This window comes from Helianthus annuus, chromosome 16 (genome assembly GCF_002127325.2).
Source record: "Helianthus annuus cultivar XRQ/B chromosome 16, HanXRQr2.0-SUNRISE, whole genome shotgun sequence".
NCBI lineage: Eukaryota > Viridiplantae > Streptophyta > Magnoliopsida > Asterales > Asteraceae > Helianthus > Helianthus annuus.
The window spans coordinates 107403951-107471655 of record NC_035448.2 but is presented as its reverse complement, the minus strand read 5'-3'; the positions used below and the strand labels follow the sequence as shown (position 1 = coordinate 107471655).

General features: G+C 38.1%; 2 long non-coding RNA genes across 3 annotated transcripts; both read right to left on the bottom strand.

The window, feature by feature from the left end:
• Positions 1–21833: 21833 nt before the first annotated feature.
• LOC110916318 lies at positions 21834–24575 on the bottom strand. 2 transcript variants are annotated; one of them, XR_002579650.2, is made up of 4 exons: positions 24436–24575; positions 23688–23777; positions 23086–23176; positions 21834–22000 (listed from the first exon to the last, which is right to left on the bottom strand). It is a non-coding gene; the product is annotated as an uncharacterized LOC110916318 (long non-coding RNA). The 2 variants fall into 2 exon arrangements; XR_002579652.2 differs by lacking the exon at positions 23086–23176 and having other exon boundaries at positions 24436–24574.
• Positions 24576–27052: 2477 nt separating this feature from the next.
• LOC110918055 lies at positions 27053–28884 on the bottom strand. Its single transcript, XR_002581046.2, has 3 exons — positions 28814–28884; positions 28211–28301; positions 27053–27127 (listed from the first exon to the last, which is right to left on the bottom strand). It is a non-coding gene; the product is annotated as an uncharacterized LOC110918055 (long non-coding RNA).
• Positions 28885–67705: the final 38821 nt, after the last annotated feature.

Genomic DNA, 67705 nt, shown 5'->3' with positions numbered 1-67705 from the left:
TTATGTTGAACTAATTAGAAACCATACGTTCTTGGTGCCGTTGGCAATCGGGATATCATGGGTATAGTTAGGTTTGGGTAAGGGTTGATTGATCATCGGGTGATAACCTCACGTTCTCGGAATCTGAGTACTTAGTCCCCTTTCATCACTGCAATTGATTATACATGAACTATGTCTATGTAGTTCTTTCTAGTGAAATATTAACACAGACATCGAACCAAACCGGAAACTCAAGATAGTCATTTGTCTCTCAACTGTTTACAATCCAAATTTTCATTTTGCAAATTAGTTAATTAATCTTAGTTTTTAAAACCAATCAAATCAAACCAACTCTTGAATTTTATTTTTCTTGCAATTAGTTTAATTTAGTTAACTTAGAGAAGCACTTCAAATAGCACATTTTCCACAAACTCCCTGTGTTCGATACCCACTTGCCACTATTTACATAGTTGTTCTTGGGATTAAATTTGCGTGACCACGACATCACGTCACTCATGTCTAATCGAGAGCCAAAAGATTTGTGCATTGCTTGCCACAGTTCTGAAGTAAATCGTGCATCGCGATCCGAAATGATAGAGGTGGGCACCCCGTGCCTCGAGACTACTTCCTTCAGGTAGATGTCTGCTAATGTAGAGAACTTGTCTGTTTCTTTGATTGCCAAGAAATGAGCAGACTTTGTGAGTCGATCCACGATCACCCAAATAGTATCGTTCCCACGCTGGGATCTAGGCAGGCCAGTAACAAAGTCCATGGAAATTTCCTCCCATTTCCACTGTGGTATCTTGGGTTGCTGAAGTAGGCCTGAGGGTTTCTGGTATTCCGACTTGACTCTCGCGCAAGTCAAGCACTTGCTAACGTAAGTTGCAATGTGGGCCTTCATGCTAGGCCACCAATACGTTGTCCTGATATCGTGGTACATCTTATCTGAACCAGGATGTACCGAGTAGCGAGACTTATGAGATTCGTCCATTACCAGCTCGCGTAGGTTGCCATACAGTGGGACCCAAATATGCCCCGTTACATAATAGGCACCGTCTTCCTTCTGTTCTAATCGTTGCCTTGAACCACGTAAGGCTTCAGCCCTGACGTTTTCTGGTTTCAATGCTTCTACCTGAGCATCTCGTATCTGTGCAGGAAGACCAGACTGAATAGTAAGCTGTAGTGCTCGCACGCGTCTAGGTAGAGTGTCTTTTCGACTGAGAGCGTCAGCCACAACGTTGGCTTTGCCTGGATGGTACTTGACGCATCGACGCATCGACGTTGACGCATGTTCAATTCCTTCTGCTTGAAGATATGCTCGAGACTCCTGTGATCGGTGTAGATAGTGCACTTGGTACCGTACAAGTAGTGTCGCCATATCTTGAGCGCGAAAACAACAGCTCCCAACTCTAAATCGTGCGTCGTGTAGTTCCGTTCGTGAACCTTAAGTTGGCGCGAAGCGTAAGCAATAACTTTATCCTGTTGCATCAATACACAACCAAGCCCCTGTATCGATGCGTCACAATAGACCACAAAATCGTCCGTGCCCTCTGGCAATGAGAGGATATGTGCACTGCAAAGTCTATCCTTTAAGTGCTGAAAAGCGGTTTCCTGAGTATTACCCCAACGGTAGGTGACACCCTTCTGTGTCAGTAGTGTAAGCGGCTGTGCAGTCTTTGAGAAATCTTTAATGAATCGTCTGTAATAACCCGCCAAACCCAAGAATTGGCGTATCTCCGTTGGTGTACGCGGTGCAGGCCAGTTCCTGATCGAATCTACCTTGGATGGATCAACATGGATCCCATCCTTGTTTACCACATGGCCTAGAAAGTGGACTTCACAAAGCCAGAAGTCACATTTCAAAAACTTGGCGTACAGCTGCTCTGTTCGTAGGAGCTTCAAAATAAGTTGTAGGTGCTGCTCGTGTTCCTCCTGACTCTTGGAGTAGATCAGGATGTCATCGATGAATACAATCACAAACTTATCTAGGTAGGGCTTGCATACCCTGTTCACAAGGTCCATAAAGACTGTAGGCGCGTTCGTTAGCCCGAATGGCATAACTAGAAACTCGTAGCGGCCGTAGCGAGTTCTGAAAGCTATTTTGGAGACGTCCTCATCCCGGACTCTCAGCTGATGGTAACCTGACCTCAAGTCTATCTTGGAGTAGTAGCTCGACCCTTGCAACTGGTCGAATAAGTCATCAATACGTGGAAGAGGGTAGCGGTTCTTCACTGTCACCTTGTTCAGTTCACGGTAGTCAATGCACATGCGGAAGGTACCGTCCTTCTTTTTCACGAATAATACTGGAGCTCCCCATGGCGAATAGCTAGGTCGGATAAATCCCTTATCCAAGAGTTCTTGTAGCTGTGTAGAGAGTTCTTCCAACTCTGATGGAGCTAAGCGATACGGTGCACGTGCTATCGGTGCTGCTCCTGGTGCTAGCTCGATTTGAAACTCGACCTGGCGATGAGGCGGTAGACCAGGTAAATCTTCAGGGAACACCTGAGGAAAGTCTTGTACACTGGAATATCTTCCAATTTCTTTTCCTTTGTTGATGCATCGGTAACAAGTGCCAGAATGGCAGTGTGGCCCTTACGCAAACACTTCTGAGCCTTTAGAAAGGAGATGATGCCTGCCACAGCACCACTCTTGTCGCCTTGAACTTCAAGGGGTTCTTTACGAGAATAGGGAATACGAACCATCTTCTCCTTACATAGGATCTCTGCGTGCTGTTGGGATAACCAGTCCATTCCAATGACGATGTCGAAACTACCCAGAACTATAGGGATAAGATCGATAGAGAAAGTCTGACCAGCGAGGATAAGATTACAACCTGAACTATATGCGTGGCCTCTAGACTTTTACCGTTTGCTAACTCTACGACATGTTTGGCGTTTAAGGGAGTGGGTGCACGTTTTAACATTTGGCTAACTTTTAGAGACATATAACTTGTATCCGCACCCGAATCAAACAATACAGTAACATAAAAGTCGTCGAGAAGAAACTTACCCATGACTACGTTGGGATCATTCCTTGCTTCTCCCTGCCCCAGCACAAACGCACGTCCCCTAGCTTCATTGCCGTTGTTGTTTCCACCGTTGTTGTTCCCGTTGCCCTAATTGTTATTGTTGTTGCGATTCTGGTTCAACTGGGGGCAATCCCGCTTGAGGTGACCTTCAGCACCACACTGAAAACATCCCCTGTTGCCTCGCGGTTGCTGCTGTTGCTGGTTTTGAGGAGCTGGTGGTTGTTGTTGGTTCTGATTCGCAGGTCGTGGGCTCCTACAATCCTTGGCCTCATGACCCATCTTGAGACACCTCTGACAGCGACCCTTGTTGCACTGGCCACTGTGGTGTCTGTTACAGTTGTTGCACCTTGGGTGATTTCCTTGATATCTTCTCTGCCCGCGACTACCAGAAGACTGCTGACTGGGACTCTGGTAGTGGTCAGTCTTTTGCTGCTGAACCTGTGACTGGGCTGAAGCTGAACCTTTGCTGGAATCCCCCTCCCGTTTTCTCTTGTTGTCACTGGGAGTAGCAGGAGTAGCTGAAGTGGTAGCGGTAGTAGTAACACTGATGCGCTTAGGCAGCCTGTCCTGATCCACTGCCTGATCCGTGAGGCGATGAGCAAGACGTTGAATATCCTGGATATTATCAAGGTTAGCCGATGTCACATGGCTTTGGATTTCTGGCGCTAGACCCTTGAGATACAACTCAATGCGCTTGACTGGAGGGTCCACCATAGTTGGACACAAGATGGCCAGCTCGTTTGACCGCTTAGTATAGGCTTCAATTTCCGACCCCGTCATTTTCAGATGATAGAGCTCCACCTCCAACTTGTGGATGTCGTCACGTGTGCAGTATTCTCGCTTAATGAGCTCCTTAAAATCATTCCAAGGGGTGGCGTTAGCAGCTGCCAGCCCTAAAATCTGAACTTGCGCGTTCCACCAAGTTAGCGCAATTCCTTCTAGAGTACCAGTGGCGTGCTTCACCCTGCGAGCCTCAGGGCATTCACACATTTCAAATACCGACTCGAGCTTTTCGAACCAATGGAGGAGTCCCACTGCTCCTTCAGTGCCACTAAACGTGCTAGGACGACAGTCCATGAAGTTCTTGAAAGTGCAAACAGGTTGCTGAGCGTGTTGACCTATTGTGTACGAATAGGACAAGGTTAAACACAAGAGTTGGTTTAGGAGTGTAGGATCTAAAGATCCTAGTGTGAGTTATGACTGCAGGGTATACCTCCTGCCTGTGCGGCTGCAAGTGCCGCAGCAACTTGTTCATTAATGAGAGCCGTCAACTGGGCTTGAGTCATGTTAATTCGTCCAGACATGATCTTCATAGCAAAGATAACATAGGTAAGAGAGAGGTTCGCGAAAAGTGCGATGGCAGAAGAGAGTAAGCACACAAGTGTTCTCAAGTAATAGTGGTTATGTGTATCTAAGCATACCCTGAGCAAAGTTCTATGTAATCTAGCAAGTAGGCAATATAAACATAAACCATATTACCTAGAATGTTGAGTCTTGCACGTGGAGCGAAGCGTCGTTGTGGATCGTTGAGAGCACTGTTCTGGTTATAGTCTGGTTTTAATAAAAACATTTTTCCCTTATTAAAACCAAGTTCTCTATAACCAATGGCTCTGATGCCAATCTGTCACACCCCCAAAATCCACCCGCGGAGTACCACTGCTTGGAGGCGTGACATGACCAGGATCAAGCCACCAATCATATCGAACATAATAAGTAATAATAAACGTAAATGCATATCAACCCACAATATGAAAGGTGTTCAAGTAACATAGTTTAAGTAGCGGAAGCATAGTATAAAATCCAACGTAATTAATAAGTTTTCAACTGTCATAAGTGTTTATCAAAACGTCCACGATCCATGTCCACAACGACTGTGCCTCCCGTGCAAGCTCCATGTATACCTAAGGTCCTGCAAGGCATGTAACAGAGAGTCAACAACTAGTTGAGCGAGTTCATAGTAAGTAAGTTCGTAATAGTAATTCCGTTGCATCACCATGCATTATTAACTAAGTCAATTATAGGTTCATTTAGTGGGGGCTTCCCATGTATATAGGTACTATTAGTGGGGGCTTCCCATGATTATATTTACTAGACTATTTGTAACCATAAGTGTTCTTCCTAACTCGAGAACAGGAGTATGTACGAAGTTTACGTAGGCTTTACGTAAGTGCCCTTCTTTACCCGAGGACAGTGGTACGCGTGGGGTTTACATAGGTTTTATGTAAGTGTCCTTCCTAACCCGGAAGACAGTAGCATGTGTGAGTTTACGTAGGTTTTACGTAAGTGCCCTTCGTACTTTGAGGACAGTGGTAAGTACTTGTTCACGTAGGTTTTACGTAAGTGCCCTGCTTAACCCGAGGACGATGGTAGATAGCCTAGTAGCCGTGTAAGTACGAGTAACTGTTCAATCCCATTATTCAAACCCGTTCCCAACCCACCGGGAATCCCATGCCTTGGTAAGAGTGTGAACTCACCTTGGTTTGCTCGGCAGATTACACGAAAGGTTACTTGAACTAAGAGTGGTCAACCACGTCCTAACAGGGTTACCATACAAGTCAGGTCTAGGTTCAAGTAATGTACCTAGGATACACATAAGCTAACAGGTTACGAGCACGTATAGATCATGGCGAATACATAACAGTCAAGTAACAATTCCAACTTGTGCGATTTATCAAGGAACCCATATAAACCCGGCCCAACATGTTGTGCGATCCACAACATGTTGTGCGATCCAACATAAATCCGGCCCAATATCATAAACAGTCCAGCAGTATACTCGGCCCAAATATCAACAAGTAGGGATCTTGTGCGATCCGGGTAGCTTGTGCGACTGACCAATCCTTGTGCGACTGGGATTGGGCTGTGAGGCCCAATCAGTGTAACAGTTTTAAGTAGTTTGTGTGTGGCCCAACATCTTGTGCGATCGGCACCAGCTTGTGCGATCCATAATATGTTGTGCGATCATGCATAACCTGGTTGTACACTGTGCTTATCTATACATGCATTCCTGTTGTGCGATCGTGTTGTGCGAGTGGCCTTGTGCGATCAGGCCTAGTCTTGTGCGTTCAGATCAGATCTTCCATGATCTGATCTTGTGCGATTGGTTTTAAATTCCGAATATTATGGCAATCAGTTACATAACATTTATCTTGCAAATCAATTACAAGGTTTCCGTTTATTCGATCAATCAACACAATCAACAGTTTCAAACTTAATCAATATTCGATCAAACAAGGGTTTTTATCACACATTCATATGAATCCTAATCATAATCAAAGCATAAACAAAATCATAACACTTAAACATATTAACATGATTCATATTCTTGATCACTAGCATGCATACTAACATAACAATCACAACATTCATCCGATTGTTAATATATTCCAACCGATTATCATGTATTCGGTTCTTTAGAATCATACATATGTGAATCAATTTTTCATGATCATACTACATAAGTTTTTCATCACAATCAAACATCTACCAACCCTAACCCATCATGTAATACATATGAATCATAATATCATTCAATCATGAAATCAACAATAAACACACTAACCAATTAAGAGGTAACACAAGGGTGATCCGGTTTAGAAAGCTTCACGAGGTGGCTTCGGCTTGGGAACCGCCGTCGGCTTCAAGAGAGGGAAAGAGGGAGTAGGGTTTTGTGTGTGAAGTGTTTTTCAAAATAATGAGGAGTATACCCCCTTCTCCTAAGGTTATGCGTGCAAAGAGGGGTGGGTCGAACCCATCATGGGCTGCCCTTGATCCGAATACAAAGAGTAAGGCCCGAATGGGCTTGTGCGATCGGGTGTGTGTTGTGCGTTTGGGCTCGTTTACGTACATACATGCATACAATATTCTCATAACATAACAACACATAATTCATTAATCACCAACGTTCACATGATCACGTATAGTTCAAACAAGTTACATCGAAGCACACAACAAGAGGTTTGAAACACGAGTTGTCACGGTAATGAATCTATTTCTGCTTATGATATATTTACTGAGCCTAATGGATATGGTAACTACCACCAACAACGGTTCTCCAATTCCATATCAGCGTTGTTTATCACCCGGTGTGAGCATTGGAAGAATCTCGTTCCGTATTTTCTCCTTTTCTAGTTCTCGAAGAATCTCGTTTCGTATTTTCTCATTTTCTAGTTCTCGAAGAATCTCGTTCCGTATTTTCTCCTTTTCTAGTTCTCGAAGAATCTCATTCTGTATTCTCTCCTTTTCTAGTTTTCGAAGAATCTCGTTCCGTATTCTCTCCTTTTCTAGTTCTCGAACAAATCTAGTTCCGTATATAGATAGATGTCAATGATAGATGTCAATCAAAGTTACACAAGGTAATTAAACCTTACAAACACCATCTAAAAACTTATATAACATGCTTCATATATTAAACATAAAATAAGTAAAATGTATTCCTCCATTCATTGCTTCGCTTAACCCAAAAGATGATAACTTTCACGAAGGTGTTTATAATAAAACTTCAAGCATTCTGAACCCTAGCTACAAAGAACCTAACAAACCCTAGCTAGAAACGGTTCCCATAAACCAACTTATACGCGATGAATCCTCTGTTAATCAACTTATTCCCACCGATTTCCGCTTTTTTAGCACGTTTAATTCCGACGTAAAGTTCACCGTTATCTACTCGCAATAATAACACATGGTAAAATCTTTAAGGAACGTATAACTCCATGTAGTGAATAGTTGATATGATTAGACCACGAAAGTACTCCATCCAGTAGTTAACATACGAACATCGGTAGGGTTCTGGCGACAGCCCACACGGCATACATCGGTAGCGAGCTGGGAAAATTTTTACAAGGAACGTATAACTCGATCTCAGAACATCCTTGATTAATACAAGACGCAGGAATTCGTGGATTTAGGTTAGATATGATCTCTATTCGGTCATCTTTCCAAACAGCATCCGTACTCTCAGTACTCTCACACACCCACCGTCGTCGCCACCCAACAAACTCCGGATACTGAAAACGCTATCTAAAGAATTACTAAAATTTATTAACCGGTTGTTCGGTTTTACACAAAAAAAACTTATATACGGGTCATATAGCATTATACGACCCGTATACAAATCTTAAAAACCCAAAAATCTAATCAAACCTCACAAAGATAAACACATTTGGTTGTATAACATTATATTGCTCGTATACAATTGTATATGCTTCATATAATGTTATACAACCTGTATATATGTATATATGTAAACAAAAAAAGATTCCACTACATTTATTTCTATGCAAAATCATTCAATACGGTCCTTATAACATTATTCGACCCGTATAGACTAGGGATGTGAAAATAATATTATAGGGGTGTGTATAAAAGGAGCCAAAAAGATTTACATTTCAAAATGCTTCTATAACCAAATTTTAAGAATCTTTATCTCAATTATTTAAAAAAAAAAACACATTTATTCTTAAAAATTAATTAAAGGTAAATTAAAAATACCCTACCTCTCATTCTACATTTATCTTTATTTAATTAATTTAATAATGTTTTTGTATTTCTTTTTTTATTATGTGTGCTCTTTCTTCCATTCCCAAATATTATAAAAAATAATTATAAAGAATAATGATGAATCTTAATACTTAGATAAAAAGAAATAACTATAAAGAACAATGGTGAATCTTAATACTTAGAGAATCATGTAAATATAAGAATTCACTACTTTTTTTCTAAACTCTATTGATTGATTATGAATAGAAAAGTCGTGTGAATGTTCTAAGAGTCCTTTGGTTCGTAGAATTTGATCTAAGAAATTGAAATAGGAATTAAAAAGGCTTTCAATATAAAATATATTTGGTTGAATAAGGAAAGAATTTGAATTAAATTAATTCCTTAAATTAATGGAATTTAAGGTTAGGGTCGTTTAAACCGCTCACTGCTCGCTCGACGCTCATTCGAAAATTGCTCGTTCGATTCGACGCTCGGTTGTAAACGAGCCGCTCTGCTCAGTTCGGTTAGTAAACGAGGCAAGCATGAGCAATGGTTCGCTTGGCTCGGTTCGGCTTGAATTATTATTTTATTTATTAAACTACATTCATCAACACTACCACATTACATCTACACTGCTTTGCATTACATAGACAGATACACAATGAAGCAAAACCAACTTAAAAACAGAATCTTTTTCAGCTTCCTCATCTCAGATTTAAGTTCTTTTACCTTCTCCCCAAGACTATAATTTGTTTCCTCTAACATGTTCCTGTTTCGTAGCAGACCTAGGATGATGTTCACACATGAATGGCAATTGGACTAATCTACCCATCCTATGAATTGGCATGTCGATCCTTGGTCAGGACACCCATAAAAATGGCGACCTGGGTTCCTATCTGTCCAAGAGGTGAAGATAACAGCTTCTTTTCCACATTCGCATAACACCATCTTCGATTACGAGCAGTTGCTTTAAGGTTGGAACCCTAATTTTTGGTCTAGCCGTCGTAGACGAGAGTTGTAGGTTGCTTTGATAAACCCTAATTAGGGATTTGAGGGAGAAATGGGGGTTTCTAAATGATGGGTAGTTGGGTGGTTGAATGGACATAAATGCCCTCACATGTTGTGCACGTTATCAGACTTAACTTAATTCTCTAACTGGGTTTGGGGTAAAGGACGAAAGATGCAACAGGTTTTCAAAATAAAGGATTGTGGCTGTAATTATTAAAGTTAAAGGTCATCCATTGTTGTTAGCTACAAACATAAAGGACGAAAAGTTTAATTTACCCTAGACTATTTGGGAAATTAACTTTGTGGAGTATGTACACATTTAACACTTTTGTAGTTTCGGACATTAAGAAACCTTGAATTTTGAAGGGTGAAGCCCCTACACCAACGGGTGGGTAGTGCTGTTCGTCGGGTTTTTTCTTCGGGTTTTGGGTTTTCCGGGTTTTTCTCTGAGAAAAATTGACCTGATAACCGACCCATTTTAAAGTTTGGGTTAGTCGGTTTCAGGTTAGTTCGGGTCAGGTTATTCGATTTTCGAGTTGAATGGACATAAATACCCTCACATGTTGTGCACGTGATCAGACTTAACTTAATTTTCTAACTGGGTTTGGGGTAAAAGACGAAAGATGTAACAGGTTTTCAAAATAAAGGATTGTGACTGTAATTATTAAAGTTAAAGGTCATCCATTGCTGTTAGCTACAAACATAAAGAACGAAAAGTGTAATTTACCTTAGACTATTTGGGAAATTAACTTTGTGGAGTATGTACACATTTAACACTTTTGTATTTTGGACATTAAGAAACCTTGAATTTTGAAGGGTGAAGCCCTTACACCAACGGGTGGGTAGTGCTGTTTGTCGGGTTTTTTCTTTGGGTTTTGGGTTTCCGGGTTTTTCTCTAAGAAAAATTGGCCTGAGAACCGACCCATTTTAAAGTTTGGGTTAGTCGGTTTCAGGTTAGTTCGGGTCAGGTTATTCGATTTTCGGGTTTAGATGTAAAATGAGAATAAATGTTTTTATTTTTACAAAATACCATCAAAATTCATATTCCTACGTTAAAAATATCATTGAAGTTCAAACATTAATTGACAATATGCTATTATAATATTTAAAACTCTGAAAGCTTAATGTTCCATCTATTAGAGACTCCAAATCTAAATACTTCTATAAGAAAAACAACAATAAATATTCGGGTTTTTTTTTTCAGGTTTCGTGTTTTGGGGTTAGGTTGTTCGGGTTTCTGGCCGGGAAAAAAGTGACCAGATAACTAAACCTTTTAAAGTTTGAGTTAGTTGGGTTCAGGTTTCTGGGTTCGGGTGACTTTGAATTCGGACCGGGTTTCGTGTTTTGGATAAAAATGAACAGCCCTATAGGTAGGTGCCAGAGGTTAAGTCTTTTAAATTTTGATATTCCTTTATAAATTTATTATTATATTTTGGATTTTAGTTACATCTTTGATTATACCAACTACTTAACTAACGATGCAACTTATATTAATTTAAGGGGGCTACTAAATGTACCTCATCTTGTTACTTTTTATACTCTCTTTCCATAAAATCACATTTAAACTAGTCATATTTACCCCCTAAACAAGTCATATTTTTTTAAAAGTATTCTTTTTTTGTTACAAAACAAATTCAAAAGTGTAAAAATATATTATAGACGTTTTTTTCAATTGTTTGTTTTTTTATGTTTATTTAAAAAACCATATTTTTTTAAAAAAGTTTTCAGATATTGTTTACAATTTCTCAAATAGTATTTTGATTATGTTTTCTTTTATTGAACATCTTCACAAATTACTAATAACGTTTTTCATATAAAAACAATAATAAAAAAGTTTTAATTTTATTTTTAAAAAGTCTACATTATATTTTTTTCCCTCGTCGTGTGTATTTTAAATGTCATATATTTATTATTTTTAATATTTTAAAATGTTTTTTTTTAATTTTGGAACACCCCTAATGCTAATAATTTGAAATAGAATGCATCGGAAGGAACTAATGATATATCGAAATAGATTCCATTGTTTCAGTTTTTATGTATCGAAATAGGCTTTAGTAATAGCCTATTAAGATGTATTTATAATGTATTTCGATGTCCACGTCTTTTTCGTTGTATAGGTCCTATTTCGATGGCACGCTATGTATTTCGATGTATGTCGATATGTTTCGATTGTTTTATTGTTGTGTCGATGTAAGGCATTGTTGGTTTGAGTATAACTACCAGCAGTTATCACTATGTTTAGTGAGCTTGAATGAGCTAGAGAGAGAGGGAGTGTAGTGAAAGAGAGAGTTCCGGTGTGCATTGTATTTGTCGAGTATTGTACCGAAACTCCGTCGAATTGAATACACGGAATCGTTAAACGGTGAATCTTATTGTGTATTACATTCTCTCATTCGGTTTGTGTAACACCTCGAAAAAATTTCGTCCAATAATGTCTTGACACGTGTCATAAAGTTCCGTTATGTGAAAACATACTTTAGAGGGACTAAAAGTGACAAACAGTGAGAACTATGGAACGTAAGGGTCCAAAGTGTCAACAATGGATAAATAGGCTCTATGATAACCCTACATAATGTTTATAACCTTAAACGGATGGTTCATGGATCATACGACGCGGAAATTGCACAAAAGTGAAGTATTGCAAACTATAGGGGCCAAAAGTGTCAACATGTTTAATTTATACCTCTGAGTGAACTTTTGGCAGACCCGAAGCTTTGTATAGCTAAAATATACTCACTAAAATATGTGGTAAAAATTTCATGAAGTTTCGTCAACGTATGAGAAAGTTATGGCCAAAACCGTACTTGAGGGACTAAAAGCGTCAACGTCGAATTTCATGGCTTTTCGGTTGAGCGCAAAGTTATCCGAGGACATTACCATGTTGGTAAATGTCCTAAGGTTCTTAAAAACCAAGTTTGGGGGTTTACGGGTCGAGAAAAGCAGCCGAAACATCGCATGCAAGTTCAGGGACCAATTCTGCCAAGTTTGAAACTTGTTGGGCTGATCAGAGGGTCAGGCGACCCGCCTGGACATGCCCAGGCGGGCCGCGTGGGACTGCCAGCATCAGATTTCGCGAAAATGGGTTGTTTGGGTCCGAATTTTGAGTTGATACCAGCTGTATGCACCTCCATTTTGCTCCAATAATATCCCTTGCATGCCTAGCCTACTGAGAACTCACTATAACATCTGAATTGCACCTTAAATCAGATCATTCACTCATTTTTCTTGGGCACTTGGTAGTAACAATAAGCTCTCAACTCTCAAGACCATTCAAGGCAACTTTCTGGAGTTAATCTGATCATCAAAGTCGAATCCTAGTGTTCACTAAACACCTATAGGACTCTTGTAAGCTTTCAATTCGTTCTTTGATCCGTTCTTGTTATGATTATTGCCAAAAGTCAAACTATTTGTTCATAAGCTTTGACTTTCTGATTAAACAGATTTCTTTCAGTCATTTCTCGAATTAAAACCTGTTATAGATTGGTATTTATGTGGGAAACGAACCCCCTAAAGGGTACTATCTAAATCCCACTATATGCATGCTAATTGTCGAGTCAAACCTATTTCTAAAAAGTCAACAGAAGCGATTTTGTGAAAAATGACATGAATAATGATATAGATGACATGCAATCTGATTGATCATCATAAATAACTTGTAATACATATAAGAATGTGTTTTAATCATCATCCACTCGACAATCTATAGTATAGACACGAATCGGAACCGAAAGTCTTGTAAAACGATTATTTCATAGGCTATCGATTCGGATTCATGCATGCATGTTCGAGATCTGTATTGGAAAGTATTTTTGACCATTTTATTTTGGTTAAACTTTCTGGAAATTTTATGTCATAAGTCTATGCTTAGCCTATTCGAATGCATGTTTCCGATTTATGCATAAAGTTGACTATCTTGCCCTTTTTGATTTAAAAAGTGATTTTTGGAAAAGTGAAAGAGTAGAAATCTTTATTTCTAATATATAAACTTGCACCGAAAATTTCGGATCAGTTGGTGGTCCAGATTTTGAGTTATGGCCATTAGCGTAAAACTATACTATAAATTTACATAAACGGTCCTTTTCGCGTAGAACCCGTTTCTGGCCACGTTTTGATACGAAACTCTTTACCAACAGAAGTAATATAATATTCTGGAAATTTTGATGATTTTTAATTAATTTTTGGCTGAACGGATCCTAGATCGCCTAGTCATTTCGGCTTATGTCGGTTTTGACCGTTTTAGCCATAAAATGAGTTTTACACACCCTTTTGACCCGAAACCTTTTTCTACTGATTTTATACGATGAATAAATTACTTTAAGTATTCTGGAAATATAAAAATCTCAGATTTAATTTGAAAACCCGAAAACGCCCTTAAATCGCATATTTAGCGTTTTAAGCGCATAGTAAGCATTATACTTGTTTTAAACATATAAGACCTATACCTACTGATGTGTTTAGCATATTTTCATATAAAAACAGTAAGTATAAGTATATGAACTCAGACTTCCAGTTTTGGCACTTTTAGCCCTTGTGAAATTACTAAAATACCCCTACGGTGCATAGTTTGGTTTTAAATGATAAATTTGGTGTATGGGTCATACCCTACTGATATAATATGCTATCTTAAGTATATTTACTGTATGGACCAGACCCGAAACTCAGATTTCTAATTTTACTCTTTTATTATCTTTTAAAAAGACCAAAATGCCCTTCTAAGGCACAAATTGAGTTTAAAATTATTCCGGGCAATATAGAACATAACTTACTGATATTATATCATATTTAAAGCATATTATATCAGGGAACTTGCATTTGAATCAGTTGTCCACCCGTATCGCCCTTTTCGCGTTCGGTTCGGTTTACGTAACTAGTTTGTGTAAATTGACCGAAACGGGTCAAGCGTTATCTTTTTGTCTCAAAAATCCAGAACGTATTTTGTATACCCATATTATACAAGTATTCAAACTTGTCGGGTCTAAATAACGTTCTATCCGGTCTTCGCTTAATCGTGCGCTTGAACCGTGTATTTCCTTAAAACTAACCGGTCTAAGCTTATGCTTAATTAAAGACCCGTTAGTATTCTAATTGGTTATTTATACCATCGTTCCAGACTAGAGCCTTCCGGTAAATTGTACCTACGCTTACTTAAGTGAATACGGCTGAGTTATTATAATTCTTGCAATTTAAGACAGGAGCTAGCTCAGGTAAATACTCTTAACTTATTTTCCCTATTACGGGCTTGGGATACGGTAATATAAATACCGCATGGTCAGGTATGGGATTCGAAGACCAATGTGTCGGGAAATTCAAATAACCTGTTTTAATTCGTATTGCTTGACTGAAACATTGGGGATTAATGCGACCGTGTCCTGGATATCCTTGACTCATTAAATTGCAATGGCCACGACCTAAGCACGGGGTGTAGGCATACACCTGACAGATGCTTTATGCTTATTACTTGATTATACCCAATATGGGATTCCCAATAAGGGAATAGTGGTGTGTCGGTTAATCTTGAACCGGCATAGGACCGGGCCCCGTATGTAGAGCAAGTTATGTAAAACTGATAACATGAGATATAGTTTGTCCCAAGTATAAAAGATTAATATTGCCTTGTGCATCTTAATCAAGTGTCAAAATAGTTTTGTGCCTTGTGCGCCTAAACCAATTTTCATAAACTCTTTTCAAATGAGTCAGTTGAGTGTATTTACCAGTGAAAACTGACGTATTTTCCAAAGTCTAAGTGACAGGTACAAGTACGTAATAGGCTGGAAGCTGCTCAGGGCGTTAGTAAGGAATCTTGCAAGTTCTAGGCGTCTAAAGTCTGTTGAACATTTATCTTATTTTATTTGATCCGCCTGTGGATCCGTTTCAACTACTTGTGATATTAAATATTACGTTTATGTAAAGTTGAAATGAATCTATTTCTGCTTCCGCTGTGCATTTATATATTGTGTTGTTTGACTATGATGTTATCAACTACGTCACGTTACCCCCACCGGGCCCACCGGTGACACGTGGAAATTCGGGGTGTGACAGTTTGTGTCGTAGCTTGGATTCCGCACTCGCTACAACATCCGAAACAAGAAATCACGTTCGTCCGACGATCCGTATAGGGACCTACACAATCATCCACCATCATCACCTTCGATCACAGCCCTTACCTCCACTAACGCATTGTTAAAAGTAATTTGGGTATATAAATATTATATTTGACCGGAGTGCGACACTCCAATCAGTATCTCATTGAGTCTGTATAAACAATAATACAAAAAAATCCACATACATTTTTTTAAATCAACCAGCTTAATATATTTTTTTAAATGAGGAAGAGAAAAATAATTGTGAATCAACCCGATCCATTTGTTTTGCTTTAGAAAAGTGTTCACTTCGATCGAAGTCTTAAACTGGTTTTAACTTGTTTATAACATACTCTTTACACTAATTAAATTTGAATTTATATAGATTGTTAATTTATAGTTTGATAAAATAATTTTAGTACCTATTGTTTATTTGTTCACTTACATAGATGGTTTGAATGATTAGTATGTGCTAGGGATGTAAACGCTATTTTAAAAGAAAAAACTTTTTACTTTTTTGATAAAAAAAATTGTAATTATTTTATAAACACATCTAAAGTATTAAAATTATAAAAGTAAGACCTTTAAAATACAAACTAGACGAGGAAAAACCATAATATAAACTTTTTTCAAAAAGAAAGTTCAAAACTTTTTTTTATTATTTTTACAAGAAAAATGTTATTATTTATTTGTAAAGATGTTCAATAAAAAAAATATAATCAAAATACTATTTGAGAAAGTGTCTTTAGAAAAATATATGAAAACTTTAAAAAAATATGATTTAAATAAAAATTAAAAAATAAATATTTAAAAAACGTCTGTAATCTTTTTTTACACTTTTAAATTTATTTTGTAACAAAAAGAATATTTTTTAAAATGATGATTTGTATAGGGGGTAAATATTACAAGTTTTAATGTATTTTTATAGAAAGTTGGTATAAAAAGTAATAAGAGGAGATACATTTAGCCTACCTCTAATTTAAATTTAATGATGGAAAAATCTTTCAAGTGCGATTATAATCTTAATGTCAACTTTAACAAGGCAGTTGATAATCCGTACGTTGGCTACAAAGGGAAAGGAAGCCGTCAAGTTTAAAAGTAGGGTTTATATATTAGTTAAACTTTGGGACCAATAGGTCTTGGGTTCGATTCTCACCATAGGGGTTTTTCCATGTTTATTGGGTTCCCTTCTGAATTAGTGTGGCATTATGTCTAGTGGAGATGGATATGATCGGGTGGTTCCTCTGGTGGCACGATAATACTCCAGTGATCCGTCAGTAATCTAAATTTGTCGTTCAAAATAAAACATATTAGTTAAACTCTAATTAAGTATTAATACACGTAATCAAAAAATCTCAAAAGATATATAAACTTTATTTAATCGAAACCACGTTTGTTTAACAACTACTACCTAATTTCATGACTTTATCAAAGATAACTTACACAACTTGAAGTAAAAAAGAAGCGAAAAATAATAAACATGTGTATTCTTATATTTGAATCTTTAATCTTCTATACAGATATTTAAAGGATGAGGATGTTTGGGGTTGAGTTTTGAAGGAGATTTTTAGATTATTGAGTTTTGAAATCGTAAATAATTAGTTTTGAGTGTGGGGGTAAAAAAATTAAAAAAAATAAAAAAATTGATTATTTGCGTTTAAAAAATTATAAAACGCAGTTTTCCAAAAGCAGCTCCCCCCCTACTGCGACAAAACGCAGTTTTCCAAAAATTGATTATTTGCGTTTAGAAAAGGATTTTCACTTGTTTATTTTTTTAAATATATATTTGCCAAACACTCAAATAGTTGATTATTTGATTATTATGATATCAAGCAACATAATCAAATCCAAACACTATCTTTCAACATCACGTTTTGTTACAGTTAATTATCTAATTCTGATTATTCAAAACGCATAATCTATTTTCAAAACTCAACCCCAAACACCCTCTATGGACATAATTGGTTTAGCTCCGTGACTTCAGAATAGCAACTCGTGTAACCATTCGCTGTTACGCTGAAGGGTGTGGGAGGCATGAGTTGGGTTATCAACCGCCATATATGACCATTAATAGATTGCTACACCACTTCCTTGTCTCATCCACCATGATTTGCATGGATTAAACCATGGCAACCATGAGTTATCTTTCCTTTTTTTTAATATTTCCTTTTCCTTTTCACAAAAATAAATTAAAAAAAAAAGAGAATAGTGGTTTGGATCATGACCACACCTTTAGGTAATATTTGGTATGCAAGAATGAGAAGCGAATGGAATAGGCTATTACGAGGGAATGAAAAAAAAATTGTTTAGTTGGTAAAGGTAATGGAATGACCTATTACATAGGACATTCCATTCCTTCAAATTCATTTCATCCACACCCCTTGTTTTTTTTCCCATTCTATTTCCTCTCTCACCTTCATCACCAACACCTCCCACCACTAACCACCCACCGCCGCTACCACCACCCGCCGCCACCATACGCCGTCGATCACCAACACCGGTGCCGCAACCGACACCTAGGAATGGCAATGGGTTGGGCTTGGGCCAGGTATTGGTAATCCCAGGCCCGTACCCGGTTGTAATTCTTTGTCCCAGACCCGGCCCGTTACCCGTCGGATATCGGGCATACCCGCGGGTATCGAGTATACCCGTTAATTTCATAAAAATACCCGCTGGGACAAATGTGCAATTTTTACTTTGATGTTTATATAATTTATTATTTTAATGACTATAATAACTGAAAATATGATTAATAACTTACATATCATATTCAGACCACATATATCAAACTAAATCAAAACGATTACTTTATTAAGTAATTGTATCATGACCACCTAATTGCATAAAAATCCACATAATAAAGGATGATAGCTTCCATATCCAATATACATGCTTAAAAGTAAGTTATTTGTTCACTAATCACCTGCCAAATACATATCCACATATGACTATAGAGAAGGTAATAAGTACATATACTAAGTTTACGTATATGGAAATCTATAATATGATACTTTCGGATATTATTCGGGTAAATGGGTCGGGTATCAGGCGGGTATCACTAAATCCCATACCCGTACCCATACCCGATTTTTTTCTTTTTTTAAGCCCGTATCCATTAGGCTTCGGGTATACGCGCCCCGTATGTTTCGGGTTTTGGGTATACCCGTCGGGCTTGGGCTTTTTTGCCATCCCTACCGACGCCCTCTACCACCAGCCGTCGCTACCATCGCCACCCTCTGCCATCAAACACCGGCGACATCACCACCACCACCGCCACCACAACCCATCGTCGTTTCCACCCTCCGACACCGCCTGCCATCGCCACCCTCCGCCATCAAACACCGGCGCCATCGCCACCACCACCGAACACCACCGACCACCACAACCACAACCACCGCCGTCGCCACCCTCTGCCACGGAACACTGGCACCAGCACCGGCCACCGACCACCTCCACCACTAGCCACACAACGCTGCCACTACCAGTCGCTGCCGCTGTCGACCGCCACCCGCCATCGCCGACCACTTCCATCCTCCGCCACCAAACACCAGTGTCATCGCCACCACAACCTACCACCCTCCGCCACCACCCATCGCCACCGCCATCCTCCACCACCAAACACCGGTGGCACATCCAACTACCGCCACCGCCACCCTCACCGCTTTTATTCCTTCTTCTTTTCCTAGCCATTCATTCCATTACCTCGTCCATTCCATTCCATCGTACATTCCATTACCTCATACCAAACAAACCCTTAGGGTAGTGGTTTTGAATGATGGATTAGAAGTAGGTGACATGATGTCACACCCCAATCGATGGTGGAAACATCGGAGTGAGACGAAAACAAGATTGCAAGAGACTTCATTGCACTACTTGTGACAATATTTAATAAACGAGATTTCATTACATTTCTAAGATCAAAAGTACATTGTTTGAAACAAAATACAAGGTTTAACAAGAAGCAAATTACAACATAATACAAAAATTTTAATGGGTTTCTAGTCATCCTACTAGATTCCATTCATCATCATCATCAGTTTCCCGCAATACGTATTAAAGTACATGTCAACACAAAAGTATTGGCGAGCATACAAGTTTGATTACTAACATAAGTATAAAAACGGTTAAACGAATCTACATGGCATAAACGTAATTTAGAACACATCATGGCAATACCAGCATGCAACTCTTACTTGTCAACCCAAAGTTTCCCGCTAGCGTAGTCTTGTCGTAGCAATAACAAGACCGTTTTGTTTAACTTAACATGACCTCAAGAATACGGGCGGTGCGTTAGTCCTATAGCGCTATACATGTTAAGGGAGGCTTGATGCAAGTTAATGACAAAGCATAGTGCAAATAAGTTTCTAGCATGTATGAATTCCTAGCATAACGTATTAAGCATGTATATTGGATTGTTTGTTTGTGTTTTAAGCATAAATTATGTCATTGTCTGAGTTTCATAAAGTAAATGTATTGCACCTAAAATTACGAAAAGTAAAAGGGGTCATGTACACTTACGGTTTTTCAAAGCCCTCCAATTTAACCATGAGTTGACGAGTTGTTGAGTTTGGAACACCGAAGTTACCCTACATTGGGGAAACGGAGTGTGTGAGTATTTAGATTTAGTGAGGAGTTTGGATTCGGATTTAAGTATAATAAAGTATATACGAAAAATATATCTCATCTAAATACTCGTTTGGACACTAAGACTTTATGTGTTTTCATGGGTCCTAATTTGCCCATTAGAATCACAAACGAGAAATAAAGAGCAAAGATAATATAGCCTAAGTTCACAACATCTAACCATAATCCAGTTAGTACTATGAATTCGGCTAAATATATATACATTTTATATTATATAGTATAAGTCCATCACGTAGTGTCATATAAGTCAAGCAGGGAGGTATAATTAACCTCATTTTTTATTCACCAAAGCACAAGGTTATCAACATAGTTGATAACCTGGTTGATCATGAATAATAATAAGGGATATTGGCCTCTAATAATCCATACCATATGCCATTGGTCATTGGCAGTCCCACCTTTTATTATTCCCCCTGATAGTCCCACCTTTCAACTATTTTCCTCCACCGGTCCTTAGTTAAAAAAAAACTAACTCCGTTAAGTTTTTTTTTCCAAATTACAAACTAAAGTTTTAGGGCTTTTGATCAGAACGTGGATACGAATCGTTCGATGTAAAACTTACCTCGAAAGGTGCTCCAAACGACTTGATTTTTGTTAATTGGAAGTTTATACACCCGAATTAAAGCATCGTTTTCGTCGTTTGGAGAATAATTTCAAGGTAAGTTTTACATCGACTCGTATCCTTGTTCTGATCAAAAGCCCTAAAATGTTAGTTTGTAATTCGGAAAAATACTTAACCTCGTTAAGTTTTTTTAACTGAGGATCGGTGGAGGAAAAAACAGTTAAAAAGTGGGACCGTCAAGGTGAAAAAATGGTGGACTGCCAATGGCCAATGACGTCTAGTAGGGATTATTAGAGGCCAATATCCCTAATAAGAATTACAAAGTAACTAGTTTTACCAAGTAGCCAAGTAAGATCAACCCGGTTATTCCATACCCATCATGGTAAATGTTGGAGGTGCGACAGGGTTGTGTTACTTTGAGTCTTGGAAGCTACTTGATGAACATAGTAAAACATCAAGTGAGGTAGTGGAACAAGTTTGGAAAGCCTAGGCTTCCATGGTTCACACCTTTACCAAAACACAAGTCTTACAACATTGATGATGGTGAGCTTGGATGGTTTCAACACTTGTAGGTTGTCTAAAACCTTGTCAAAATAGAAAGTTTAGAGGGTGTTTGCACCTCTAAACTCATAAGAATTAACCTTAATCAAGCCCCATAACCATAGATGGGTTTAGGAACAAGATAGCCACAAGATTCATACAAGAAAGTTAAGTTATGAAAAAGTTTGCAATATATAACTCTAAAATAGAAAGTTTGGACCTCAAAATGGGGATGTTCCACCTTAGTTTACCATGGTAAATGTAGGATCGAGTAACGACCAAAACGAGTCTTTCAGAAGAGTTCTAGACCAAAACGAGAGGCGGAATCAGACGTTTCGGTGTCGGTTCAGCTTGATTTGCACTAGAAAGTAGTTTAACCGTCTTGTTTATTGATATGACACGTTTACAGACCTGTAGACACTTCAGCAGAGCTTCTGTAACGCCCGTCTGGTTTTATTAATATTTTAATAAAAAGATACACATTTTATGCTAAAATGTGTCTTTACAAAACTTGTTATACCAACATTCCCAAATGATTACAACATTTCAAAAACAATTTATAAGTGTTTACATAATTCACTTATAACAACACAAATCAAGATTTGACGCGGAAGCTTCATTTAACGTGTGTTCGGTTCTTGCTTGTCGCTTGATCTTCATCCGGATTAGGTCCATCTTCACCTACGGTCAAAACCATGTAAATAATTAGTTTTGGCACTTTAATAATCGAGTATAAACAAGTTCCATGCTTAACGTAACAAAACAAGAAATTATTTTTGTTTTGTTTTCAGCCCCCTCACCCGGCCGGTTCGGATTAAGCACCCGGCCGTGTCAGCTAACCATAAATTTTTCACAGAACCTTCACCCGACCGTGTCAGCTCTGCACTTTTCTCAGCCATTAGTTCTTACCGAAACGGACATAACTCTCTCGTTTGTAATCCGTTTTACACGATTCTTTTTCCTACGCGTCCGTAATTTAATTCTCCATCATATGGAGTTAAAATCCGACATCCGGATTAACAAAATTTAAGACTTTTAAATCTTTGGCTTATTACCCTTTTTACCAAATTTTGACCCGTTCGTGATTTTATCAAACAAACATGTCTATTTGATCTTTAAACCCATGAACTTCATAATTTCAATATCTTCTATTATATTAGGCTCAAAATCACGGGTTTGTATACCTTCTTTAACCCGTTTTGACTTAGAAGCTTATTTTGACCCGTTAAGGGTATTTAAGCACTTTTACCGCATAATTCATATCCATTCACTTCTAGCATTGTACTTCCATATTATTTATCAACTTATCTTCCACCACAACTATATGTGTGGAGGATTTAATGTGGAGATCTATTTATTCCGAGTTTTACCCCTCGGATTATCATTTTACGGCAAAGACTCATATAGAGTCATTTGACCCAAGGATTCGCATATTTCACTTTTTACACTTAATACAAGTATCTATTTGGTCACAAAACTCATTTCTAAGCAACCTTTAGGGGTCGTTTGCTTAATTTCACTTATAAGGGCATTTTGGTCACTTTTACCCCTCCTATTACGACGAAGGACCTTTAAAGCCATGTTCGACCAAAATCCCACTTTTAAAACTATAATCTTGTTTAGAAACCATTATATTTCTAAAATACCATAATCATGACCCAATTTATTCGGTTTACCTTAATGATAACCGAATATCTATATTTTATCCTTGTCTAACTCTTATAGAACCTCAAGTTCTACATGACGAGTTGAATCATTATACAAACCTGGCTCGGATCAATATATTGACCCGTTTCGATACCTTGCCTTAGTAGCCGCTAAGTAATAGCAATGTCAACATTCAATCGATATTTATTCCTGTAATCATACAACTCGACAAACCATTAGTCGATATTGTCAAAGGGTGATATTTTCACCTTTTGACCCATTTGGTCTAAATGACCGTTTACTTTTGCGAGATGGATTTATCATCCTCTCGTCTACATGACTTGTACCGGTTTACACCGTACGGTCAATTTTCCTTATAAATCTATTTCTTGATCATTTTGACCCCTTTATATCTTACGCCATAAAGTGTCCTTCAAAACTAACGGTTATCGTCAACTAGTGACCACCTTACCGTTTTACCCTTATTAATTGTATTGATTTACCTTACAAGGTAATCATTCAAAACTCGTTATTTATTAGTCATTGCATGACTAAATAATCTTATTAGCTCTTTTTAATCATTCAACATGGTTTATCATTGATGTCTTTTGTTCCGAACCGCACATGACGGGTCAAAACATCGTAAGTCAAATATGACTTTTGATTATTCATAATCTATAAAACCAATAGTTGTTAATAAAAGGTGTAAGCTTTAACTTACCTAGTATCCGGATTATGCTCTTTTCCGCGTATACGATCCGTTTGACCCGCTTCTTTCCCCAAGCCTCCATCTAGCTTGTCAAGAGTCAAACTAGCATCATAATTCGTAAGATGGTTAGATTAGTCATCATTATTATGACTAGTTCATCTTATAGACTTTATGTCGTAACTTCTATTCGACTTCATCATAGGTTAGTTCGACTTTCTAAAGTCAACTACCTTTAATCATATAATAAGCACGATAAAGGCACATCAACATTATGATTAGAACCCGTTTTATCCCATATCTCATGTAATTAGTCAAGCTTGCCAATTACGCGTTTCACTTGAATTTCAACACTTTACTTCTCATTTAGGCATTTTAACAAACACCTAATGGGCATTCTTTTATAGAATTTAACAATCAAACTTATGGCTACCTATCTTGCCAATTTCAACATCTTTTACTAGAAGATCATCAAATTCATGGTTAAATGTCAAGATTAACTTCATAAAGTTTAAATAACACTAGTTTGACAATCATGGTTCTAGTGTTCATCATGTTTCTACAAAACCCATTTAAACACCCATAATGGATTATCATGAACTTTATAATTTCAACACTAATTCAACTAGTTATTGACTAGGGTTTACTCCTAGACATGATTTCATCCTAAATTCATCCAAACTTTAATCATGCAAGCCAAATTTTCGATTTCATATGTTCACCAAGAATTCAAGATGGAACTAAATAATGAAATTTGGCATACCTTATGATCCCTTCATCGAGGTGATCATGAATTCGTGCTTGGATTTCGATTTAGGTTGGATTTACCCCCTTCAATTTGTTGATTTTATGCTTGTTAGGGTTTAAGCTTGAGAGCCCTTCTTGGCTCCTGTGTTTTGTACGACCAGAACACACACAAAGGTGTGTGTTTTGGTGTTTTTAGTTTTAATTAATAAAAACCCATTTTCTCATCTTAACCATTTTAGTCCCTCTACTTTACCCAGGTTTATAAAGGTTACTACATCAAGTTCCCTCATTATTTTAAAACACTAGACTAACTAGGTTGATATTCCTAGTTATTTAGTGGGTTCCGGGAGTTATAACCTGTTTTATTTTAAGTCCCGTTAAATAGGACTTCTTATAAACTTACTCCCTTAAAAGCTTTTATTCACGTTGTATTTAATATTAGGATTATTCCTTTAAATCCTAATATTTTCGGGTTAAATTTTACCACTAACGGTATTTCACCCGTCTTTCAGTATTAACGGAGTTTGATTACTAATCCCATTTTCGGGGTGTTACAAGTCTACCCCCCTTAAAGAGGTTTCGTCCTCGAAACCTTTTCTTACATAATTCATTGAGTTTAAACTCAATGTATTCGATCCGAGAAATCTTTTAAACATTACTTATACTTTTAACCATTCGTTAGTATTACCAGAAAAGTATGGTAACATCTGTTTGGTTACTAATTGTCTACATATCTCATACGACATAGTGCAACTTGAAATAACGTAATCTCGTTATTTCCACTAGTTTAGTTAACTTAGCGATATCCATCGCTTTCATATACTATCGAATTCTTTATGAATCCGTTACTTTAACCCGTTTAAAGGTCTTTAGTGAAATCTTTCACTTTTTGCAACAATTTCTTTTGTTTTCAAATTTATTTATTCGGTTCAATTATACCGAATCCACTGCTTACTGTTATTTGATTTGCATATATTCTTATTTGGTTATGTCCCATTACCGGGCTCATTACTCTTTTGCATTTAACGCTACCTTTATCCCGCTTGCGTTTACTCATGCCGTTCGGCATGATATTATATTTGACCCGTTCAACTTTGAAATAGTTGAACATAATTTATTCAAAATTTCTATTTACATTACCTTGTCGTCTTTTAGTTACGACTCAAAACCCGAGTCTTTTAACTTTCCATCCGAGTTCCCGTTTCTCAGTCTACGCATGTGTTTAATTCTTACCCATCAACCGGGTGTTTTACCGAAGTCGTTATTATTGCAACCCTCCCGGTATGCATTAAGACCTCGCTTCATTTTTATATTCCGACCTTGTCTTCAAATTTGACGTTTTACAAGAACGACCCGTTTAGAGACATATTCGCATTTTCCGGGTTTGAGTGTAAGTACACTCCCTCCCAATGCATATCTTGATCATTCTAGATGCTTATGTTCTTCGGGTTCGAGTGTAAGTACACCCCTTCCCAATACATGTCTACATCATTTTACATGTTTGCGTTTTCCGGGTTCGAGTGTAAGTACACCCCCTCCCAGTGCATATCTTAATTGTTTTACATGTTTACATTCTCCGGGTTCGAGTGTAAGTACACCTCCTCCCAGTGCATATCTTAATCGTTTTACATGTTTCTTTGTCCCTTCTCTCGGGCTCATTATCCTAATATAATACGCTTCCGTCACTCGGTTGTACGTTTACATTATGATCAAATATTTTGCTTATCTAATTCATTTGGGTACTTTTTAATTTGTCCCACTCGCCCCGTCCTTACTACATCGGGTGTAAGCGTGTCCATCATAAAAAGTTCATGGTATCATGCGTTCATTACCTACTTGGCCAGAGTAGGCGATCAACACCTGGTATACATGACCTTTTTATAATTTTCACATTACACCCCATGTAACCTCTATTTGTTTCTCTTGGAAGCAATATCCCGGATAGGTTTTCTATTCGGGTTTTTCCAAGTTTTCAATCTACATATGCAACTTTCAATCTCTACGTATTTGTTGCATATTACTATATAATGCTTGCCCTGACAGGCTTTTCTTGCCATTAGCCTTGTTCGCGATCGCTACGTGATTTAGGTCCTTGGTGAGTATGTTCTACTTGTCGTACTTTGGACCGTTCCTCCGTCAAGTCCGCAATTTGTTAGACTCCCGCTATCTTTAGATGCGAGTGTCTTTCAACTAAAACATTTACAAGAGTTAATAATATCAACTTCAATAATCGCCCGTATTATAATACAAGGCTTTTTCTACTATATGCGTCAACGCGCGTATTTTCATCAACTATATCAATCATTTTAATTAGGGTAATGTGTATTACACGATAACCCTATGTGTTGTTTACAACACTTTAACACGCTAAACCATTAACATACTTGTACTTACCGGATTTGCGATCAAGCCTCGAACCGAACACTTTATTCTTTTTAACCTTGAGCTCTGATTACCAACTTGTAACGCCCGTCTGGTTTTATTAATATTTTAATAAAAAGATACACATTTTTATGCTAAAATGTGTCTTTTCAAAACTTGTTATACCAACATTCCCAAATGATTACAACATTTCAAAAACAATTTATAAGTGTTTACATAATTCACTTATAACAACACAAATCAAGATTTGATGCGGAAGCTTCATTTAACGTGTGTTCGGTTCTTGCTCGCCGCTTGATCTTCATCCGGATTAGGTCCATCTTCACCTACGGTCAAAACCATGTAAATAATTAGTTTTGACACTTTAATAATCGAGTATAAACAAGTTCCGTGCTTAACGTAACAAAACAAGAAATTATTTTTGTTTTGTTTTCAGCCCCCTCACCCGGCCGGTTCGGATTAACCACCCCGCCGTGTCAGCTAACCATAAATTTTTCACAGAACCTTCACCCGGCCGTGTCAGCTCTGCACTTTTCTCTGCCATTAGTTCTTACCGAAACGGACATAACTCTCTCGTTTTTAATCCGTTTTACACGATTCTTTTTCCTACGCGTCCGTAATTTAATTCTCCATCATATGGAGTTAAAATCCGACATCCGGATTAACAAAATTTAAGACTTTTAAATCTTTGGCTTATTACCCTTTTTACCTAATTTTGACCCGTTCGTGATTTTATCAAACAAACATGCCTATTTGATCTTTAAACCCATGAACTTCATAATTTCAATATCTCCTATTATATTAGGCTCAAAATCACGGGTTTGTATACCTTCTTTAACCCGTTTTGACTAGAAGCTTATTTTGACCCGTTAAGGGTATTTAAGCACTTTTACCGCATAATTCATATCCATTCACTTCTAGCATTGTACTTCCATATTATTTATCAATTTATCTTCCACCACAACTATATGTGTGGAGGATTTAATGTGGAGATCTATTTATTCCGAGTTTTACCCCTCGGATTATCATTTTACGGCAAAGACTCATATAGAGTCATTTGACCCAAGGATTCGCATATTTCACTTTTTACACTTAATACAAGTATCTATTTGGTCACAAAACTCATTTCTAAGCAACCTTTAGGGGTCGTTTGCTTAATTTCACTTATAAGGGCATTTTGGTCACTTTTACCCTCCTATTACGACGAAGGACCTTTAAAGCCATGTTCGACCAAAATCCCACTTTTAAAACTATAATCTTGTTTAGAAACCATTATATTTCTAAAATACCATAATCATGACCCAATTTATTCGGTTTACCTTAATGATAACCGAATATCTATATTTTATCCTTGTCTAACTCTTATAGAACCTCAAGTTCTACATGACGAGTTGAATCATTATACAAACCTGGCTCGGATCAATATATTGACCCGTTTCGATACCTTGCCTTAGTAGCCGCTAAGTAATAGCGATGTCAACATTCAATCGATATTTATTCCTGTAATCATACAACTCGACAAACCATTAGTCGATATTGTCAAAGGGTGATATTTTCACCTTTTGACCCATTTGGTCTAAATGACTGTTTACTTTTGCGAGATGGATTTATCATCCTCTCGTCTACATGACTTGTACCGGTTTACACCGTACGGTCAATTTTCCTTATAAATCTATTTCTTGATCATTTTGACCCCTTTATATCTTACGCCATAAAGTGTCCTTCAAAACTAACGGTTATCGTCAACTAGTGACCACCTTACCGTTTTACCCTTATTAATTGTATTGATTTACCTTACAAGGTAATCATTCAGAACTCGTTATTTATTAGTCATTGCATGACTAAATGATCTTATTAGCTCTTTTTAATCATTCAACATGGTTTTATCATTAATGTCTTTTGTTCCGAACCGCACATGATGGGTCAAAACATCATAAGTCAAATATGACTTTTGATTATTCATAATTTATAAAACCAATAGTTGTTAATAAAAGGTGTAAGCTTTAACTTACCTAGTATCCGGATTATGCTCTTTTCCGCGTATACGATCCGTTTGACCCGCTTCTTTCCCCAAGCCTCCATCAAGCTTGTCAAGAGTCAAACTAGCATCATAATTCGTAAGATGGTTAGATTAGTCATCATTATTATGACTAGTTCATCTTACGGACTTTATGTCGAAACTTCTATTCGACTTCATCATAGGTTAGTTCGACTTTCTAAAGTCAACTACCTTTAATCATATAATATGCACGATTAAGGCAGATCAACATTATGATTAGAACCTGTTTTATCCCATATCTCATGTAATTAGTCAAGCTTGCCAATTACGCGTTTCACTTGAATTTCAGCACTTTACTTCTCATTTAGGCATTTTAACAAACACCTAATGGGCATTCTTTTATAGAATTTAACAATCAAACTTATGGCTACCTATCTTGCCAATTGCAACATCTTTTACTAGAAGATCATCAAATTCATGGTTAAATGTCAAGATTAACTTCATAAAGTTTAAATAACACTAGTTTGACAATCATGGTTCTAGTGTTCATCATGTTTCTACAAAACCCATTTAAACACCCATAATGGATGATCATGAACTTTATAATTTCAAAATGATGTGCGTTAGGTGTAATATATTTTAGATGTATATTTTAAGCCCTTTTTACACTTTTAGCCAAGTTTTAAATTTATAAAACATGATATTTACTAACACTAAACACACATATGGGCAAGTGCATCCATCGTGGACGTAGTATAGTGTTGGTAAGATACCGAGGTCGTCCAAGGACACAAGAGCTTTTAGTACCGGTTTATTCTCAACGTCTAACCAAATCAAAATGTTAGAAAAGATTTTTAAACTAAGAAAATAAAAGCTAACTAAATGCTGAAAAATAAAATAAAAATAAAAACAGATAGACAAGATGAATCACTTGGATCCGACTCGTGTATTAGTATAACCTTTGATTATTTTCGCACTTTTGCACTTGTTTAAGAGATTATCTTAGTTATTGTAGTTGGCCCCTCATTTGAAGGTGACGTTACCCTCAACCCAGTAGTTTGAGTCAGCAAGGATACAATCCTAAAGGGTCGGATTATTGAAAGATAATGAATTAAGTTATTAATGCAAATTATGGTAGGCCCCTCTTTTGGAGGTGACGTTACCCTCGACTAAGTAGTCTGAGTCAGCAGGGATACAGTCCTAAATAGCCGGGTTATAGTATTAATAGTAGTTAACTTATGAGGGGGTCAAAGAGTTTGGATCCCCGCCATCCAATACCTATGGGCATTGAAGGAGATCCTACTAAATTTGACCCAGGTCCCTTGCAGGACCTCTATAAAAGCAATATGGCTGTAAAATATTCGATGATCTTTATTTATAAACAAAGGCCCTATATATAGGGAAGAGTACAACCAAATAATAAGGAAACGATATATACAATAAATACAAAAGATTATCTCTATATAACCACAACAATCTATTCCTAAAATATATCTAATAATCGACTGGCTAAGACACCCCCTCAGTTTGAGCGGGCGGAGGACAAACGCTCAAGCTGGACCGAAATGATTGGAATAGTTCACGAGATAATCCCTTAGTAAATATATCAGCGTACTGCATAGAGGATGGGACATGAAGAACTTTAATGTGCCCAAGACGAACCTTCTCTCGTACGAAATGTATGTCAATCTCTATATGTTTGGTCCGTTGATGTTGAACCGGGTTATTGGACAAATAAACCGCTGAAACATTGTCACAAAATACCACTAATGCGCGCGTCAAAGGAGTGTGGAGTTCAAACAACAAATTACGAATCCACGTTGTTTCAGCGACTGCATTCGCAACTCCCCTATATTCAGCTTCCGCACTAGAGCGTGAGACAGTAGGCTGACGTTTAGCGGACCATGATATGAGATTGTCACCAAGAAAAACACAATAACCCGATGTGGAGCGTCTCGAATCTGGGCAACCGCCCCAATCAGCGTCAGAATAAGCAACCAAATCAGAGGAGGCTAATTTCAGGATCCGTATACCGTAGTCAATTGTACCTTGCAAATAGCGGATGATACGTTTCATAAATGCAAAGTGAGGATCACGAGGCTCATGCATGAAGAGACACACCTGCTGAACTGCATAAGACAAGTCGGGACGTGTAAAAGTTAAATATTGCAATGCACCCGCCAGACGCCGATATAGTGTCGGGTCCGCGAACAGAGCCCCATCGGTAGCACTCAACTTAGATGACAGATCAACCGGTGTTGAGCACGGTTTACATGAAGACATTGAAGCACGAGCAATGATATCCTTTGCATATTGAGCCTGTGACAAGAAAATACCGTTCTTTTGCTGAGTAACCTTTATCCCCAAAAAATGATGTAACCGGCCCAGATCAGTCATGGCAAACTCCCTAGAGAGCGTGCAAATAATGTTGTTTAAAAGACAGTCATTGGAAGCTGTGAGAACTATATCATCCACATATAACAATAAATATGCAATATTAGACGAGTCCTGTTGATAAACAAATAATGACTGATCACAAGTGCTGCTACGAAACCCCTTGGAAGTGATAAAATTAGCAAACCGGGTGTACCATGCCCTTGGTGCCTGTTTAAGACCATATAGCGATTTCTTCAAACGACAAACATGATTAGGGAATCGTGCATCATAAAAACCCGGTGGTTGATGCATAAATACGGTCTCATGTAGTTCCCCATGTAAAAAGGCATTCTTAACATCAAGCTGATGAATAGACCAAGCCCGAGATACTGCAAGAGACAAAACTGTGCGAATAGTGGCCGGTTTGACCACCGGACTAAATGTCTCATCACAATCAACACCAACTGTTTGTGAATTTCCATTTACCACCAACCTAGCCTTATAACGTACCAAGGATCCGTCCGATTTAAATTTATGCCTAAATAACCACATGCAACGCATGACGGGACGGTCATGTGGACGGGGAACAAGCTCCCATGTTTCATTATCCTGTAATGTCGTATACTCGGTTTGCATAGCATGTAACCAATTAGGATCAGTTAGGGCTTTGGCATACGAGGTAGGAACCGGTGAAAGGTTGAGGGTGTGGTGTATGGCCGAAGAGTTGGACCAGGATTTGGAACGAGTTGTCATAGGGTGTTGGTTAGTAAGCGGAGCGGTGGATTGGGCCTGGGCTTGGGCTGGTATGGGTGTAGGGGCTGGTACAGGTATAGGGGCTGGTGTGGGTGGAACAGAAGGGTTGGACGGGCCGGTGTTATTACGAGGACGACGGGAGTATGTAAACTGGTATGGGGCCGTGACCGGGTGGGGTGCTGGCTGGGTAACGGGCTGGTAAACGGGCTGGTTAACGGGAACGGGTTGGTTAACGGGCCGATGAAAAGTGAAGCCCGGTGGGGTGGTGTCGTCCAAAAATTTGTAGGAGGTAGGATGATTAGGACGTGTGAACGGAAACACGTACTCATCAAAGGTCACATGGCGGGAAATGTGCACCTTGCCTGTGGTAGGGTCCAAGCAACGGTAGCCACGGAAGTCGGGTGGATACCCGAGGAAGACACAACGCATTGACCGATGGTGAAGTTTGTGAGGCTGGGTAGCGGATGTGTTAGGGTAACAGGCACAACCAAACACTCGTAAGTGTTCGTAATCAGGGTGACGGAGGTAAAGGGCAAAGGTAGGTGTGTAAAAATTTAGGCGTTTGGTTGGTAAGATATTGTGAAGGTAAGTGGCAGTGTGTAAGGCTTCAACCCAAAAGGAAGGAGGTAGATTCGCATGAATTAAGAGAGCCCGAATTATGTCACTCAAGCGGCGAATCATACGTTCTGCTCTTCCATTTTGAGAGGATGTTTGAGGACAGGAAAAACGAAAAAGCAAACCGTTTTGTTGAGCAAACGTTTTAAATGCTAAATTGTCAAATTCACCCCCTAAGTCACATTGAAAGGTTTTTATTTTGCGGTTAAATTGGGTAAGAATTAATTGATGAAATTTGGCAAAAGTTGGAAAGGTTTCGGATTTATATTTTAGGGGGTAAACCCACACGAAGTGTGAGAAATTGTCAATTAGTACCATATAATACTTATAGCCTGTTTTACTCGTAATCGGCGAAGTCCATAAATCGCAATGAATAATGTCAAAAGGAGCAAAAGTGTATGTATTAGACGAATAAAAAGGTAATCGTTTACTATTCGAAATTTGACAAGAATTGCAAAGATGGTGACTTTTGTCCTTATTACAATGAAAATTAAAATTGCGATTTAAAATGTCTAGAACTTGCGCCCCGGGATGTCCTAAACGATCATGCCAAGGTAGGTGATGGGAAGCAATAAAGGTGGCTTGAGGCGGCAGTTGAGGCGGCGTGAACGTGTAAAGAGTCCCGGTACTATTGTGGCGAGATAGTGTCTTCTTAGTTTTGAGGTCCTTCAAAGAAAAACCAAACGGATCAAATTCGATAGACACTTGATTATCACGAGTAAAACGTCTGACAGAAATAAGATTTTTAATTATTTGCGGGCTGTAAAGGATGTGTGGGAGTATGTAGGTTCGGTTTAGTAAAGGGTGAAAGCCCGTACCTGATCCTTGAATTGGTAAAAACATACCATTACCGACCAAAATATTACGACACACAGGAATAGAATCAGGGATAACAATTTTATCTTGGTCTTTAGTGACGTGGGACTCGGCTCCTGTATCCATAACGTCTGAGTTCCAAGCCATATTAGGGCTGTTAACCTGCATATTAGCCATTGCAGCACTCAAATCGGTTGGGCATAGGGGGTTCTACACGGGCTGAGTGAACCCGGGTGGTGCAAACTGAGCCGGAGAATAACCAGCAGCCGGAGTAAAACCTGTGAACTGAGCCTGTGAAACCGAAGCTGGGTCGGTTTGCTTATTTGCGGACCACTGTGGCTGGGTCGGGTACGGGCAGGGTGGAGGTGTCCACCAAGCCCAAGTGGGAAACGAAGGCTGCTGCTGACCCGGATAGGCGGTCCAGGGGGACTGATTCTGTGGTCGACCTCTGCCCCTGCCGCGACGGTTTGAAGCCCCGCCTCGGCCTCTGCTGCCTCGGCGATTGGTGGCCGAATAGGATGCTTCAGAATGCTGGTTGCTGTTCGAAGTAGAGCCGGCTGCTGACCCAGAAGTTGGCGCAGTAGTAGCAGCCAAAACAGTTGTTTGTGAGCCCTTTTGTGCCTCAATGCGGATAACTTCATCATTAAGCATGACGATGGCCTGGTCCCAATCAACACCCTGCTGATTAATCAAGGATGCTGTAGTGTTATATTCAGACGGAAGGCCGCGAACCAGCTGAAGAACAAGTCTGGATTCGGTGACAGGCTGATCAACGTCGGCCAATTGACTTGCTAAATCGGACAGCTGTTGACAGTAGTCGTCAACCGACGAGCAAGCTGTGAGAGTAAGATTGCAGAACTTTGTCTCGAGCGCCGCAGCGCGAGCCTTTTTGTTGCTCAAGAAAATTTTTTCGAGCTTCGTCCAAGCCGCTTTGGCTACAGTCGTATGCATGAGTTGTTTCAGAAGATCATCTGAAACGGTGCTGTAGATCCACTGAACGACCAATGCATCCAGTTCCTTCCATTCGTCGTATTCTGGCGATGTAGTGGCCGGAGCGGCTGAATCATCGATGTGGTTTGACACCTTATACGCAACAGCATGAAGGCGAAACAGTTTAACCCAGGCCGAATACGTAACCTTCGATCCGTCCAAAGTTCGGATCTTGGATTGAATATTCGACACTGAGTAGGCGGGGTGGAGGGAATTGGGTTTGTTCGATGGTTCAGCAATGTCTTCTTTTGGCGGCATGATGACGAGGCCGGACGTATCCGGTTAGGGTTTAGGGATCGGAAAAAATGGAAAGAAAGAAACGAGAGAAAGTAATCAGAAGTCGGTTATGGCTCTGATACCATAAAAGCAATATGGCTGTAAAATATTCGATGATCTTTATTGATAAACAAAGGCCCTATATATAGGGAAGAGTACAACCAAATAATAAGGAAACGATATATACAATAAATACAAAAGATTATCTCTATATGACCACAACAATCTATTCCTAAAATATATCTAATAATCGGCTGGCTAAGACTCTAAACGCTAAACAAGGGCAAGTCCCTTACCAAACCGTTCCCTTAACCCCCGACCAGGTAGCCAACATACCTCCATATAGACCGTGGAGATATGAATGTTGAAAATCTTTTGTTTTATATAGACAGTAAAATAATGCCAAGACACCACGGACAAACGATAAGGAAGAATCACCTTCAACATAAGCAACTAGTTATTAAAGTCATTAATACAAAACCAAATAAAAGGTGCAAAAGATAAAAAATAAAAAGTATTATACTAAACACTTGTCTTCACCAAGTGATGTAAGAGACTTAGGCAAACATGGCCTTGATTGTCAAGAACTCTTACGATCAATCTTGGATCCCGAGACGACTCACACACTCTATGATGGACAATGGATGATGGTGGTGGATGATGGTGTTATGATGGTGGTGGGTGGTGGGTGAAGTGTGAGAGAGGTGGTGTGCCAAGGGATGAGTTGCAATGAAACCAAGCACTCCTATTTATAGGCTAAACAGAAGGCTGGGCACGGCCCCGTGTCCGCTGGGCACGGCCCCGTGCCCGTCTGACAATCTCTCTCTCTTCATTAATTGTAATTCGCAATTACAATTAATGCGCCAGCAGTACTTTCGCCACGCCCCCGTGTTCACTGGGCACGGCCCCGTGGTGGGCAATGGAAGCTTCTACAGGTTTGTCTTTTCTGCTGCTTCTTGGGCACGGCCCCATGCTGGCTGAGCACGGGGCGTGTTCAGTCTTCTGCCTTTTCTGTTTTGCTTGGGAGGATGCTATCGAGGGGTCGGGCAATCCACTTATGTTCCTTTTCTTGTTAATTTGAGCTCATTTAATCCTGAAAATACAAAAGGAAGACAAAAACACTCTTTTTCCAACATTAGTACTTAAAAAGGGTTAGTTTTATGCCTCATTTGATGTAATTTATATGTTGCATCTTACACACATCACAACACTAATTCAACTAGTTATTGACTAGGGTTTACTCCTAGACATGATTTCATCCTAAATTCATCCAAACTTTAATCATGCAAGCCAAATTTTCGATTTCATATGTTCACCAAGAATTCAAGATGGAACTAAATAATGAAATTTGGCATACCTTATGATCCCTTCATCGAGGTGATCATGAATTCGTGCTTGGATTTCGATTTAGGTTGGATTTACCCCTTCAATTTGTTGATTTTATGCTTGTTAGGGTTTAAGCTTGAGAGCCCTTCTTGGCTCCTGTGTTTTGTACGACCAGAACACACACAAAGGTGTGTGTTTTGGTGTTTTTAGTTTTAATTAATAAAAACCCATTTTCTCATCTTAACCATTTTAGACCCTCTACTTTACCCAGGTTTATAAAGGTTATTACATCAAGTTCCCTCATTATTTTAAAACACTAGACTAACTAAGTTGATATTCCTAGTTATTTAGTGGGTTCCGGGAGTTATAACCTGTTTTATTTTAAGTCCCGTTAACTAGGACTTCTTATAAACTTACTCCCTTAAAAGCTTTTATTCACGTTGTATTTAATATTAGGATTATTCCTTTAAATCATAATATTTTCGGGTTAAATTTTACCACTAACGGTATTTCACCCGTCTTTCAGTATTAACGGAGTTTGATTACTAATCCCATTTTCGGGGTGTTACAGCTTCGCTGTTGGAATGGGAAAAGTTACAAATGAAATGACTAAACTCCCTATTTATAGAGTTTCTGATTCCCCATGAAAATGCAATGATTCTAATTCCCCACGAAAGTGCCATGTCTATTTCGTGGGAAATCAACATTTCGTGGGAAATCATCTCTAAAACTCTATTTTCCTGAACTACGTGACTTGATCTAACAAATCTAGTGTAAGACTCGATACAAGACGAAGTCGACAGATGTATGCACCAACAGTAAACTTGTGGAAACGATCCTAGAGGTGTTCCAAGCTATCAAGAAGAAGAAAAGATGAAGTAAACATGAAGAAAGGTGAGATAGGTGCTCACTTTGGCACTTAGATAATTCTGCCACAACTTGCAAATACAACTGATTTGGGAGTGTTTGAGAGTGTAGGAGAGTTGGAAATACAACTTATGGAGGCTTGGTTCTATAATGGAGGATTAGGGTCTAGCAGTTAATGAGGTTTAAAGGTGACTGGGAAAGGAAAAGGTGACCGATGCATGAGGATGAAACAACATTCTGCGGATCGCTACCCTTGGCGTCATGCGAAAGCAACGGGGGTGGGGGGTCGCGCGATGCGACGCCTCTTTTGGCCATAACAGTTTGCTTTTATTACATTTCAACCCCTGAACTTTCATGGTTTATCATTTTATGCAATAGCTTTACTATTTTGTATGTTTTCAAGTATGGAAAGCTTAAGTATTCATAACTGAGTATCATGAATGCGTGAATGACGTATCGAATGTATAACAAGTATCCGATTGCAAGTAAACACGTATTTGACGGTTGATTTTATGTATGATACGTATGTATAAAGTATGAAATTTCACTATGATAAAGCCTCGGATTACAAATTTGGAAATGAATACAAATACAAGCTTCCAAAAATAGAAGTACGATTACATCATTATAATTAAAGAAAGTACAAAAATACAGAGCATTACACATGACACTGATGTGGAGGGTCATGGTGACCATGAGTGTCACACCCTCAAATTCCACATGTGGGGTCTTACCGCAAGACGCATGACATTCCAAGATCAAGCCACCAATCATGTTGAACCATTTCAGGTTTAATTGTAAAACATTTAACTCCCACATTCAACATGAATCATGATAATAGATTTAGAAGTTTGAAAACATAAGTTTAAGTTATCAACGAAAGCAAAGGTATACAATCCATACTTAATTGAAAACCATAGTTATTTAGCAAAACAATTTAAACGGTTTAACCAAAAGCCATGACACTCTCCAAGCTGCAAGTTCCCATCCGAGTCGTACCTAACGACCTGCAAAGCATGTAATAGTGTGTCAACATAAAGTTGGTGGGTTAACCGTTTTAGTTAAGCGTAGAGCGTATGTAACACCTCGTAAATTCATTTCCGGTAATGTACTGACACATGTCCCTATTCCCAAATGTGCCTAATGTTGGACGGGAGGGACTATTTTTACAGTAAATGAAAGTATGAATGTGGAGGGACTAAAGGTGTCAACATGCTCAAAGTATGCCTCTGTGTGGCCCTTTACGAACCTCAAGCTTGATGCTATACGGTCCGCAACGCCTTTTTATTTTTGTTCTTGATCATCGTATATGGACCATAGACCCTTGGTCTATACGGTCCGCAAGCAAGCGGAGAAATCAGGAGCGCATGGTCTTTACGGACCGCAAAGGGTATACCACTACGGTCCGTAAAAGGTCGCCAGCTGCAATGTTTTTGTTTGGGCTCCAAGTATACCACCATTTCAAAACTAGGGGCTCCATGGCTATAGCTACTTATGCCACGTCCAGAGACACTTGTACTAATCTCTAACAAGACTCTAACACCTGTGATGATCTCCTTTGAGCTCCACGCGTATAAATAGGTGCTAAGTTGAACTTATTTCCTTGCACCATTCTTAAAAATCATTCCTCTATTCTATCTGGAAGTTCCTATCTGAAAGGAGCATCCTCTTGATCTCATATTCGTCCAAGGATCACTTGTAAGTGTTCCTTTCCTCTGCATTTTCGTTTTATAGGCTTTTATAGCCAAAAGTAAAGCAAACCTGATTTTTGCTTTGACTCTCGATTTAGACCATTACAGCCCAGACATTGTTCGAGTCGAAGATGGCTACGTGATTGTAATTAGGTAGTTGTTAATCCCTCAAAAGGGCACCTCCTGAAAATCACGTTAACTAGGTCAAATGACGAGTCAAAGTTTTATCATTTAAAAAGTCAAAAGTCAGTTTTTCGTAAATGTTATAAACTGATTATGTAAATGTTATAAACAATATTTTAACACTTAAATAAGTTGTAATAACTATTTGAACATGTATGAACATGTTCGGCTCGTCATTTCCAGTTTTAGGGTCGGTTCGCAACCGAAAGTCAAGCAGTTTGACTTCTGCTTTGACTTTTGATTCTGGCCCGATTTAGCTAAGTTAGCTACTAAATTTAAGCTGTAGTATGATCGTAATATAATGTAGGATAACCCTCTGAGGTTATACTACATGATCATAATCAGATTCTGAGTTTATATGCAAGTTTCCATAATATGCCAAACTTTGTCCAAAATGCCCTTTCTACATAAAACAATGAACTTACAAATGATTTACCTACTGATATGTTAACATAATTAACATATTTTGATATTATGAAACTGATCATAACCTGAGTTTTGATTCAAGATCGTAAATTATGTTATTTAATGACTAAAACACCCTTTTGGCGCATAGTATGGTTTTAAACCATAACTATCACAAAAAATCAAATACTATTGATTATATAACATAACTAAAGTGTTTTCACAGAATATACGTGATCATAACTCAGATTTTTAAACAAGTTCTCAAACTATGTATATAATGACCAGAATGCCCCTACGATGCATAGTTTGGTCTTAAATCATAAAACTCATACATGTTTGATTACTTACTGATATTATATCATAAATAAAGTATTTTTACAAAATGAACATGTTCATAATATCAGTTTTATGCAAGTTCTTATCCTATGTCACATAATGACTAGAATGCCCTTACGGTGCATATTTTGATTTTAAAACCATCATGGTCATATAAGTTGCTAACCTACTGATGTTACAACTTATTTAAAGTATATTGGCATATAGAACTTGTTTTTGACTCATCCGGTTACCCGATATCGCTTATATGCGTACGGTTAAACTTATGTAACTGGTTTACGTAAGTTTATCGAAACGGGTCAAATCTTATCATTTTTACTTCAAATTCCAGAACGTATATTGTTTACCCATATTATACAAGTCTTTGTACTTGTTGGATTATTTGAAGACACTCGTAACATAAACGAGACGACTTTACCAAAATAGGCGTGAAACCCACAATTTGGTAAACGACTCTCATTCCGTCCGAAACTATTTTTGCACGAAATTACACCATTAAGCTAGGAGTGAAACCACAACTTAATGGTAATTTCCATTTCAACTCTAGTGGACCCTCGTCAAAGTGTTAAAATTATATTTTGACCCGACGAGTACCAACCACATTTAGGGTACAAAATCGTCAAGTTAGGGGTGAAACTCGCATCTTGTCGATTAAGTCCCATTCCTCGATTTTCAATCTCGCCAAAGTCCCGATTGTTTCAATCGATTAGAGACATGTAGTAACTGGAAGGGTAAGATACCGTTAATCGCTTCTCAACGAGAGTATCTTACCTATAGGCCAAAGGACGTTTTCTCTAATTCGAAAGGACTTTCGACCCACTTTGGAATAGTCAACGTATCTATACCCAAAACAATCCAATGTGTTATGAGCCTCTATTTTATGTATCTCGATTTATATGTGATTTTTTATACTTGAACCTTCGTTCATTTCAAAACCGTTACACATTTCGCATGTTTATCGCAATCAAAAACAATAATAATCTCTCGTGAACAAACTAAATTTACGATGCTTTCCTTTATTCATGATTATGCTATGTGAAATTCATGTTATGCTATGTGGAAACCATGATTATGCTATATTATGCTATTTAAGCATATTATGCTATATGAAACGTTTGAACCTTTTATGCTATGTGAATCAATTTGAACACTTTTATGTTATGTGACGCTTTATGCTATGTGATTCATCTGATGAAAATGATTTTTCTTAAACAAACATTATGATCATGTCTCACCTATTCATCCCTTTTGAATCTCTAAATGTCTTCACCAAACTCTGGATCCTCCAAGAAAACCAAGAAGTATAAAACAGGCTCAAAGAAGAACTCCAACAACTCCGAATCCATCTCCAAACAAGAGTTAGTGGGTTTAATCACTGAACAAATGGCCGACCAAATGGCCCGAGTCATTCCCGACATCGTGAGTAAGATTCAACCCTCCATCGAGCAGGGCTCTGTCGAATCCAAGGTCGAGCAACCTAAAGCGCCATTCCTCTTCAAGCAATTTATGTCTTGCAAACCCCTGGAATTTTAGGCCGAGGATGGTGCCACAGCGTTGCTCACTTCGTTTGATGCTATGGAAATCGCTTTCCGTCAGAGTGGTTGTCCTGACGATTTACGCACCCAAAACACTACTGGGGTGTTTCGCTCAAAGGCCCTGGACCGGTGGACCTTTGAACGAGGCATAAGAGGAGAAGATGTCACCCACGCCTTACCTTAGGCTGAACTAAAAAGGATCACGAGGGAAGAATTATGCCCTTCGCATGAGCTCAGGAAGTTGGAACATGAGTTTTGGTTCCTGAAACAAGTCGACGATGATAACGATGGCTTAACCACCCGTTTCAAGCAACTTAGCATTCTATGTCCTAGCCAGGTCGATACACCTGAAAAGCAAATCAACAAATACATCTATTGCTGCCCTGACTCCTTCATGAACCTTATGGAAGCTGCTCTTCCAGCAACCATAGAGGAAACATATCTTTGGCTGCTTGCCTAAACAGCAACATCGTTCTTCATAGGAATGCCGAAAAAGCTTCCTCGAAAAACACACACCAAGCCACTGTTGAACCTTCTTCATCCGAATCAGCCAAAAAGAACCAGAACAAGAAGCGGAAGGCTTCTAGTCAGAATTATGCGGTTGTTACTCTGCCAAACCCTCAAGCATTACAACCTAACCCTGTAAACGACCGAAAGCCCTACACTGGGGTTCATCCCAAGTGTACCACTTTCAAATTTCACCACGTTACCAACGTAAATTGCCGTCATTGTACCCATTGTAATCGATTTGGCCATAACACTGCTACTGCAAGTACAACCCCACACCACAAGCTCAGCAAGCTCCACAAGCTCAACCTGCTCAACAAAATGCTAAACCAGCTCGAGCCTGCTACAAATGTGGTGATGCAACTCACCTTCGTCCTCAGTGTCCTCAACTTAATCAGGAACAACAACAACCTCCACGAGGGCGAGCTTTTAACCTCAATGTGAATAAGGTGCGCAATGACAATGACGTCGTTAATGGTACGTTTCTTGTTAACCACCTTTATGCTTCGATACTATTTGATACTGGTGCGGACAAAAGCTTTGTGTCCTTAGAATTTGAATCTTTGTTAAGTTGTACACGCTCTACGCTACCTAAGTTGTTTTCTGTCGAAGTCGCCAATGCCAAGTCTATCTTAGTCGATTCCATTCTTCACGATTGCCTTCTTACCCTCAACGATCATATCTTCACTATCGACTTTATACCTATGCAATTGGGTAGTTTCGACATCATAGTAGGCATGGATTGGCTTCGTGAAAACCATGCTGAAATTGCTTGCTACGAAAAGTATGTTCGTTTGCCTCTTCCGTCTGGTGACACTCTACGTGTCTATGGAGACCGACCTTCAAAAGGACTAAGGTTAATGTCCTGCACACAAGCGAACAAATATTTACGTAAACCATACTTTGCCTTTTTAGCCCACATTGTGGAAAAAAGGGCAAGGGAAAGAGCATAAATGATGTTCCAGTGGTGCGTGACTTCCCTGAAGATCTGCCTGGTCCTCCTCCACCCCTTTCAGTTGATTTTCGCATTGACCTCGTGCCTGTTATGACTCTTGTTGCTAAGGCTCCGTACCGTCTTGCACCCTCTGAAATGCAAGAATTATCTAGTCAACTCCAAGAGCTCCTCGAAAAGTGTAACACCTCGAAAATTTATGTCCAATAATATATCAACACGTGTCATGGACTTTAAACGTGTAAAGAATTAAGTCAGAGGGACTAAAGTTGACAAACAAGGAATCTACGTGTGTAAAAGGGTTCAAAATGTCAACAATGGATAAATGTACCTTTAAATAACCCTACATGATGTTTATACCCTTAAACGAATAAATCATGGATCACACGAAGCTAGTTGTGAAAGAAAGTGAGAGATTACAAACTACTGGGTTAAATATGTCAACATGTTTAAAGTATACCTCTGAGTGACCTTTTAACAAACCTGAATCTTTGTAACGATTAATTATGCTCACGAGAATAAGTGATAAAAATTTCACAAGGTTTCGATAATGTATGAGAAAGTTATGATAATATTCGTATACGAGGGGTTAAAAGCGTCAACGTTGAAATTTAAGGCTTTACGGGTGATCACAAAGTTAACCGAGGACTTAACGGAGTTTGGTTATGTCATGGAGCCCTTAAAAGTCAAGTTATAAGGTTAAAAGTGCAAAATAGGAACTTAAAACCACTTTTAAAAGGACCAGGGGCCAAAATGTAAAATGTGCCAAACTTGTAACCTAAACCGGGGACTAATACTGTCCGCATAAGATCCTTATGGATCCTTACGCAGGCCGCGTCCGACCTGCAGCGACAGGAATCACAGGTAGCTGCCTGTTAAAGCTGTTAACCAACTTAAAACCTTGTTTTTACATACCGGGGCTACACCAACCAGTTTTCATGCAATAGGGGCACCTGTAATGATCCCATAACATCTGTAGACTTGCTTGGCATGATCTACTTGCATCAAATTCACTATATAAGAGCTCCCAAGTTTGCAACATTGGACACCTTCACTTGCAAACTTCTACAACTCCAAATCTGAAGATTGCTGGAGCTCAAGGACAATTCCTAGAAGTCACTAATCGTGCTTAGGACCTTTGTAAGTGTCCTTAACCCTTTTTAGTTCAGTTTTGCTTAGTTAATTAGCTTAAAGTCAAACCGTCGTAATTAAGGTTTGACTTCGTGATTATTCAAAATTTATCCAGTCAAATCTCGAATTGAAAGTACCTATGAGTTGGTAATTATGTGGGTAATAAACCCTTAAAAGGGTACTCTCTGATTCTCACTCTAAGTAGGTCAATTGTCGGGTCAAAGCTAATCATAAAAAGTCAACAGAAAGCTTATTTTCAAATAAATGCATAATTAACAATGTAGAAGCCATGCAACCTATTTTATCACTAATATCACTTGGTAATTAATATAAGAACATGTCTAAACATGTTCAACTCGACAATTTTCAGTTTAGGCTCGGTTCGGAACCGAAAGTCGCATAATTTGACTTTTGCTTTGACTTTTAGTTCTGACCCATTGTAGCATAATTTAGAAATGCCTTAAAGCTTTATTAGGACCAGGTTTCATATTAGTATAACCCTCTGTGATTATACAACTTGGTTCATTAGTTATCCGATTCATATGCATGTTTCCGTTAAATGCTTAATGTTGACTATTATGCCCTTTTCACCTTAAAACGTGATTTTTGAAAAAGTAAAAGAATAGAAACCTTCATTACTAATTTATAGACTTGTCCCTAAAATTTGACATCAGTTTGAGGTCTAGGTTAGGAGTTATGCTCATTAGCGTAAATGAAAAGCTTTTATTAATTAAACGGCATAAATAGCATATAGCCTATCTAAACCCAATTTTTGATACCAAAATTTTTACCCACTGATGTAATATAATATTTTCGGATTTTTGAAGATTTTTATTTATTTTTAGGCTGAGCATAACATAGGGTTCCAAGCTTGATTCGGTTATTGTCGGTTTTGCCCTTTTGGCCTATAAATAAGTTTTACAAATCATTTTGATACCAAACCTTTTTCTACTGATCTCATATGATAAATAAAATATTTTAAGCCTTCTGGAATAATAAAAATATCATCTTCCCTTTAAAAACCCGGAAATCGCTTAAAATCGCCTTTTTACGCGTTTTTAACGCATAGTATGTATTAAAACTATTTTAAACATATAAGGTTTGATGCCTACTGATATTTTCAGTAAATTTTTATATTTTAACAGTAAGCAAAAGTTTTAAACTCAGATTTCCAGTTTTGACCTTTTAGGCTTATGTGAAATTACCAAAATGCCCTTTCGGTGCATAGTTTGGTTATAAATGATAAATTTCACACATATGTAACACCCTACTGTTATAACTTATTAAATTAAGTATTTTTACTGATTATATCAGACCTGTAACTCAGATTAATATTTAAACTCTTTTATAACCTTTAAAATGACCAAAATGCCCCTACGGGGCATAGTTTGAGTTTAAATTCGTTTTGGGCATAATAGGAGATATCTTACTGATGTCACAACATATTTAAGGCATATTAACTTAGGAAACCTGTATATGACTCTTATGGTTACCGGTTACACACTTTTCGCGTTCGGATTGGCTTATGTAACTAGTTTGCATAAATTAGCCGAAACGGATCAAATGTTATCATTTTTGTCTCAAACTCCGGAATGTGTTTAGTATACCCATATTAAACAAGTATACAAGCTTGTCGGGTCAAAACCACATTCTAAACCAGTCTTCGCTTAATCATGCGTTTGAACCGTATCTTCCTTTTAAAAACTAACCGGTCTAAGTCTATGCTTAATTAAGACCCGTGAGGAATCTAATAGGTTATTTAAAAACCTTTGTTCCAGATTAGGAGCCCAGTAAAAGACACGTGCACTTGCTGATTTTGAATATTACTTGCTCGGGTAAATACTTTTAACTTATTTTCCCTATACGGGCTTAGGATACGGTATTATAAAAATACCGCTTGGTCGGGTGTGTAGTCATTTAAATCCTATTGTGATTGATGTATTTACATAACTCGTTTTAATCTGTATTATTTGGTGTATGGCCTTTTGGGGTTAAATGACCATGTCCCGGATATCCTTGGCGTCATTTAAAGAAATGGCCACGACCTAAGCACGGGGTGTAGGCATACACCTGACAGTTGCATATGTAAAAACTGGTAATCCACTTAAAGGAATCAACCTTGTGGGCATTATACCTTTGGCGTGTCGGTTAACTTAAGCCGGTTCTTCTAACCGGTACTCATGGACGACAAATAAGTAAAACTGTATACAATATTATTTTTAAATAATTGTCCCAAGTTATAAATGATATTTTCGCCTAAGTGCATTCAAATTAATTTTCTTAAACTCTTTTCAAAATGAGTCAGTTAAATCGTATTTACTAGTGTAAACTGACGTATTTTCCAAAAAGGCTAAGTGCAGGTACTATACGAAATAGGCTGGCTACTCCAGGCATCAATAATCAAGTCTCGCAAGCTCTAGATGTTAAAGTCTGTTGAACAATTTCCTTTTTCTTTTGATCCGCCTGTGGATCCATTACAGTCCGTTTGTGATACTTTGATATTACTATTTATTCGGTTGTAATGTGCTTCATCTCTTTGCTTCCGCTGTGCATTTAATTTGTGTTGTTGACTATGATGATATCAACTACGTCACGATACTCCCCACCGGGCCCACCGGTAATACGTGGAAATATCAGGGTGTGACAAAAAGGGCTTCATTCATCCAAGTACCTCGCCTTGGGGTGCTCCCGTACTTTTCGTCAAAAAGAAGGATGGCTCATTCCGCATGTGCATCGACTATCGTGAACTTAACAAACTCACCGTCAACAATCGTTATCCTCTTCCGCGCATCGACGATCTCTTTGACCAGCTTCAAGGCGCTACTTGCTTCTCCAAGATCGATCTTCGTATTGGTTATCACCAACTTCATGTTCTCGAAGAAGACATTCCCAAAACCGCATTTCGCACTCGCTATGGACACTACGAGTTCGTGGTTATGCCTTATGCTTTGACCAACGCACCCGCGGTGCTCATGGATCTCATGAATCGTGTTTGTAAACCTTATTTGGATCGTTTCGTTATCGTCTTCATCGACTATATTCTTATTTATTCTAAATCTTAAGCCGATCACGAACGTCATCTACGTCTTATACTCGAGCTTTTATGTACCGAACATCTTTACGTGAAGTTTTCCAAATGCGAGTTCTGGATCTAAGAAGTCCAATTCCTTGGACACATTGTTAGTGAAAAAGGAATCCATGTGGATCCTTCCAAAATCGAAGCTGTGGAGAATTGGACTGCACCTAAAACTCCTTCTGAAATCCGTTCTTTCTTGGGATTGGTGGGTTATTACCGCTGATTCATCTCAAACTTTTCAAAGATCGTCGTTCCTCTCACTACGTTGACTCAAAAAGAGATAAACCTTTTGCTTGGGGTCCTGAGCAAGAAGAATCTTTTCAAACTCTTAAGAATTTGCTTTGTAATGCTCCTATTCTTGCTCTTCCAGATGAGAATGATGACTTCGTGGTAATTTGCGATGCCTCGAATCGTGGTCTTGTTTGTGTTCTCATGCAACGAGACAAAGTCATCGCTTACGCCTCTCGTCAACTCAAAATACATGAGAAAAACTATACTACCCATGACCTTGAGCTTGGCGCAGTTTTTTTTCGTTAAAGATTTGGCGACACTACCTATATGGTACTAAGTGTGTTTTTTTCACTGACCATAAGAGACTACAACACATCTTTAACCAAAAAGAGCTTAACATGCGTCAGCGACGTTGGGTGGAACTGCTTAACAACTACGATTGCGAAATTCGCTACCATCTTGGAAAAGTGAATGTCGTGGCCGATGCGCTTAGTCGTAAGTCTCATTTTAGTAGCATTCATTGTTTTCACATCTCTAGCGATCTTCACACTTACATTCGTGAAGCTCAATACTCATCCGCCAACGAAGGAACCATATTCGTAGAAATACGTGGTGCTACTAAAGATCAACTTGTGACAAAATCTGATGGACTTCATTACTGTCGTGATCGCATTTGGCTACCAAATTGCGACAATCTACGTGAACTTATCATGAACGAGGCGCACAAATCCAAGTACTCGATTCATCCTGGTGCTGATAAGATGTACCACAACCTTCGTGCGTCCTATTGGTGGCCTGGTATGAAGAGGGACATTGCCACGTATGTTTCTAAGTGCCTCACCTGTTCGAAAGTCAAGGCCGAGCATCCTCGACCTTCTGGTCCACTCGAACAACTTGAAATCCCCCTTTGGAAATGGGATAGCATTGCTATGGACTTCATAACCAAACTTCCTCGTATGCCTTCTAGTCACGATAGCATTTGGGTGATTATCGATCGTTTGACTAAAACTGTTCATTTCCATCCTATTCGTGAAGATTTCAAGGTTGAACGACTTGGTCGACTCTACACTGACGAAATCATATGCCGTCGTGGTATTCCTCTCGACATCATTTTTTAGCGTGATGGTCGTTTCACTTTGTGTCTCTGGCAAACTTTCCAGTCCGCTATGGGTTCTCATTTGAATCTTAGTACAGCCTTTCATCCTCAAACGAATGGACAGACTGAATGTACTATCCAAACCCTAGAGGACATGCTCCGTTCTTGTGTCATCGACTTTGGTGGTAGTTGGGATGTGCACTTACCCTTGATCAAATTCTCGTACAACAATAGCTACCACTCTAGTATTCAAATGGCTCCTTTCGAGGCATTGTATGGTCGCAAATGCCGATCTCCTTTAAGCTGGCACGAGATTGGTGACAAACAATTTACTGGCCCTGAGATCATACAAGAAACAATGGATAAGATTCTTCAAATCCGTGACAATCTACTCAAGGCTCGAAGTCGAAAAAAGAGCTATGCTGACAAAAGACGTAAACCGTTGGAATTTAACGTTGGTGATCATGTACTACTCAAAGTATCTCCTTGGAAAGGAGTAATTCGTTTTGGTAAAAAGAGAAAGCTTACCCCTCGTTATGTTGGTCCTTTCAAGATACTCGAAAGGATTGGCAAGGTGGCTTATCGACTCGATTTACCTCAAGAACTCAACAACGTCCATCCAACGTTTCATGTCTCGAATATAAAGAATTGTCTCGCTGAAGAAGGACTTCAAGTTCCTCTCGAAGATCTCCAAATCAACGACACTTTGCACTTTGTGGAGAAACTCATCGAAATCAAGGACCGAGGTGTCAAGAAACTAGGGCGCAGTCAAATTCCTATCGTCAAAGTTTGATGGAAAGGAAAATGTGATATGAAGACCAAGTATCCGCATCTTTTCGTTACTTCTTCCTAAATTTCGGGATGAGATTTCCTAAAGGAGGGGAGACTGTAACACCCTGCTATTCGTACTTTCTATATTTGGAAACCCTCGTTTGTAATTCTATTTTTGGAAACCTTGTACACTTGTAATCGTTTTTTCATTATAAACGATGTAAAATCTGAGGCTTGAATCATAATGAAATTCGTGTTTTCGTTACATTTATATTATATACACTACAAACATGGTCACACGTTCAAAAACATCATTCATACGACACTTCGTTCATACTTTGCGCAAAAATTGTCAAACTTACAAACTTGTAAACTATATGCTACATTTAGACAATTTCGACACTTATTTACAAATATTCATGTTTATACTCATCTTACGTTAGTTTTATGAGTGGAATACATTAATTACCCTTAAAAGTGGTTCTTGCACCTAAAATGCCCTAATTATAACTTAAAACAACGATATTTGAAAGTTTAGGGTTGAAAAGTGGCAAAACAGCACAAATTTGCACAGCTTGAGTCCCTGGCGGGCCGCGACGGACTACCTTGCCTTCTTCGCGGCCCGCGACGGAGTGCAGCCGCGACCAGAACCTTCCAGCTCGCTGTTTGGGCGGGTGTTTTGTGTTTATTTGAGTTTTAAACGAGTTTTTAACATTAATTACCCAACTAAAACCTAACCTAACTCTTCCCTATATAAACCAAGCCTCCTCCAAGCCATTTCCACTTTACAAACACTCACATAACTCTCTCAATTCAGTCACAAAGCTGCTATAATCTGAAGTTCGAGCAGAATCATCAACCTTCACTAAAGTGAGCATAACTCACTCAATACTTAACGTTTTTCATCCATTCTTTTTCCCACTTGCTTAGAACAACCTTATGAACATTTCCAGAGGTTTTCCATGGAAAACCAAACTCTGGAATGTCACCAAAAAGGCTCCAAAGTGGACTGTTAGTTTCTGTTTTCATTTAAACTTTGTTAATCTTAGTTGAACTTGAGTCTATCTCATCTCAAACCTTTGTCCTAATGCTCATAATCAATTGAATGGTTAGTTGGGCTTAAAAACAAGGCTGAGAAATGTTAAATTAGAGGTTAAAACCTCACAAATATTCTGTTTTAGTTAGGGTTTTACCCACAAGTAGTGTTCAAGCTTGAAGCTTGATAAATGTGTGATAGTTGGACTAGCTTGGGCTATCCTTCATAGAAATCCACTTATTACTTGATGTTTTTCCATAGATTAGTTGTTATTATTTCATTAATACTTGTAAGTTCATGTCCCTCCTTGTTGTTTATGACAGCAAGTGTAGTGGTGAACAATGGAGGTACCTAAATGGGAGCTTTGTTCTTCCTACCTCATGCATGATTTCTATGATACTTAGAGGTGTCTAAATGAAGACTTTAATCTTCTACCTCATACTTGACATATATGATATTATATACACTATGTAATACTTATGTAACAACCAAATAATCGAACTCTTGGTGATGAACTAATGGACATTCGTCAAGCTAGTAGATTGTATCATCTTAGGCCTTGACAACTTGTCACGATTCTAATGGAACCTTGTTCCATGAAAACATTTAAACTCTTTTAGAGTTTCATATTGTCAAGAACAAGTGTCATAGGTGTTAGATGATTATTTTCTTATGTTTACTTTCATGATATTTAAATTTTGAATCTAAATCATTCGATTTCCCCAAACTATCACACCTATGTTTTCTTCGTGTAGAAGGACAAGGTGCTCCAAACTAATCCATCCACCAACATCACTCGCGAGATTTCAAGTAGGAAAGCTTGCAAAACCGTGAGTATACTCGATCCCGTTTTCCTTTCTATCACTTTTGGGTGCAACATGTACATTATACAAAATTACACTTCACATGAAACTATTTTAAACTCTATCCACACTTAACATGAAGCTATATGGTGCTTGTTTAGACTTGTATGCTAATGTAAACTATTTGTGTCGATTATATGCTTCATTAACTTTGCTAGCCTACCTTAACAATTATAGCGCTATAGGATAAACGCACCGCCCACGATACTTGGGGTATTGTTAAGTTAAACATGTTAACCTCCCGTTATTCTAGGGATAGGCTATTTTAACGCGTTGGAAAATTGGGTTTGAACATATAAGTACACCGTTTCGGCATGCTAGTAAACTTGCAAAATTATGATTCATGTTGGATATGAGCACTTAAACTATTTTATGCTATATTATGCTATGTAACAAAAACTTGTATACTCGCCTTTGCTTTTGCATTGAACTCTATTTTAATACATGTTGCGGGTTGATTGATGAGATGAGGTTACAAGATGAAACCAAGATTTAGGTGGACTTAGATACACACCTAGATTTAATTTATCTATTTTTATGTTATGTTTGTTTTGAAACAATTGTTGTCTTTCATTTGGAATCTTTGTATAACATTTAGTCTTGAAATGAAATTGGAATTTAATTTATATTGTCATATAGTGTTATGAAGTTTCTTACAATCTCGTTTTCGTCTCATCCCGATGTTTCCGCCAGCGGTTGGGGTGTGACAGAAGTGGTAGGTGATGAGGACATGGGTCAGAATCTTTTTTCAGGGGAGAGGGATGAGGAGGAGAGGACGATTGAGGAAACCGTGGCTACGATAGAAGTGGGTGCTGAGCTTGGTGCGGATCTCCAGCAACACCATTGTCATGGCCCCCGACCACACCCTGGACGGGAGTTGCGAACAGTCAAGTGGTTCCGGTGGTTATTTTGAAAACTATTGCAGCGGAAATTTCATCAGGACCGCGAGTTAGGAAAAATATCAGAGTTTAGAAAACACCGTATTTTATTTATTAAATAGATGGGATAAAACCATGTTTTACAAAGGTAGCTTTAATATGGGATAAACCCGAATATATATATATATAAATAACATTTAATTCATTTGATAAAATAAGCCACTTCTTTAAGTCGTTCGGTGTCGTGTCACAACTCTTATTCCGATCTACGGTAATCACCTGAAACGCGTTTTAAAAACATTTGGTCAGCAGGAAATACTGGTGAGTTCATTCATTTTTTTGTACAAAAACATATTTGTTATAATTCACAGTATTAAGAGCGATTACAATGTTTATATATCAACAAATTACCCCAAGTCGGTATTTGTCACTCGACTTGTTTCTGTGACTATGGTCAGATCACCCATTGGCTAACTCGTTGTCTAATGGTGACGGGTATCAAGTAATGTATACAAAACCCCACATACCGGCAGTAATTGAAGATTACAAAGACTTAATCCCTGTAATTATAACTGGGAAACATTTAGGGTTTTTGTAAAGCACTTTGATAAAAGAGAGTGACTCACATTGCAGATTTAGACGGGCAGCGTTTAGCTTACTGATTTTAACCTGGTTAACCTAATTCAAATAACAATGCACACAAAAACTAGGTCAGTAACTTAATACAACTTTTACGACAACTCACAAGATCAAAACCTTCACGACGAATGACAAAGTATAGCCCGAATACGGGCAGCACTTAAACATCCATCGGATTGGTTTTTATCGATCGGACATTAAATCATAGCAGTGATCGAGTTATTACCCTGTTATCACGGCAGAATTTCGTGCTGTGTGTGTGTGTTTTGAAGTAAACAGACGATATCTCAATGTAGGAAACGAGTTTTTACGTCAAACCAACGCCAAACTTCAAGTGCCATACCCCTCTATTTATACTGAAAAAACGTCTCCCTCGCGTGGCGCGAAGGCCTGTCGCGTGGCGTGAGGGGACCCCTTCTAGCATAGGGTAGCCACGTCTGTTTGTAGCCTGGGTGAGTCGACGGTTCGAAAAAATTCGATTTCTACAGCGAACTGTGTTGATAATATCAATTAGGGAATACCACCCCCCCCCCTGAGTTTTAGGGTTCAACTAGAAAGCCTCCTGGTATAATCTTGGGTATAACTCCTGAGCTATTTAATAAATATATATATATATATATATATATTTATATATTTGCATTTGCCTTAAATATAATAACCCAGTTCAACTTTATCCCTACGTCACGAGACAGAACCCCAACGAACTTAGTCGGGCAGAGCCTTGACATGCGTTATGGGGCTCCAGATCAATCGGAAAAAGGGTATCCGTGATCAGGGGTTAAAACACTCAAAACGGGGCAGGGCATTATTATTATTATGGGAAATTACTGAAATAAAATATATATATATATATCTATATATATATATATATATGTATGTGAAGAGAGTGGCGAAAGAAAGGATGTTCGAAGGAATGAAAATGGTGACTGATGGTTCGTATTTATAGCAAATGTTTACTTGTACATTAATCAATCAAAGGAATAAATTTATTTCTATCCTACACGTATACAATTCAATTGTGAGTTATCATTTCTTGTCTTTCTTTGAAAGAGACGTACCACCATTTCAATTGTAGAGTTTTTTTTTCAATTTTAATTATTATTTTATTCCTTTCTAATTGACACATACACACAATATTCACAAATCTCAAATGTTAAATTTTATTATTATTTTATTATTATGATTAATTCAACTACTTCACTTATTTGGCGCTGATAACTTCTAAAATATGACGTTTTATAAAATAACAAACATGCCATTAGGACGAGAATAATTTTATCTACATTTTGAACCAAGTTTCATTAAAAACAGAGTAGGTTCAAATATAATGTATTTTTATAATTTAATTATTAAATGGTTTCTACGCTTGCCCAAAATACCTCATATTTCCATTGGTCAATTTATCCATGATGCATCATTTTAATAGCATAAGTTTTTATATATTTTATGTAAATAAAAATTTTAGGAATGTTACATCCTCCCCACCTTGTTTTAAATCTCGTCCTCGAGATTTCCTGAAATATGGATGAATATCTTTAGTTAGTTTAGTTTCTAGGTATATTCTGGTCCTTGAATTTTACTTTGACCAGAACTATTCTCTAAGAGATTCTTATGCTTGACTGGAATATGTTTTGTATTTTAACACAACTTTTAGCTATAGGCTTCCTAATGCGTTAATAATCTAAGGTAATGTAAGGGGAATTCTTATAATTTCAAATATAATGTATTTTTATAATTTAATTATTAAATGGTTTCTACGCTTGCCCAAAATACCTCATATTTCCATTGGTCAATTTATCCATGATGCCTCCTTTTAATAGCATAAGTTTTTATATATTTTATGTAAATAAAAATTTTAGGAATGTTACATCCTCCCCACCTTGTTTTAAATCTCGTCCTCGAGATTTCCTGAAATATGGATGAATATCTTTAGTTAGTTTAGTTTCTAGGTATATTCTGGTCCTTGAATTTTACTTTGACCACAACTATTCTCTAAGAGATTCTTATGCTTGACTGGAATATGTTTTGTATTTTAACACAACTTTTAGTTATAGGCTTCCTAATGCGTTAATAATCTAAGGTAATGTAAGGGGAATTCTTATAATTTCGATGGCGTCTTAATTTAAAAGGGTTCCCATCGGTCATCTTTCACACGAGTTACGAGATGGATGATCAAACGAAATAATGTTTGATATCGGAATTATAGCCATATACGAGAGATTCCTGATAAATTAATCTAAAATTTTCATTGACACACCTGTTCGTGATTTATCCCTAATTGTCAATCGTTATGGCTTTTCGATTTTCTCATAGATGTACAAATCTATATAATCATATATTTCACATACTGTAATATACACACCATTCATAAGTTTAATGTATTTAACAGATTCATATTTCCAAAAACATGTCAGACATCAGGTCATGGTACTATTTAGGGAATTCCATTAACATAACATATACCCTATCTTACCCGGTCTCGCCGGAGAGGTACCCCCATCTTACCCGGACAAGCTGGAGATTCTAGTACACCATACCCAGTCTTGCCGGAGAGGAAATTTATCATTGTATTTCCCTTAAATAATTTTTTTTTTCTCAAATCGTGATTTTAAAAGTGCATCATTTATTATGGCTTGCATCAAGAAATAAGGAAATTAGTATTCTCATGATGGATCATATTCTAAAACCGAGTAGTACTAATAAACAAGAAATAAAAGTGGCCAAGTGTTATCGCTTATTTATCATACTTGCACTATTCTAGTTATTATCCTCACGGCATACTAACACCCATCACACTTTATTTACACAAATAATTAGCCTATCTCGAGGCTTATACTAAGGCATTTTCTTAGGTTCAAGTCTAAATACTATCATAGGTTACACTAGTAAAATTAATATTTGAACCCTTTTGTTTAAGCATAGATGTTATTATGGTTATGGTTTTCTTTTGTTTGAAAAATGGAGTTTTGACAACAATGTTATTGTCTCCATTGACTCTATGGCTGGATCCAGTGAATATGTTTATAGCTAACTCTATTCATGCTTATAAATTTCAGATTCCGTTGCAAGGGATAGTTTATTGAGACAGATGGTATATTTTTAAAACATAATAAATTTTATGATTTATTTATTTTTATTTTTTTATATGACTTCATGTTTTCATATGAATCACCAGTGATATTTTCTCTTATGTATATTTTCTCTTATGTTTATCTTTAGAAGATATTTGATTATTATATTGTGTATTACCAAGAAATTCTATTATATGTGTATATATTTATTATTTGGAAACATAAAATTTCAAAAATTTAATACTTAAAACTTACATAATATATATACACACATGTATATAATACTAAATTATTTTGTAATATCTTTAATTTCTAAAAAAATCAAATGTACCAATTATTAAGTTTATTCCCTAGCTTTATTTACCTTTTTATAAAAGTAATATATTGAAATAAACTTCTGTTTATTGAATATAATATTTTTAAAGGATGGAAAGTTTAATCAAAATATAAAGTTTCTGGACTCATGAGAACAAAATTCATTTTTAACTAGTGAGTTGAACCATATTGGTTTAAAATATTAAAACTTAACTTTTAATATATTGTATATTATATTATTTATTCAAAGAAGTATTATAATAGGTAATACAACATTTGATATTTCTAAAACTGATTCTAATTATATTAAGTAATTAAACAATATACATGTACTAGAGTATGTATATTCATCTCTCAAACAATAATAGTAATTTGTTTAAAAATATTATAATATTAAGATTATAATTTGATTCTTAAATGAAGCTATATAAAGGGCAAACGTATTAAACATACATTTGAGTCAATTATTTTTTTATGTGGGGTATCTATTTTAATTCTAGCTTGCAAATGAAACAATAACTTAGAATGTTTTGGAAAATTTTAACGTGCCAAGTAAAATAAATAAATAGATACTAAATTATCGATTTAAGTCGGATAAGAAAAGATGTTTTCATTTTGTAATATCTTTTACTTCCAAAAATTAATTATCTAATCTCTTTTATATATATTGACTGTACAAACCATTAGACCCATCTTTTATCTTCTTTTATAATACATTATAAAATAAAAATTATTATATTTATTAAGTATAATATTTTAAATGATAGAGAATAAAAACATGATTACAGATACACAACATATGTTAATAGAGATATAAGCATACTAGTAGTGGTTAAAAATCACAAATAATTTTTTTAGTAATGTATATTTTTACATATTCATTGACTGAGAGGTGGTATATTTATATTATAATAAAATATTAAATGTTTGATCCTATGTAATTTATGAAATAAATATAGGGCTATGTTTTATAATATATAACTTACATTAATATAAATCTATGCTATAAAACTATAGACCATAAAGTGTAATTCTAAATAGAGAAGTGTCTGCCTAGTTAAAATATAATACATCCGCCTAGGTAGCCTACGGGTACATTTATTTATATTGGTCACTCATACTGTGAACTCGAATTTTGTTAAAATAACCTAAAAATCATAATATAAATATAAAGATTTATCTACACAGAATAACAAACAAGTTATTATATTAATTTCCTAACATAATGTTTAAGTTTAGGTATTTAAAAGAACACCTAAATGGCTTAACCCAGTAGCTCTGATACCACCTTCTGTCACGACCCCCGACCACACCCTGGACGGGAGCCACGAACAATCAAGTGGTACCGGTGGTTATTTTGAAAACTATTGCAGCGGAAATTTCATCAGGACCGCGAGTTAGGAAAAATATCAGAGTTTAGAAAACACCAGATTTTATTTATTAAATAGATGGGATAAAACCCATGTTTTACAAAGGTAGCTTTAATATGAGATAAACCTGAATATATATAAAAATAACATTTAATTCATTTGATAAAATAAGCCACTTCTTTAAGCCGTTCGGTGTCGTGTCACAACTCTTATTCCGATCTACGGTAATCACCTGAAACGCGTTTTAAAAACATTTGGTCAGCAGGAAATACTGCTGAGTTCATTCATTTTTTGTACAAAAACATATTTGTTATAATTCACAGTATTAAGAGCGATTACAATGTTTATATATCAACCAATTACCCCAAATCGGTATTTGTCACTCGACTTGTTTCTGTGACTATGGTCAGATCACCCATTGGCTAACCCGTTGTCCAATGGTGACGGGTATCAAGTAATGTATACAAAACCCCACATATTGGCAGTAATTGAAGATTACAAAGACTTAATCCCTATAATTATAACTAGGAAACATTTATGGTTTTTGTAAAGCACTTTGATAAAAGAGAATGACTCACATTGCAGATTTAGACGGGCAGCGTTTAGCCTACTGATTTTAACCTGGTTAACCTAATTCAAATAACAATGCACACGAAAACTAGGTCAGTAACTTAATACAACTTTTACGACAACTCACGAGATCAAAACCTTCACAACGAATGACAAAGTATAGCCCGAATACGGGCAGCACTTAAACATCCAACGGATTGGTTTTTATCGATCGGACATTAAATCATAGCAGTGATCGAGTTATTACCCTGTTATCGCGGCAGAATTTCGTGTTGTGTGTGTGTGTGTGTTTGAAGTAAACAGACGATATCTCATTGTAGGAAACGAGTTTTTACGTCGAACCAACGCCAAACTTCAAGTGCCACACCCCTCTATTTATACTGAAAAAACGCTCCCTCGCGTGGCGCGAGGGCCTGTCGCGTGGCGCGAGGGGACCCCTTCTAGCATAGGGTAGCCACCTCTGTTTGTAGCCTGGGTGAGTCGACAGTTCGAAAAATTCGATTTCTACAGCGAACTGTGTTAATAATATCAATTAGGGAATACCCCCCCCCCTAAGTTTTAGGGTTCAACTAGAAAGCCTCCTGGTATAATCTTGGGTATAACTCCTGAGCTATTCAATATATATATATATATATATATATATATTTGCATTTGCCTTAAATATAATAACCCAGTTCAACTTTATGCCTACGTCACGAGACAGAACCCCAACGAACTTAGTCGGGCAGAGCCTTGACATGCGTTATGGGGCTCCAGATCAATCGGAAAAAGGGTATCAGTGATCAGGGGTTAAAACACTTAAAATGGGGCAAGGCATTATTATTATTATGGGAAATTACTGAAATAAATAAATATATATATATATATATATATATATATGTGTGTGTGAAGAGAGTGGCGAAAGAAAGGATCTTCGAAGGAATGAAATGGTGACTGATGGTTCTTATTTATAGCAAATGTTTACTTGTACATTAATCAATCAAAAGAAGAAATTCATTTCTATCCTACACGTATACAATTCAATTGTGAGTTATCATTTCTTTTCTTTCTTTGAAAGACACGTACCACCATTTCAATTGTAGAGTTTTTTTTTCAATTTTAGTTATTATTTTATTCCTTTCTAATTGACACGTACACACAAGATTCACAAATCTTAAATCTCAAATGTTAAATTTTATTATAATTTTATTATTATCATTAATTCAACTGCTTCACTTATTTGGTGCTGATAACTTCTAAAATATGACGTTTTATAAAATAATGAACATGCCATTAGGACGAGAATAATTTTATCTACATTTTGAACCAAGTTTCATTAAAAACAGAGTAGGTTCAAATATAATGTATTTTTATAATTTAATTATTAAATGGTTCCTACGCTTGCCCAAAATACCTCATATTTCCATTGGTCAATTACCCATGATGCCTCCTTTTAATAGCATAAGTTTTTATATATTTTATGTAAATAAAAATTTTTGGAATGTTACAACCATAATTTGGTCATGGATTTGATCAGGGAAGAAGGGATTCAAGCAGGTCAGTCATGAACTTCCTCTCTATTAACATCAAAGGAATGGGGTCGAGTGCAAAGGCTAGCTGGATTAAAGATTTGTAGTTGGGGAATAAGGTGAACTTCTTGGCAATTCGGGATATGCAAACAGAGGAGGTTAGTGTTGATTTGGCTTCTAAATTTTGGGGTTGTTCTAATTTCGAGTTGGAGTCAGCTAGGGCTTCGGGCAGATCTGGGGGAATGATCTGCATTTGGGACCCCATGTGTTTCGTTTATAGGGGTTAATAAATTGAGGAATTTTATGGTCCTAAACAGAAGCCTGGTTGGGAGTAACCAAGGTATAAACGTTTTTAATATTTATGCCCCTCATAGAGTGTTGGAGAAATATGCACTTTGGAACAGTCTTTTGGAAGTTATCAGTGCTAGGGCTGGTCAGTGGGTTCTCCTTGGTGACTTTAACGTGGATAGAGTGCCAAAGGACAGGAAGAATTCTGTTTTTAATAGTACTTGTGCGAAAAATTTTAATGAATTTATTGAGTCGGCTGGTTGGTGTAGTACAGTATGAAAGGCCGGAGATTTACTTTCCTTGCGCCGAATTCAAATAAGCTCAGCAAAATTGATAGAGTTTTGGTTTGTAAAGATTTTTTTGAGGTTTGACCAGAAGTGTGCGTCAGCGCTCTTCCGAGGCTGCATTCGGACCATTGCCCGGTGATTCTCGTCACCAATCAGATTAATTACGGTGCTAAACCTTTCAGGTTTTTCAACTCTTGGCTTGAAAAGGAAGGTTTTGAAAATGTGGTTGTTAACGTGGTGGGGACTTACGTCAAAAGGGGAGCGCATCCAGATGTGATTCTGGCCGACAAGTTGAGACATGTTAGAAACTTAGTTAAAATGTGGAGGAATAAATTAACTGAAAAGGATAAAGCTGACTTGATGAGGGACAAAGATGAATTGGATTTGCTGGACAGAGTGTGTGAAGATAGAGACCTCAACGATGAAGAAGTGTGGATGAAGGAAGAAGTTCTGAAGAATATTTGTGAACGGGAGCGTTTGGCGGCTATGGATCTAAAACAAAAGTCACGATGTTGAAGGGCGGTGGAGGGGGGGTGAGAACTCGGCCTTCTTTCATAGACTTATCAATAACATAAAGCGCAAAAATGGTATTCCGGGGCTGAATATTGGGGGTGTTTGGGTTACCGATCCGAAGAAGGTTAAGAAGGAGATTTTTGGTTTTTTCAGGAATCATTTCTCAGAAAAAATTAGGGCCAGGTCTGGTCTATCTTGTCCGGGGGTGATGTGCACAAAATGCAACATATAAATTACATCAATTATGGCATAAAACTAACCCTTTTTTTGGTACTAATGTTGGAAAAAAGTGTGTTTTTGCCTTCCTTTTGTATTTTCAGGATTAAATAAGCTCATGTGAACAAAAGAAACAAAAAGGCAGCTAAATCTAACATAAATACAAGAAAAGGAACAAACGTGGCATGCCCGACCCCCAGACAGCATCTTCCCAAGCAAAAACAAGAGAACAGAAGGCTGAACACGCCCCGTGCTCAATGAGCACGGGGGCGTGCCCAAGTGTCAGCAGAAAAGACAAAGTTGTAGAAGCTTCTATCACCCACCACGGGGGTGTGCCACTGGACACGGGGCCGTGGTCAACTCTAAGATTCGCAGAATCTAGGGAAATCTTAATAGTACAGATACGCTTCTGCACACGAGGTCGTGCCCAACGGACACGGGGGTGTGGTCAACTAATGCAGACAAACTGCAATTAATGAAGAAAGAGAAGGAGGATGGACATGGGGCCGTGCCCAAGCTGTTGTTCAGGCTATAAATAGGGGTGCTTGGCTCATTTGTGTAACACCTCGCATTTTTGTGTCCAATGATGTGTTAAAACGTGTCATTTGTTTACACGTGGCATCTATAATAAATAAAGGACTAATTTTGACAAACCTTGAAAGTATATAAATTCGAGGGTTATAAATGTCAACAAGGGTAAATATACTGTATAGTAACCCTAAATAAATGCTTGTACCTTCAAACGAATAAATCATAAATCGTACGGAAGCGAAACGCGGAAGAAAGTGAGAGATTACGAACTACAGGGGTTAACTGTGTCAACATGTTTAATATTACCTCTGAGTGACCCTTTAACGTTCCCAAGACTTCGTAACAGTATTATACGCTCACTAGAATATACTGTATAAATTCCGCGAAGTTCCGTCTTAAAACGAAAGAGTTATACTCAAATTCGTATAAGAAGGGTTAAAAGCGTCAACAGTGAAAGTTAAGGCTTTCCAAATAATTTATAAATAAACCAGGGACTTTATAACGCGGGTGAATAACAAGAGGCCCCTATCGGTAAATAACCGAGGGCCAAACCGCAAAGTTACCCCTTCAAACCCGAAAGGTCAGGTAAATCATTACGAAAGATTTCGTTATTAATTACCAGATTCTGTAATCATGACAAAAGATTTAAAATTTCAGAAATCTTAACCTCACGCGACCCGCATTGCATTATGGTTAAGTTGAGGCGGGCCGCGAGCCTCCCCTTTTACGCGTCTGATCTTTAAATCCCAGGCGGCCCGCATTGTAAACGCATGGAACTTCCATGCGGGCCGCATTAGACGCCCAGATGCAGAATTGTTGTAGTTACTTGCCTTTTGGAGCCTTTGAACGATCAAACCTCAATCAATGAGGCATGGGCACCCTACACTTGACCCATAGCTCTCAGGGACACCTACCCATCACCTCTGGACTATTGTGAGTGTTTGCAATGATCATAGTTGCTTGACATTGGCTATAAATAGTCACCTTAGGCACATAACATTCACAACATCAAAAACACACATCTCTGATCATTTCAAGAGCTCTCAAGTCCTTTTCTCTGCTCCATAAGCAAGAACACAACTTCTGTAAGTGATCTAACCCTTTGTGGTTTCACATTTCCTTAGTAAATGGCTAAGAACCAAACCGTCGTAACTACGGTTTGACTTTACAATAAATCAGTAATGGTTCAGTCTTATGACGAATCAAAAGTGGTTATGAGTTGGTATTTATGTGGGTAATAAACCTCTAAAATGGTTCCCCCTGATCACCACTCTAACTATGTCAAATGTCGAGTCAAACGTGCGGTTAAAAAGTCAACAGAAAGCTATTTTAGCGATTTATGCATAATCTGTAATATATATGTTATGGAACCTATTTTGACAATCATAAAACATGATAATAAGTATATAAACCTGTTTGCGCTCGTTTGAATCGACCATTTGCTATATTGAACCGGTTCGGAGCCGAATGACGCAAAAGTTTGACTTTTGCTTTGACTTCAGTTCTGACCCGTTTTAGTGAGGTATAGATATACCTTAGGACTCTCTTAGGCCAGGTCACATGTTGGTATAAACCTCTGTGGTCGGTTCATGAGTTATCCGAGTCTTTTGCGCAATTCCGTCATTCGCCTAAAAGTTGACCGTAACGGCCTTTTAAAATTAAAACGAGTATTTCGGACACGTGAACGGACCAAAACCTTGCTTATTAAATTATAAGCATGTCCTTAAAATTTCACGTCAATCCGAGGTCTAGAATGAGAGTTATGCTAATTAGCGAAATTTAAATAAACTTTAGTAATTAACGACGCAATTAGCATAACGCCTATCTAAACCAAGATTTCGTCACCAAATCTTTTACCCACTGTTATAAATTAATATTTTGGGAATTTTAAAGATTTTTAATAATTTTTACCTTGCTCATAACCTGCGGTTATGGCTACGGTTCGGTAAATACCGAATATGCCCTTTTCGGCCAAAACATGAGTTCTACAAGGTCTTTTGACCTGATTCCAGTTGCTACTGATTTTAAATAATAAATAAAGTATTTTAAGCTTTATAAGCTGTTCGGGAACTTAGATTTCCTGTAGAACTCGAAAAACCTTTTAAAAGTCTTTAAAAATGACCGAAAAGCCCCTACGGGGCATAATATTAACTTAAACTCGTTACGGACGTCACGGAAGGTATCTTACTGATACCACAACCCATTTAAGGCATATTGACTTAGGAAATAAGCGTACGACTCTCATGGTTAACCGTTTCGCCTATTGCGCGCACGGTTCGGCTTATGAAACTAGCTTTCATAATTTAGCCGATACGGGTCAAATTATATTATTTGAACCCCAAAATCCAGAGTGTGAACCATTAACCCATATAAAACAAGTCTCTGAACTTGTTGGGTCAGAATCACACTCCATTCTCGGTTTTCGCCTTTTCGCGCGATTAAACCATATCTATATATAACGGAACCAACCGGTCTAGGCTACGGCCATTATAACGACTCGTTAGGATTCTAAGAGGTTAATTAAAACCTTCGTTCCAGATTAGGAGCCCCGGTAAAAGCTATCGGTGATTTAATCCAATTAAGGAAATATACTTGCAAAGGTAAATACTTTAACTTATTTCCCCTATATGGGCTTGGGTTACGGTATATTAATACCGCTTGATTGAGCATTATATAATTCCATCGCTTAGGTGGTTAATTGATTAAATATGATCGGCTCATTTAAACAGTTTTGTTGCTTATAAGCCTTTGGGGGGTTTAATGACCGTTGTCCCGGATATCCTTGGCATCATTTTACGAAATGGCCACGACCATCGACATCCCGGTGTAGGCGTACACCCGGTATAAAGTGTCGACATTAAAGTTAAAAGACGTAGCCGTTGGTTTTTATACTACGGTTTTACGCAAACGTGGTGTGTCTATAAATCTTTAACCCGGCACGACCCGGGCTACTGAACGCATAAAAGAACATGTAAAATGTTCACAAGATTTTATTATAATTTTCCCAAGTTATAAAAGAGTTTGTGCCTTGTGCATTCAAATCAATTTTAAATAAACATTTTCAAATGTGTCAGTTGAATGTATTTACCAGTGTAAACTGACGTATTTTCCCCAAAAAGATTAAGTGCAGGTACCTAAACGTAAATTGGCTGGTATTAGCTCCCTAGCGTCGGGATAAGTCTCGCAAGCTTGATTGCAGTATCTGATGGAACAATACTTTATGTTTATTTACGATCCACTGTGGATATATTCAACCCCTGTAATACATTTTGATATTACAATCAGAGGTTGAAGTTTATATATTTATCTTATGCTTCCGCTGTGCATTATATAATTGTGTGGTTTGACTATATTGTTGCCAACATCGTCACGGAAATCCCCCACCGGGCCCACCGGTGAGACACGTGGAAATCGGGGTGTGACAGGTTGGTATCAGAGCCAACATTGAGTGAATTAAACACTATCCTATTGTGTTTAATCTCAATAACACAATTGCACATACTTGAGTCTAGACAAGAACTTAGGACAAATTCGGATTGATACTCCTTTTTGTCTTTAATTTTCGATTCGATTTTTAATAAGTTTTAAGCAGGAAAATGCCACCTGTTATATTCCGAGGAAGAGGAAGGGGACGAAGAGGCAGAGGAGAAATCGTGACACATCACGATAACGAAGCTGGACCATCTGGTACAAGACATCCTTCGATGACAAGGAGCGAAGAACCACAACGACGAAGAGATCTTTACGAACCAGCGAGGCATTCCACTTCGCACAGCTCGACGCCATCCTACCGGCACTCCTTTGGGCCAGACTCAGAAAATGATCCCAACAACCCACAACCTTCCTTCATACCTCTACAACGTTCGGTATCGCACCGAAATTACGACGACCCTACTCCTTACTACATAGGTCAGTTTAATCCGGCTGACTACATACAGGAACCTTCAGGATTTGTTCCGCTTGGTCCACAAGACCACTTTTCTGAAGATCCCATGGAGGAAGATGAGGATCCTACTGAACCAGCTCGTGGTACGCCCACGCATCCGATAGAAGTTTCTGATGGGTCATCCTTCCATGGAACGCCCTATCAAGGACCTGACAGTTTCCAAGCGATGCTTGACCGACATGAGTGGTACTACACACCACCTCAACAGACATCTCAACAACCGAGACATCCACAGGATCCCTCTGAGGATTCACGCTTTGAGGCAGTTACGCCACCACCTCCGCCACCGGCACAACCAGTAATACCTGATCCGCCAAGGCGTAGGAGGACAAATGCTCGTATGTCTACACGAGGAGGAGGGGGTATCCACTTCAGCACTCCTCGACATTCTAGTAGTAGCCACTATCCGCCGCTACAAGAAGAAGGACCTTCAAGTCCTATACAGGAGGCGAACTCCGCACCAGCTGCACGAAATTCGCCACCATTTGGGTATGACCAACCCATACCTGCTTATACGGGTCCAACGGCTTACAATCCGTTCGAACCGTCACAAGCACAATACAACTACGGCTATGAGCGCGACCCCTATGTGGTGTCGGCAAGATATAATGCGCGCTACCCTGACGGAGCACATGGAAACATGGGACCACCGGACTACTCAGCTCATGGGTATCCAATACCTCCCAGACCTCCAGTCCCGCATCAAGCGCCACAACCACGTTTCTCTCCTCCTGAACAGGAAGAAATACTCCATCGACTAGATCGTGTGGAGAGAGAGTTCGAGGAAGAAAAGAAAAGCCACCGAGGATTTCTCAAGGGCTTGGCAAACCTACTAAAGGGCAAAAAGAAGAAACGTGACCATTAGCCCTTAATAGTTGTACTAATGAAATTTCTACTTTGAAATAAGTCCCTGCATGGACAACTTATCATATTTCAGTCCCTACGTGGACTTATCTTTTAGTCCCTACATGGACATCTATCTTGTATTAGTCCCTGCGTGGACTTGTCACTTATTTTAAAACCTCTATGGAGGTATGTACTATTTGAAAAGACCCGTTTAGGGCAATATGTGATTGTATTGAGATTTTGGAATGTATGTTATGAGTTTTGTTTTAATATGTATAAAATAAATCAAAACCATTCCTTTTATATTGATCTGCCTAAATAAAGAATCTTAAAAGGTGAAACCTAGCTTGGTGTCTTTTAAGATCCAGTAAAGATGGTACGACCTAATTGAAAAGATTCTGATTCCCTGTTAACCTCTGTACGCATGTTAACAATCATGGCAGATGTGATTCGTTAAAATCACGCACGTCATTCTTATACAATAATCCTTTAAGGATTTCGAACCCCAACTAAATGATTTATAAATCGCGGGTTAAATCACCAATGAAGGTGATCAATATTATTAAAACATCCATTAGTGATGCAGTGCCTACGGGCCAGTATTATAAAAACATCCATTAGTGATGTAGTGCCTACGGGCCAATATTATTAAAACATCCATTAGTGATGCAGTGCCTACGGGCCAGTATTATTAAAACATCCATTAGTGATGTAGTGCCTACGGGCCAATATTATTAAAACATCCATTAGTGATGCAGTGCCTACGGGCCAGTATTATTAAAACATCCATTAGTGATGTAGTGCCTACGGGCCAATATTATTAAAACATCCGTTAGTGATGCAGTGCCTACGGGCCAGTATTATAAAGACATCCGTTAGTGATGCAGTGCCTACGGGCCAGTATTATTAAAACATCCATTAGTGATGTAGTGCCTACGGGCCAATATTATTAAAACATCCGTTAGTGGTGTAGTGCCTACGGGCCAGTACTATAAAACATCCATTTAGTGATGTAGTGCCTACGGGCCAACTATATTTAAACATCCATTAGAGGTGTAGTGCCTATGGGCCATAATAAATGTCTTATAAAGACAAAAGGCAGTGGTAGTCTATGACTGTAACAACCCGCACCTTCGTGCATTGTTACTACTCGACACACTCGTTACGCCTAGCACCGGAGATTCGGATCATAATGAAATCATACCAATTTTATCGCTAAATCGAAGTATAATCGAATAATTACGCATATTCTATCGCTATTACAAACCTATTTTGCATAACACTCACGATGATGTCGAGTAAAGGCCTAATCTACCCTTCTCGATAAGCGTGAGGTGTCAAAACGTAAGTAATCAACGCTAACAAGGAATATCGGGTGAGTGTTATGACTCCAGCCGTCATGACGATGATAGCAATACGAGTAAGTAGTGCCCCGGTAATCATTGTGGCACATCACATCGAAGAACGCACTCGAAGGCACGCGTAACTCGATCACCGACTGTGAATGATAGGAAGTAACAATGCAATAAAGCTAGTCAATCAATAATCAAGCTAATCAAATCAATCATCAAACTCAAGTGTGGGGATTTTAGTACTTTTTATACGTGTGTGTGAGCCTTACGTGTTACTTGTGCATGCCTACTTTATGTTAAAGTGTGTGGTGAATCAATCAAATCGATCAAGAATCGAAGGTGAATCAGACTCAATCAAAATCGAATCCAAATCATGGTGTAAGGATGCTTGTACGTTAGATATAGTAGTTGGGACTAAAAGTAATTTGATTAGGAAATTCTATCATCCTCAAATCATCGTTCTAAGTCGGAATACCGAAAATCGTCGCGAAACACTCAAAACCAGGCAAGCCGATCGAACAGGGCAACCTGATCGAACAGGCTAGCCGATCGAACAGGGTAACCTGATCGAACAGGCTAGCCGATCGAACAGGCTGCTCGATCGGGCAGCTGCTCGATCAGGGATGCTGTTCGATCAGCCAACCCTTTCCACTTTTGGAAGCCTATAAATAGGGTTGTCCTTGTCAAGCTTTCCACTTTTGGAAAAGCTCTGACTGACCAGCCTCTTCTTCTCACTAAAT